General features: G+C 45.1%; 1 long non-coding RNA gene across 1 annotated transcript; it reads right to left on the minus strand.

Moving 5' to 3' along the window:
- Positions 1-47,677: 47,677 nt before the first annotated feature.
- LOC148517563 (uncharacterized) lies at positions 47,678-51,670 on the minus strand. Its single transcript, XR_015879274.1, has 3 exons — positions 51,640-51,670; positions 49,091-49,145; positions 47,678-47,784 (listed from the first exon to the last, which is right to left on the minus strand). It is a non-coding gene; the product is annotated as an uncharacterized LOC148517563 (long non-coding RNA).
- Positions 51,671-72,089: the final 20,419 nt, after the last annotated feature.

Raw genomic sequence — 72,089 nt, forward strand, 5'->3', positions numbered from 1 at the left:
CAATGGATAACCTTGTCCATGCCCCAAGAAATATGGGGGCTGGAGCCAAAGACAGGATTTGGGAGGAGATATCCAGGGCTGTTAATGCTGTGGGGACAACCCACAGAACCCAGAAAGTTGTTAAAAAACGGTAAGAAAATGATATTGTGAGTGTACTGAAGTCAAAAGCGAGATCTTATTTTCAAAAACTAACCCTTAAAAAATGCAAAATCACATTGACAGCTGGACTGATTTCAAGTACCAACTGAAGAGGAAGCTACGGAGTAGGGTGGACCATGCTGCAGGGACAGGTGGTGGTCCCATCCCTGAGGAGCTGGCTTTGACGAGGTTGGAGACGTTGGCTCAGGTATGTGTGAGGGAAGAGGAGATAGTTGGCGTGTCCACCATGGACACTGACATGGCCGACTTCAACGCTCCACATGTGCAAGAATGTAAATATTTTTAAGACTCCAAAAAGTATAAAGCTAAAACATGTATGGGTTTTTTTTTTTTACAAATTAAAATTTTTTGTTTCTTTTTTTTCCAGACTCAGAGGAGGTAGTGCCTGCTCCTGAGGTCAGGTCTGGGTCCAGCACAGATGGAGACTCTCCAGGGGAGGATCCAAGTACTCCATCTGGGGACCCTGTGGAGTCTACTCCAGGGCAACCATCAGACCGAGCAGTGCCTCTCCTCACCAGGTTGGTCTCCCAAACTCAGGAGAACACATCTGTTCTTTTGAGGATGGAGACCACTCTGGTGAGGGTGGCGGTGGCCCTGGAGACCATTGCTGGGGCCTTTGATCGTTGGGCCAATACCCAGGAGCAGGCCAACCCACCTGCCATGATGGAGCGAGACTCCCTTCCTCCCAGGACCACCACCTCTGGCAGCCCAACAGCCACCCCCGCAAGTATGGAGAGCCCTATGCCTAGGCCAGAGGAAATCCCATCTACCTCTGTCCAGACCAGTCGGCGTGTTACACGCCAGTCGGCTGTCCGTGGCTTTCCTCTTCCTCCGAGCCGGCCCAAACGACAAAAGTAGCCCTGGATATCTCCTCCCTCACCTGTTGTCCAGTCCCCATATTTCTTGTCACCAATGTCTCAAGCTCTTTTTTTTTTTATTTAAAAAAATTTCAGTTTTTTTAATTTGTTTTTTATTATTTGAATTATATGCAAATGTTGCCATAACAATTGTTATTTAAATTGTGCTGAAAGGCGAATTTCAAAAAAAGAAAAAAATTTATTAACAAAAATGTCTATCTTTAACTATATCAATGTATACAAGGTTTAAAAAGTATGGTATCTGAAAAGGCTGCTACGCAAAACACAATGCTAGATGTTTTAAAAACTGTTTTACCTAAAAAATGTTTAAAAAGTACAAATAAACATTTGTGTAGCGAATTCCCTAATGCACACGCAAGTGAAATCAGTTACAAGGTAATTAGCAATGTTAATAGTTACAATGCAGCAATCTTAGCTGCTTGGTTTGTGTGGTTCCAATTAGAAACATCGCAGGTAACATCGGATTAACGATTGTACTGTTGTGGCTTACGGACACTTCTTGCCTACCTTAGCCTGGACGATAATCCTGTTCGTAGAGTGACGTTGTCATGCATCCGCAATTCTTGGTCGTACGAAGCAGATAATTTATGCACTCCCCTAAAACGCCTGGAAACGCTGAAGAACGCCTCCGTTTGCAGACCACCACCCCCGTATACTCCCTCAAACGGTCTTTCCTGTCAATCAAATTTAGCAATCCACTTCCGTGTCGGAAGCCCTACGACCGACAGTATTTTTCATCGGTAGAGCTCGTACGCACATGTGCACAGCTAGCCGTGCGCAGGCGCAGAAAGAAAAACATTGTATGCGTACCGTGCGGCCGCTACGACCGACTCTGAATGAGGTCCATTGTCTGTCACTTGTAAAGGTGTATCACTGTATCTGCAAATTCTAGGAATTGTGTTAGGATATTTGCCCATTATCTGCAGGGGTGGTGTTCCGCTGCCATCTGGTGACTGATCACTAATATATATATATATATATATATATATATATTTATATATTCCCTGAACTGGGTTTGATTTAGAGATGTGCACTGACCCCCGTGTTTTGGTTTTGGATCTGTATCTCCCCTGGTTTTGGATCTGGATGGGTTTTGCCAAAACCTCACCTCCGTGTTTTGTTTTTCGGCTTTGGTTTTGGAGCTGGATTTTTCTTAAAAAATCATAAAAACAGCTAAAATCACATAAAATGGGCCTTTTTTGTTCCTACAATATTATTAACCTCAATAACATTTATTTCCACTCGCTTCCAGTCAATTTTGACCACCTCACAGCTCACAATATTGATTTTTATTCATCTAGTTAAGGCCAATAGGTTGCATCCAGCTAGCTGGCTCAAAAATGGGTGATAAATAGGGTTGAGGACTGTGCAAAGATGATGGTTGGGACACCCCTTGAGGATTGAAGAATTGATAATTGGTGAAGCCCCTGGCTGAAGAATTAATAATTGGTGCAGCTACTGGCTGAAGAATTGATAATTGGTGCAGTCCCTGGCTGAAGAATTATTAATTGGTGCAGCCACTGGCTGAAGAATTGATAATTGGTGCAGCCCCTGGCTGGCTGAAGAATTGATAATTGGTGCAGCCCCTGGCTGAAGAATTGATAATTGGTGGTGCAGCCCCTGGCTAAAGAATTGATAATTGGTGGTGCAGCCCCTGGCTGAAGAATTGATAATTGGTGCAGCCCCTGGCTGAATTGATAATTAGTGCAGCCCCTGGCTGAAGAATTAATAATTGGTGCAGCCCCTGGCTGGATAATTGATAATTGGTGGTGCAGCCCCTGGCTGAACAATTGATAATTGGTGGTGCAACCCCTGGCTGAAGAATTAATAATTGGTGCAGCCCCTGGCTGAATTGATAATTGGTGCAGCCCCTGGCTGAATTGATAATTGGTGCAGCCCCTGGCTGAAGAATTAATAATTGGTGCAGCCCCTGGCTGAAGAATTGACGGTGTAATGGTTAGCGTTACTGCCTCACAGCACTGAGGTCATGGGTTCGATTCCCACCACGGCCCTAACTGTGTGGAGTTTGAATATTCTCCCTGTGCTTGCGTGGGTTTCCTCCGGGTACTCCGGTTTCCTCCCACACTCCAAAAATATACTGGTAGGTTAAATGGCTCCAAAACATAAAAAAATTAACCCTAGTGTGTATGTGTGTGAGCATGTGATAGGGAACATAGATTGTAAGCTCCACTGGGGCAGGGACTGATGTGAATGGACAACTATTCTCTGTAAAGCACTGCGGAATATGTGTGCACTATATAAATAACTGATAATAATAATAATAATAATTGGTGGTGAAGCCCCTGGCTGAAGAATTGATAATTGTGGTGCAGTCCCTAGCTGAAGAATTGATAATTGGTGGTGAAGCCCCTGGCTGAAGAATTGATAATTGGTGGTGCAGTCCCTGGCTGAAGAATTGATAATTGGTGCAGCCCCTGGCTGAATTGATAATTGGTGCAGCCCCTGGCTGAATAATTAATAATTGGTGCAGCCCCTGGCTGGCTGAAAAATTGATAATTGGTGCAGCCTCTGGCTGGCTGAAGAATTGATAATTGGTGGTGCAGCCCCTGGCTGAAGAATTGACAATTGGTGGTGCAGCCCCTAGCTAAAGAATTGACAATTAGTGCAGCCCCTGGTTAAAGAATTGATAATTGGTGCAGCCCCTGGCTGAATTGATAATTAGTGCAGCCCCTGTCTGAAGTGATAATTGGTGCAGCCCCTGGCTGAATTGATAAGTGGTGCAGCCCCTGGCTTAATAATTGGTGCAGCACCTGGCTGAAGAATTGATAATTGGTGGTGCAGTCCCTGGCTGAAGAATTGATAATTGGTGCAGCCCCTGGCTGGCTGAAGAATTGATAGTTGATAGATAATTGTTGATGCAGCCTCTGGGCTGAGTAGTAGTGAAATACAGAGCTATGATGGGTCCTGCAACAGCCTTAAGGCCTAGAACTCTTGGCAAGTTGCGGCCATTACAGCCTTGAGAGCTGGTGAGGAGTGACGACAGGTGGCCTTTGGGCCGTGAAGCAGGATCCGGCCTTTGGGCAGTGTAGCAGCCTTGAGGGCTGAGAACCCTTGGCTGAATGTCATTGTTGTGCAACTTGTGCTGCAGGGTTGATACAAGAAGCAGTTGGTTCCGAATTTCCTTTTAAAAAAATGAAAGGGTCATGCAGGAGATGCTGTCTGGTGCCATTACAATTTCAGGACATTCATAAACCATAACATTAAAAATGTCAGGCAGCAATTGCCCCAACCAGCACATAATGGAAAGGAAAAAGGTGCAAGATGAAATTGTCCTTGGGCCCTCCCACCCACCCCTATGTTCTATATATGAAACAGGACAAACCACTCACTTCAGTGACAGGGACTGCTGAAATGATTGGTTTGTTTGGACCCCCCACAAAACAAGCTGCCAATGCGCAGTGGACATTGGTGGCAATTATACCATACACAAACTGGATTTACAATACATTAGATGTCGTCATCACCATCTTCATCCCCATCAGTGTGTGCATCCTCCTATTCTTCACACAATATGAATTTGTCCCTTCTGGAATCCACCATTACAGAGTCAGACGCTAATGTCTTTTTTGGACTTAATTGCTGGTAAAGGTCTTCCTTGTGGAATTTGTAATTAATTTTGATGAACATCATCTTTTCCACATTTTGGGGAAGTAACCTCCGGCGCCGATCACTGACGAGGTGACCGGCTGCACTAAAAACTGTTTCAGAGTACACACTGGAGGGTGGGTAACTTAAGTACAGCAAAGCCAGTTTGTGTAAGGGACTCAAATTGCCTTTTTTTTCTGCTAGTAGTGAAACAGACTGTCTGCCTATTTGGATGCTATCTCTAAAATAGTCATCCACAATTCTCTGAATGGTGACCATATCATACAAAATCACGGTAGACATGTCACTCATTGTAGGCAATTCTTTCAGACCCAACCAGATGTCATTAGATTTTGCTGACTGATCTGCATCACCACCAACAGTGGGTCTCTTAGGAAAATGTAGTTTTACCTGGCAGCTGTAGAAACTGAAGGAGGAGATGCTGCCGTGTCACGTTCCGCTTGATCTGACAATTTTTTCACCACCAGCTCTTTGCATCTTTTCAGATTTATGTCCATCAGAAAGAAAGACACAATATATGACTTAAACCTAGGATCAAGTATGATCACCAAAATATAGTGATCTGATTTAAAGAGATTGACGACCCTTGATCCTGTCAAAGCGAATGGAGGACTTGATCTACAATTCCGACATACTTAGTGGAATCACTCCATATCAGCTCCTCCTTCAGTTTCTCCAGCTGCATTTGCAAAAGTCTGATTAGGGAAATGACCTGACTCACGCTTGCAGTGACTGAACTAACTTCACGTGTGGCAAGTTCAAAGGGTTTGAGTACCTTGCACAACATGGAAATTATTCTCCACTGCACTTGACTAAGGCGCATTCCCGCTCCTCTCCCTATATCATAGGTCATAGTGTAGCCTTGGATGGCCTTTTTCTTCTCCTCCATCCGCTGAAGCATATTGAGGGTAGAATTCCACCTAGTTACTACCTCTTGCTTCAGCTGATGGCAAGGCAAATTCAACAGTTCTTGCTGGTGCTGCAATATTCCGCACGCAGTTTCTGAATGTCGAAAATGCCCAGAAATCTTTCGGGCCACCGAGAGTATTTCCTGCATGCCCCTGTCATTTTTTTTAAAATGGTGCACCACCAGATTAATTGTGTGAGCAAAACTTGGGATGTGACCGAATTTGCCCACATGTAATGCTCGCACAACATTGCTGGCATTGTCAGAAGTCACAAATCCTGAGGAGAGTCCAAGTGGGGTAAGCCATTTTGCAATGATTTCTCTGAGTTCCTCTAAGAGGTTCTCAGTGGTATGCCTCTTACTGAAACCAGTGATACACAGAGTAGCCTGCCTCTGAATGAGCTGGCGTTTCTTAACTGCTGCTGCAGCTGTTTGCACTGTTGGAGGCAATACACCTACCCAGTGGGCTGTCACAGTCATGTAATCTTTAGTTTTCCCTGTCCCACTTGTCCACATATCTGTGGTTAAGTGAACACAAAGGCAATTCGGAGGACATTAATACATTTTTTTTAATGCTCTTGTACAGGTTGGGAATTGCTATTCTAGAGAAGTGGAATCTAGAAGGCACACTGTAGCGGGGACACAGGACCTCCATTAACTGGGTAAAACCCACTGCATTAATGACAAACACTGGGCGCACATCTAATTCCAGCATAGCTGTTATGGCGTCAGTAATCCGCTATGCAACTGGGTGTTTGCTGCCATACTTGTTTACCAATGCAATGGATTGTGTGATAGTCAATTGTTTGGTTGTACTTGAACTACTAAGAGTAGTCTTCTTCCTGGTCCCCTTCTGGGATGAAGATCCAGTCATAGCAACAGCAGCAGCAGGTGTAACACTCAAGGATCATTCTGAGGAACAACAGATAGGAGAGGAGTCAGTCCTTATGATATTGGATGCAGGACTATTTCCACTAATGAATGAGGATGTTGATGATGATGATGCAGGTGTTGGTGGTGGATATTGCAGGTGCTTGGATCCAGATAGAAGGAAGCAGCTTGGTGACACTGGACTTATTGTTATTTGTTTTACTTTTTTTGTCCCCAAAGTTTCAATATCCTCTCTGATTTGATGAATATGCTGCAAGTGACGTAACAGGGAGGAGGTTCCAAGATGGTTAAGGTCCTTACCTCTACTCACTGTTACTTGGCAACGGTCACAAATGGCTTGGCAAAAGTTGTCCGGATTTGGATGGAAATAATTCCACACATGATAAGTGGATTTTTTGGTCCTTTTTTCCAGGCATGGCAACAATGGGATTTTTCCCACCATGGGCAACAAGAACTGTTGCCTGATTTACAGTTTTTACACAAACATCCTCGCCATCAACATCCTCATCATCATCAACATCCTCATCATCCTTGTTATCGCCAGCTGCATAAATATCTTCCTCATCCTCCTCGTGCAATTCCACAGAAGCATCCTCGATTTCTACATCAGAAGAAGGCACACAAATGGTGGAAGGAGGATCCTCTTCAAGTACAGTATTACTGTAAAGGTCAGGCTCACGTATGGCAAAAGTGGACACACTTGGACTCTCCTCAGGGATTTGTGATTTTTCAGAGTACACTGTTGGTTCCAGTGTCTTACTCATCTTAACAATTTTTTTTGTACCTCTCCTACAAGCAGAGGGGCTTAAATCATCACTAGAACCACCAGTCAATAATAAAGGCCACTTTGTGTAGTGAATGGCATATTGCCAATTTTTTGTTTCTCTAAAGCTGACTTAGCTTTAATTTTTTTTTTTTACTTTAACAGGGTAAAAGTTGATTTTTTTAGCCTGACTTTTTGGCCTGACTTATGCCCTGGTACATCAGCCTTCATAGATGACGTTGACAGCCTTGCATCATCACCACGACTGCTGCCGGCAGCTACGAGACTGGTATGTGGATCTTGCTCTCTGGTCATGTGGCTGTCCTCCACCTCCATACTCACTATGCACACAACCACACACAAAAAAAAATATTTTTTTTGGGCAGCAGCCCTTGACAGACAGCAGCACAGCACCCCTGCACAGCTATGCCAATAACAGTGACAGCCAGGTGTGGCTGACATGCACACAAAAAAATATTGTTGTTTTTATTTTTTGGGCAGCAGCCTTTTACAGACAGCAGCACAGCACCTCTGCGCAGCTACGCTGATGACAGTGACAGCCAGGTGTGGCTGACATGCACATAAAAAAAATGTTGTTTTTATATTTTGGACAGCAGCCATTGACAGACAGCAGCACAGCACCCCTGCGCAGCTACACTGATGACAGTGACAGACAGGTGTGGCTGACATGCACACACACAAAAATAGTCATTTTTTTATTTTTGAGCAGCAGCCTTTGACAGACAGCTGCACAGCACCCCTGTGCAGCTACACCAATGACAGTGACAGCCACGTGTGGCTGACACGCACACAAAAAACTTGTTGGTTTTTATTTCTTGGGCAGCAGCCCTTGACAGACAGCAACACAGCACCCCTGTGCAGCTACGCTGATGACAGGTGTGACTAACATGCCACACAATAAAAATTGTTTATTTTTTTAACACTGGGGTGAACCCCTGAAAGAGGCAGCAGCCCCTTAACAGACAGCAGCACAGCACCCCTGCACTGATGACAAATGTGGCTAACACAAATTATTTTAATTTTTTTCACACTGGGTGTGGGTGAACAGCACCCCTGAAGGATAGAGCACCCCCTGGAAAACACAGCACTACAGCCAACCAGCCCCTATGGACAGGACAATGGCAGCCAGCCCCTCTATAGATGACAGCCAGCCCTTATGGACATCAGCAGCCAGCCCGTATGCACAGCGTCAGCATGCAATCTGGTTCTGGTTCTGCTTCCCTACTACCATATGCACATTTTGTTTGAACTATTCATTGAAAAAAGTATATTTCCATACTGCACATTTTTAGTTCTTATAAGGGGCATAGGGGCCTATTCATTAAACCTTAAAATTCTCTAGAGATAATTAGGTTTAGAACTCGCATGGAGTTCTACCTAATTATAGGTGGAATTCATCATTCCACCTCTCCATAAGTATCTATTCCAAAAAGCTGTCATTTTTGCGATGACAGCTTTTCGGGAAATAGATACTTTTCCCTGCCTACACTACCTTATCGCATCTGGAAACAGTGCTGCGCATGCGCTGTTACATCTGTAAAACCAGCGCATGCGCAGCACTGCCTACAGATGCGTTAAGTTTGTGTACCCCTCCTCCCCCCCCCTCCGCTCACCTCCCCCCCCCCCGACTTACCTGTCCGCGCAGCAGCCTCCGGCTCCATCCTGCTGGTCTGTCGTGTGGTTTCCCAGCAGACCACATGACAGATTAGAAAAACTTTCTTGTGCTCTGCTGGGGAGCACACATGTCCGACCAGCCTCCGGAGCCTGAGGACGGAGCAGAGCGCCGGAGGGACTCGTCGGGGGACCTGCACATGCGGATACAGGTAAGTCGATTCTGCTATTCGCCACCTCACAGTGGCGAATAGTAACTGCATCAAATTCCGAAAATTCAGAATTTTCGGAATTTGATGAATACCACAATTTCCACATCCCCATACTAATGTATGGGGAGTGTGGAAATTAACGCAGGGGAACTTAGCAAGGAGATATCTGTGATATCTCCTGTGCTAAGTCTGTTCATGAATACCAAAATAACGTTATTTAAGGAAAATGTCCTTAAAAACGTTATTTTAGTGTTGATGAATAGGCCCCATAGTCTGTTGTATTTAGTTTGCTGATATTTTTGGTGGGAAAAAATATCAACTTGTATCTACTAAACAAGGTCAAAATAAGGCACCTCTTCAGAAATCTGCCCCACCTTCTCCAACTACCTCAGATCATGGCGCTTTAGATTCTTCAAAAGGGGACTGTACCCCCCTAACAGCTAAAGAAATATGCGACTTTATGATGCCATTGCTGGATGTGAGGTTTAATGATCTTCAAACCCCTCAAGAGTTGGGATTGGCTCAAATAGATTTGCATGCCCCTCATATTACAGAATTAGAGTCAAGAGTTAGTGATGCTGAGGCTCATTTACATTCCTGTCAGACAGAGGTGTCAGCCCATGATAGCCCTTTGCAGCAACTTCAGGAGAAAATAGACGACCTAGAGAATAGGTCTAGGTGCAAAAACCTAAGATTTATAGGGGTGCCTGAAACAATAACTGGATCAGGTTTAACATATTTCATTACCACAGATATTCCCACAGCATTAGGGATCATGGATACTATAGATATCCCACACATCGAGAGAGCACATAGAATTGGGATTGAAAGAGAGGGAGGACGTCAAAGATCACGCCCTGTGATAGCACAATACCTTGATTACAGAACAAAGGAGCAGATTTTGATTGCATTTCGTAGATCTACAGAATTATTGGTCAATGGTAACAAAATTCTGATATTCAAAGATTTTTCTGCTATAAGAAGCCAAAAGAGAAAGGAGTTTTTAGAAGTTTGCTTTTTTCTACATAACAAGAATATTAGATTTGCTTTATTGTACCCTGCAAAGCTTCGAGTCCTGGAGAATGGATCCAATCTTTTTTTTACCTCCCTGCTTTGGCACTTTATGTCTAATATGTCTCCACGTCAATCTCCCAACAGATGATTATTCTCCAAGATTACTTTCAAAATGTTATTAGTTTAGAAAAGCTCTACCTGAGCAGGAAAAGTAAATATTTCAACTCTATTTTGGTAATTAAAATGTGTTTGTTCTTTTGAATTTCTTAATGTACATTCTCTATGGGATAAATCCCTAAAATTTGTTCTTTTTTTCCTTTCCCCTTTTCCCATTTGATATGTCAAAAATTTTAATTCGCGCACCTCTAAATTTAGTGGGTGCCCACTATAGTTTTGTAAAGATGGAAAATTTCGAAAATGGAGGTAGGAGGTGCAGTGAAATAAGTTGTCCACTTATTAAATATGGTCGTGATTCTGTTTGTGCTTTTTCTGTTTTTCTAATGTATTCAACTCAATTCTGTTTAGGGTAAAGTTCAGAATTTGTCACGGACCCAGGTGGGACACTATGAACAAGATTATCTGCAGAATATCTATGGGTGAATGTGGTGAGTAGCCATGTCATCTTCTGGAATTGACTTTCCCACACCTCTACCACCCCAGCCCCTAGCTGTTATTTTCTGGAATGTTGGTGGACTACATACTCCTATAAAAGAGAAAAGGGTAATAACTCATTTGAAACGACTCAAACCAGATGTAGTTTTTCTTCAGGAGACCCTCTGGGTCTCAACCAAGGATAATTCATTAAAAGCTCCATGGATCAGTCAATGTATATCAGCCTCTTTCCATAGGAAGGTCCGGGGAGTGGCCATATTGTTTCAGAAAGACTTACCGGTCTCAATACTATCACAAACCATGGATCAGGAGGGTCGTTACATTATTATGGATGTAGAAATATTCAAAACAAAATATACATTGGTAAATTTATATGCCCCTAATGTCAATACTCATTTATATATCCAGACCCTAGGCCAAATTTTGCAGGGATGAACTAACCATGCCTTTAATTAGGAGGAGACTTTATTATGGTATAGGACCCTCTTGTAGACAAGTCGCTGCCTGCACCGAGACTTCCATTGTCACAATGCCAAATGCTTCAATCCTTTACAGTTGATCTTGGTGTGACGGACCCTCGGAGGGTTTTAAATCCTACGGACAGAACATAAATGTGCCTTTCAATGGTGCATGGCTCTCTCTCTAGGACTGACAAAATTCTGGTATCAGATGAATTGATGACACATATCTCCTGAGTAGACATGCATGACATAATTAGATCTGACCATACCCCTGTATCTATAGCCTTGACTCATTCCCATGTGTGACAGGGAGATAGGATATGGCGGTTCCCTCATTATTTAGCAAACTCTGATGATTTCAAATCATATTTGACCCATCATTGGACAAATTATATTGATGATAATTTGGAATGTTGGGATCGCCCAGTCCTCCTTTGGGCCGCATCTAAGGCTACTATGAGGGGGCACATTATTGGTTATGTTTCACACAAAAAAATGTAAGCTAGGGCAGAATACAACTCCCTTAGATCGGCCATGTCTGACTCCTTCCATGCTTATACAGTTAACTCTTCCGAGGAGACAATGCAAACATATAAACAAACACGTAGGTTGTTGGAGACTTATTTGGTATCACAAGCTAAGCATTCCTTGGACTACACTAGGAATAAATACTATAGATGGGGCAATAAGGCAGGAAAATTATTGGCGGCTATGTCTAAACCATTTAGAAAAAGACACACTATTATTTCCTTAAAACAGTCCTCCACAGGAGCATTTTTAATTAAGTCTCCAGATATAGCGGCTGAATTCCAGACATATTTTGAGACCATATTCTGTTCTTCCCCAGTGGACCAGGAGACTCAGGATAATTTTTTAACGGAGTTGGTGCTACCACGCTTCACTCCGGAGCAGAGAGAGGTTTTAGTTGGAGACATAACTATGGTAAATATAGGCCATCTCTCATCTCCCTAATGGCAAATCACCCTTCAGAATATTTTAACTTTCATTTTATTTGAACATTAGTCAGGTTTTGTTCAGGGCCGCCATGCTAACAAAACTATTCCCACTTCATTAGCTGCAATAATATCTTCTAATGCTTCTCCTGCAAAACAAAATATGCTTATAAGCCTGGATGCCAATAAGGCATTCGATATGGTGCTTTGGCCACATCTCTTCAGAGTCTTCGAACTACGGGGATTTGACCCAGCCTTTATTAATTTTATCAAATATTTTTATACTGATCCTTCCACATCCCTGTTGATTAATGGCAGAATAGGTCCACGGTTTACTTTGGGGAGAGGGACCCTGTAAGGGGTGCCCATTATCTCCTCTTTTGTTTAACTTAGCTTTAGACCCTTTGCTGAGAACTCTTCAAAATTGGGCAACTTTTAAAGGTATCAAGATTGCTTGTAAGGAAATTAAAATATCAGCTTTTGCTGATGACATTCTTTTATATATTCATGACCCTGAACACTCTCTTTCCCAAATTCTTGACAAAATGTATCTATTTGGCTCCATTTCGTGCTTTAGTATAAACATGAACAAATCGACAGCAATGTTATTACATAATAGACAAATAAGTCCCCCTTGGGCGTATAGATTTTCCTTTCAATGGGCCACGTCACATATTCCATATTTAGGAATAGTTTTACCTCGACACCATGCTAATCTATCCAGTCTTATTGTAAACACGAGCTATACAAATATTGAACAGAAATATCAAAGAATGGGAAAAGTTACCACTTTCTTTTTGGGAAGGGCTAATTTATTAAAAATGGTAGTCATACCACATCTGCTGTACCCACTCCAAACTCTTCCATTGATCTTAACCAAAAAAGACATAGAACAGATTAATGCTCTATTTCGAAAGTTTATTTGGAATGGGGGCCGATCCTGAATTGCCCTGAGAAAGTTAAACCAACCCAAATGCAATGGAGGTATCAATTTCCCAAATATTGAAACGTATAATCATGCAGTGCTTTTGAGATACTTAAGGGACTGGCTTCATAAAACCACCATTTATACTGATACCTTATTAGACCAAGAATTTTTAGGTAATATTGATTTAATTTGTTTTCTCCACCAACATGACCAGGAAATTCCTGATTCACAAAGTTCAAACCCACTTGTCTGGACAACCAGAAAAATCTGGCATATCCTAAGGCATAAAGCAGGTTTAACTGCGTTCCAATCCCTACAGTATATCTAACCTTGATAGGAAACCCTAACTTCTTGGATGACATGGCTGCTCAACCTTTTACTTTATGGATTGTGGAGGGAATAGGTAATGTTGGCTCCTTGGTTTCCCGGAATGATAAACGTATCCTTTCATAGTCTGAAATTTCAACAACACATGCTGTGGTAAGCGCCTACCCTTTGACTTTTCTACAAGTACGTTTTTATGTATCACATTTGTTGGGTCATTTCTCAGGTAAGGATTGGGAGAATAATCTGGACCGGCTACTGAGCAGGCAAGTACCTACTCATAAAGCCATATCGATACACTATACTTTCTTGAGGCAGCTTATAGATCACACCACGATTCCAGGAGGTATGGTGGGATGGCTAATACAATTCCCTACTTTGACAGCAAGCATGTATACAGAGCTCTTTCTAAATAATTACCATAACACTTATTTATCTCTGATCCGAGGTTTCCATATGGGAACTTCAGTTACTACTGCATGCCCAAAATGCCATAGACAAGAAACAGACACCTATCATTGTTTATGGACATGCTCAATTGCTCAATATTTCTGGCATCTTGTCCGAAGATACGCTGAGGCGATACTGATTAATTATGCACCATTCACTCCGGAATGGGCGATACTAGGGATTATTGATCCAGATCTAAGAATTACAAAAGCAGGGAAGAAACTCTTGCTACCGCTTAGTGTTGCAGGGAGGATGATCATTTTGCAAGGATGGATTGCTGCAGACAAAAAAAAAACCCTATGTTTCTCAATAAACTTAATTTTCTATTTAGGACAGATTGGATAGAAATGCTTTTGATCAGGGATATGAGAGCGGAAAGATTATTCATAACCTGGGAGTCTAATGTAAACACCCTACCATTACAGTAAGACTACAAGTCCACCATAGTCTTAAAAAGTCAACGTGGTATTTAACTAGACTTGCAGCGCAGGACCAGTAAATCTCATTAGATTAATTAATGGGTCTTTCACCTCGGGTTCCGTATCGATACTTTATTTTGGTCTATGGAATCGTGGCCATAATCACTATTATTTTATTGTTATTGCTATTTATGGTTGTATGTATTTATTTCACAATTCACTGTTAATGTGTTTTATTGTACAGTTTGTTGTAAGACAATATAATGCATTGTATTCAAGATTGATTGTTATGGTTTAACAATGTTTCCTTGAAATGTATTGAAGATATTTTAGTGATAGTGAACCTTTGTTGAAAAATGTTTCACTGTATTTCAATAAAAATTGTTTAAAAAAAAAAATTAACAATACTGTATATTTCATTGCTCTCTGCTCAAACCAGTATTTTCTTCTGCCAGGTTCAGTTCCAGACAACCAACTAGACCTTCGCCTGTTCTCATCCAGGGCCATCAACACTTTATCGTGCAGAAAATCTTAGATTCCAGATTTTCACAAGGTGGTCTTCAGTTCTTGATTCACTGGAAGGGGTATGGGTCAGAGGAGCGCTCCTGGGTTGCCAAGAGATCTTTACATGCTCCCACCTTGAAAAGAAGATTTTTTGAGAACTTTACTGATAAACCTGTTCTAGGGGTTCCTTAACACCTTGCCAAAGGGGGGTACTGTCACAAGCCGCAGCTGAATCTTGTCGGATAACAGTTCTCCGGGCAGCTCTCTCAGGACCATTGCTAGGAGATGTGGACAACGCGCTGCTAATCCATGAAGTCCTCCTACCTGGCTGCTCAGTCATCTCTGCCTTGACTGGATTGGTTCCTTCTCCTTTGTCTTTCTCGCTTGCTGGTTGCTCAGATGTCGGTGATAGCATCCAGTACGTGCCTTCCGGTTACTGTGAGTGGAATTTCATGCGCCTATGTGTTCCAGTTCTCGTGTCCAGCATTATTATACAGTCTCAGCTGCTTTTCAGCATCTGTGTAAATATCCTGCTTTAAACATCACAGCAGTCTCAACCCCACTACTAAGTTTGCCTTTTGTTGTTCACATCCCCATAGACTTAGCCGCACATCTGCGTCTGTGTGCACTTTCAGCATCTTCTTCACGGCACTCTCAGCCACACTGCAGTATCCGGGTGGACTCTACTATTTGACATCTCTGCAACCTCAATAACACTTCAGTGTTTGTGTGGACTTTCCGCTACAAGGTTCATGACACCTCACCAAGCATCAATCAGCCCTCAAGGCTGCGACGTGGTCACCAGACCACCACCTTGCCAAGTATCAATTAGCCCTGAAGGCTGCGACGTGGTCAACAGACCACCACCTTGCCAAGCATCAATCAGCCTTCAAGATTGTGACTTGGTCACCAGACCACACCTCGCCAAGTAACAGCAGTCCTCAAGACTGCGACTTGGCCACCAGACCAAAGCCTTGTCAAACATCTATCAACCCTCAAGGCTACGAATTGGTCCCCAGACCACAACCTTTCCAAGTTACATCAGTCCTCAAGACTGCGACTTGGTCACCAGACCAAACCTTGCCAAACATCTATCAGCCCTCAAGGGTGCGACTTGGTCACCAGACCATAACATTGCCAAGTAACATCATTCCTCAAGACTGCGACTTGGTCACCAGACCACAACCTTGCCAAAACATCAAACAGCCCTCAAGGCTGCAACTGGCCTACCAGCCTCACTCCTGACAAGGACTATCTTCTCCATTGTCCCCATTACTTCATATAATCCTCAGCACTATTGCTTCAACTTTGGGCTACCCAGTCTCACTCCTGACAAGGAATGCCTTTCAGTTGTTTCTATCGCTTCATATAAACTTCAGCACTATTGCCTTAAGTCAAAGGTGAATCTTCTCCTACATTAAAAAAACACTTCCCAGTTCTCAGCACCCCTATTTTGCTCTTACTCATCCTACTATATTTCTCTATCTTAAATATCTTGGGCAGGGAGAACACTAAGCTTACATTGGCCCCATCTCCCGGACCTCTTTTCCCTCTCTTCAATAACAGAGACTTCCTTCCAGGCTGTACTCCTACATCCTTTGAGCCATGGTTGTCTGGTGACATTATTTATCTCAGTGATCTCTCTTATGCAAATTCATATATCGTTCACTTTTCCACTAAGTCTAGTCTCTGCTACAGACCTCTTACTACATTTGAATTGTTATGTCTTAGGCAGTCTACTACCAAGGGCCTGGTGTGTCCACCTTATATTAGGAACTCCATTTGCCTGGCTCCAAAGAAAGAGACACACATGAGATGGTCTGGGAGATAGATACTGGGGAATCATTGGACAACAAGAACTGGGAGTTTATCAGACATGGTCCTACTCCCGTTTCTTTATGTGTACGTATAATAGAAAATGCATATGTTATTCATAGATGGAACATTATCCCTTCTAAATTACATAATTTTTCAGCACATGTTCCTGATAGCTGCTGGAGAGGTTGTTCTATGACAGGTACATTTTATCATATATGGTGGGATTGTCCTAAACTGATCTCCACTTGGAAGAGTGTTTGACGATTATTGTCTACCTTCCTGAATTTGGAGTTCCCAATCTCCCCCAGGTTCCTCCTCCTGCCACTTGATTTCCCTTTGGCCACTAAGCATCAATAAGCTGTTTCATCATGTCGTCTTAGCAACCACTTGTCAAATTGCCTCTGGTTGGCGGCATCAGCTAAAGAAATATCCTCCTCATCCTCTTGCAACTCCTCAGTGGCATCCAGCACAATTTCTATATCATCAGCTATATTTGTGCTGCTCATCCCCACATTTGCTGAGGGAGCAGAAATGGTGGAAGGTGGCTTCTCTGCAAGTACAGCAGTATCAGAAAGGTCAGGCTCACACATCACACTCGTGGACACACTTAGACTCTCCTCAGGGATTTGTGACATTTCTGTTTCTGAACGCACAGCTTGTTCTACTGCCTTAGTGGTTTTCATATTTTTACACCTCTTCTACACTCTGAGTGATAAGGTCTTGCATCATCATGAGAGACAGAGGGAGATGCCTCACTGACACTTGCAGAACCACCATTCATAAATAAAGGCCAAGGCCTCAGTCTTTCCTTGCCACTGCAAGTGGTGAATGGGATTTGTCAATTTTATGTTTTTTTGCACCACACTTTCCCTTTATTAGATTTTTTTTCTTTAGCACTATATATTTTTTTTTAATTTTAGATGCCCTGACTTAGACCCTCTATGTCCTTGAGCATCGGCTTTAGTAGATGATGTTGAAGGACTAGCATCATCATCATGACTGAGAGCTGCAGCAGCAGTATTTGGTTGCTCTTCTTTAAATTGAATGTTATTAATTTTTCAATATGCAGATCACTGCGTGGCTTATATAAAGCCCACCAAACAGTAAACGCAATACAATTATTTAATTTATCTTTTTCATGTCGCAGCTCTATTCCTGCATGGACTGGAGCCAAAGGGCATATATATGCACAAAGCACACCAAACAATACAATTAATTATTTTTTTTGATTGCGTAGCTAGATTCCTGCATGGACTGGAGCCACAGGGTTTGCCTTATATATGCACGTGAACAAACTGTATCAAACAGTACAATTATTTAATTTATTTTTTTTATGTCACAGCTCAATTTCTGCATGGACTGGAGCCACAGGGCTTAAATATGCACCAAACAGTACAAACAATACAATTATTTAATTTCTTTTTTTTATGGCGCAGCTCTATTCCTGCGTGGACTGGAGCCATAGTGCTAATATATATATGCACATGAACAAAGCACACCAAACAGTACAAACAATACAATTATATAAATAATAGTTTTGATGATGCAGCTCTATTTCTGTGTGTACTGGAGCTACAGGGCTTATATATGCACATGAACAAAGTGTACCAAATAGTACAAACAATACAATTATTTCATTAATTTTTTTTGTTTTTTGATGTCGCATGTGCAGTTCTATTCAAACTGCATGGAGTTACAGAGCTTATATATGCATGTGAATGTTTTACAGATGTACACAGCACAGCCAATACAGCAGAATACAGCACAGCATACAGCAGCGTGCACCCTCTATACACACTAAGAAGCACAGCCACTTGTGGCTTGTGAGCCTGGACACAGGCTATACAGCAGAGTATTCAAACAGCTCATTGCTACCCCTTGTACATGTCAGAGCCATAGTAGAGCTGATTATACACATTACCCCACAGAAGAGCCCCTTATACACATCACACCACACAGTAGTACCCCTTAAACATGTTATACTACAGTAGAGCCGCTTATACACATTACGCCACAGAAGAGCCGCTTATACCCATTAAACAACACAGTAGTACCCCTTATACATGTTACACTATAGTAGAACCACTTATATGCTTTACGCCACAAAAGAGCCGCTTATACAGAATACGGCACACAGTAATACCCCTTATATATGTTACACTACAGTAGAACCGCTTATACACATTACACCACAAAATAACCCCTTATACATATTTTACCATTGTAGATCTCCTCCTCATTCCTCATCATCATTTCTCCTTCCCTTCCCAGCACTGCACCAGAACACACACAGGGTTATATAGTAGTCATCACAGCACATAGCAATCAGATGGGCACAGCAGGGGATATCCGACACAAGGGGCTCTATAAGGGAGAAGGGGGCGCTCAGGAGGGTACAATGTTGGGGGGATGGGGTGGGAGCTCAGGGTGGAGAAGGAAAGTCAGGGAGCACAGGGTTGAGGGGTCATTCAAGGGTGCACTGGGTTAGGGGGATGCTCAAGGGGGCACAAAATAAGGGGGGAAACTCAGGGGAGCACAGGTAATGGCAGGATGCTCAGAGGGCACAGGATGGGGATCGGGAGCTCAGGGCAACACAGGGTAAAGGGGGATGCTCAGGGGGCACAGGATGGGGGAGAGGAGCTCAGGCTGGGGGAGACAGAACCCACCTAATGCCAGGATCCCTGGCATCTCCTGTCAGCCTGCCCCTTGCTCTCTCATCTTTTTCACTGGCAGGCTCTCCTTGGGCGGATGCACATCCTGGCCGGAGCTTGCTCCCTTCCTTCCCAGGGTGCAGCCCGGATATCGAGGATAGTGGATGGGGTGCAGTGTCAGCACTCAGCTTCTGTCTGCCAGATCCAATCACCAGCCACTACCATGGTAACAGGCCATTCTCAGCCAACCAGTGGCCTGTTACCAATAGCGGCCGCTGATTGGATCAGACAAGGAAGCTTTCCGAACCAAAACACAGAGATCCAATGCCAGGATATCTGTGTTTTGGCTCATTTTTGGATCCGAGCCTGGCAGGAAGATCCGAGCCAGGACTCCGATAAGCTTGGATCCTCTAAGTTCGGCCAGGTTCAGATTTCCTAAAATCCAAACTGCTCATCTCTACTTTATGCCCATCACCTTCTCCTTTGACTTACTTTATTTGGCTGACTGTGGATGGAGGTAACTGGATCGGTTCAGGGCCTCAGGTATCTTCCTCATACAGCTCCTCTTCTCTGTGTGCTGCTGATCTAATCTCTCTTTTCTTACTTTATTTGGCTGACTGTGGATGGAGGTAACTGGGTCGGTCCAGGGCCTCAGGTATCTTCCTCATACAGCTCCTCTTCTCTGTGTGCTGCTGATCTAATCTCTCTTTTCTTGCATGAGTAGATACATCATGACCTGATGAGGTCTCTCCACACATAGGACCTGCCCGAGTCTGTTAGAGAAGCTCAACCTCTAACATACTAATCATACCAACAGGTGATAATGATCATCATTTTCATATGTAGTTTGAAACACAGTCATTAACTGAAACATAAACAGCTGTGTAGAAGGCTTAAAACTGGGTGAGGAATAGCCAAACTCTGCTACAAAGGTGAGGTTGTCATACATCTTGGCAAGACTGAGCACAGCAACAAGACACAAGGTAGTTATACTGCATCAGCAAGGTCTCTCCCAGGCAAAGATTTAAAAGGGGTTTCGAAATGTGCCATGGTGTATGACCTGTGACATGAAACTATTCATTCACTTTATATTTTGTTAATTGAATAACACTTCGATTTTGAAAGCATTCTTTTCCACACCTGCCTTAATTTGTTTGCACAGTATTGTATGTGTATGTATATGAGTGTAATTGGTATGTAATGCCGCATCAAATACCGACAGCAGCAGCCCGACGGATCTAAATCCCGACTGCAGCAGGTACATACCCTAACTCTCTCCTCTCCCTACCCTAACCCTCCCTTAGTGGTACCTAACCCTAACCTCCCCCAGCTAGTGTCTAAACCTAACCCCCAGGGGGGTGCCTAACCCTAATCCCCCTAGTGGTTGCCTAACCCTAACCCCTCCTTTCCTTACCCTAACCCAAACCCTCCTGGGGGGGTGCCTAACCCTAAGTCCCCCGGGGGATCCCTAAACCTAACCCCCCCCCACCATGGCCAAACGCTAAGACACCTGGGTTACCTTCATTCGGTATGCCAGGTGTCGGGATTTTGTAGTGGGGCTAATGATAGGCGTCGGGATTTTGAGGCCTATCTTTAGTCCCATGTCGGGATGTCAGTGTCGGGATATCGTCGGGCGGGATAGAGTCCGCCGGTTTCCTAACTGCATCTCATATGAGTGACTGTTACGGTCCCTACCCCCTCTGTAGCGGCCTTTGTTTACCCTTTGAAAGCTAAAACCTGCTTCTATCTGATAAGGGTAGCTCATGACTTGAGCTTGATCCAGAGTTTTCAAGGTACATAACTTACAGTACTTGCATATGAGCCTTTTTATTGCATTAGTGATCCCTCTGGGTTAATGCACTGTTACACCTCTCTCATTTCTTAGTTCTATATGTAGTGATTTGAAACAGAAGACTACAGTTATGAAAATGGGACATGAACCTGTCCTATTGGAATTCATACAAAACAAAGTGGCTGTGTTTATGTGAAGCCATGAATGCCAGATTTACTACCTTATGCTAATGCAAGTTTCCACAGGGCTAATGCGAGCTTCCATATGGTTATACATAACTCCCACTATGTATTGCACCATCAATCAGTAGCGTCACAAGGGGGTGCGGAGGGGAGCTGGCACTGCACACAGACTGGTCCCCGAGGGCAGTCCACATCTCCAGGACCCCCTTAGTGACTAAAACGGGGATTCAGGCAGTGAGACCACACCCCCTATTTGTGAGACCATGCCCCTTTTGCCGGCACACTAAAACCCTATCAGCAGCGGGTGTCACCATGGGGAGGGACAGCACTGCCGTCAATGGTTACATTATAAGACCATGGGGTATATTCACTAAACCTTGGGGAGAGATAAAATGGAGAAAGATAAGTCCCAGCCAATCAGCTTCTAACTGTCATTATTCAAACAGCCTGTAACATGGCAATTAGGAGCTGATTGGCTGGGACTTATCTTTCTCCATTTTATCTCTCTCCAAGGCTTAGTGAATAGACCTCCATATATAATTCAACTTACAAAGGTTCAACATAGAGACAGCACCTGTGCAGTATGGGATAGAGTCAGTATCCCGGCAGCCGCAATGCCGGCGCTGGTATTACCAGCGCCGGAATCCCAACACCTCTCACAATACGGACGCCAGCATCCCGTCCGCCAGGATACTGCAGGTAAGTAGCGGGGTGAGGGTTAGGTTTAGGGGTTAGGGTTAGGCACTAATGGGAGAGGGTTAGGTTTAGGGCGCAGGGAGGGGAGGTTAGGTTAAGGCACTATGGGGGAAGGTTAGGGTTAGGCACTAAACAGGAAGGGTTATGGTGGGGAGAGGGGGAGGGTTAGTTTACTGAACAAGTGTTGGTATGCTAGCCCTGTCGGGATGCCGGTGTCGGGATTCTGACAGTCAGCATCCCATACCCAACCCATGCAGTGTTATTCTTTTTTGTGATTATCACTGACAGTGTGGTTGCTTCACTGTTTGTGATTCTGCTGGCAGTCAGTCTCTTTGGGGTATATTTACCAATGTTCGAATTTCAGTTTTGTGTGATTACACATTCGATTTGCATTCAGTTTTCATTAGATTTTTTTCCTAAAACATAAAAACGCCAAGACCCGAGCCACGTACTTAGGTACCACACTCTAAGGACGGTACTTCCCGAATGTCAGCTCAGTTCTGGCATTTCACTTAGAAGTGCATGGGCTGAGTGTTCACTGGCTGAGAGAGGCGATCCTCTGCCTCTGTCAGCCAATGTACGGTTCCTACCACTGACTTCAATGTGAGAACCGCTAGGTTACTAATGGTTACCTAGCCTTCATGCATTTAAAGGTAATTTTAAATGTACATATATATATAATATATATATATATATATACTAGGGGTGAGCGGGTTCGGATTTCTGAAATCCGAACCCCCCTGAGCCCCCCCGAACTGAGGCCGATCCGAGTCAGGCTCGACTTTTCCCGCCTGACTCGGATCTGAAATCGAGGCAAACGTCATCATCCCACCTTCCGGGTCTCTCGGGTTTTGGATCCTATATAAGGTACCCGCGTCGGCGCCATTTTCTCACTCGGCTGTGGACAGTGAAGAGGGAGGGTGGGAGTTAGGGCTGGCTGGGCTGTGTAGTGTAGTGTAGTGTTGTAGTGTAGTGTAGTGTAGTGTAGTGCAGTGTAGTGTTGTGCTGTGCTGTGCTGCGCTGTGCTGCGCTGTGCTGCTGTTCTCCATAGGGGCTGAGTCCACTACTTCAAAGTCCATAGGGGCTGGCTGGACTGTGTTGTGCAGTCAGTTGTCCACTCCAAAGTCCTGTGCAGTGTCCCAGTCCTAAAGGGGTGCTGTAGTGTTGTCCAGGGGGTGCTCTGTCCGTCAGGGGTGCTCCCCCCAAGTGCTAAAAAAAAATATTTTTTCTGTGTTTGTGAATTGTGTGCACTGTGGCTGCACGTGCATCAACAAAGGAGCAGCGCCAAGCGTGCGCCTGTGTCCCATAAGTAAAAGGCCGGCTGGCTTGTCCGTTAAAGGGTGCTGAACCCCCATAGGGCACTCCACACAAAATAAAAAAAAATATTTTTTTGTGTTTGTGAATTGTGTGCGCAGTAGCCGCACGTGCATCAACAAAGTAGTGGCAAGCGTGCGCCTGTGTCCCATAAATAAAGGGCCGGCTGGATTGACCGCTAAAGGGTGCTGTAACCCCCAAAGGGCACTCCAAACAAAATAAAAAAAAATATTTTTTTGTGTTTGTGAATTGTGTGCGCAGTAGCCGCACGTGCATCAACAAAGTAGTGCCAAGCGTGCGCCTGTGTCCCATAAATAAAGGACCGGCTGGATTGACGCTAAAGGGTGCTGTAACCCCCAAAGGGCACTCCAAACAAGATAAAAAAATAAATTTTTTTGTGTTTGTGAATTGTGTGCGCAGTAGCCGCACGTGCATCAACAAAGTAGTGCCAAGCGTGCGTCTGTGTCCCATAAATAAAGGGCCGGCTGGATTGACCGCTAAAGGGTGCTGTAACCCCCAAAGGGCACTCCAAACAAAATAAAAAAAAAATTTCTGTGTTTATGATTTGTGTGCACTGTGGCTGCACGTGCATCAACAAAGGAGCAGCGGCAAGCGTGTGCCTGTGTCCCATAAGTAAAGGGCCGGCTGGCTTGTCTGTTAAAGGGTGCTGTAACCCCCAAAGTACTCTCCAAACCAAATAAAAAAATATTTTCTGTGTTTGTGAATTATGTGCGCAGTAGCCGCACGTACAGCAACAAAGTAGTGCCAAGCGTGCGCCTCTGTCCCATAAGTAAAAGGCCGGCTGGCATGTCCGTTAAAGGGTGCTGTAACCCCCAAATGGCACTCCAAACTAAATAAAAAAATATATTTTTTTCTGTTTTTGAATTGTGTGCGCAGTAGCCGCACGTACAGCAACAAAGTAGTGCCAAGCGTGCGCCTGTGTCCCATAAGTAAAAGGCCGGCTGGCTTGTCCGTTAAAGGGCACTCCAAACAAAATAAAAAAATATATTATTTTGTGTTTGTGAATTGTGTGCGCAGTAGCCGCATGTGCATCAACAAAGTAGTGCCAAGCATGCGCCTGTGTCCCATAAATAAAGGGCCGGCTGGATTGACCGCTAAAGGGTGCTGTAACCCTCAAAGGGCACTTCAAACAAAATAAAAAAAAATGTTCTGTGTTTGTGAATTGTGTGCACTGTGGCTGCACGTGCATCAACAAAGGAGCAGCGCCAAGCGTGTGCCTGTGTCCCATAAGTAAAGGGCCGGCTGGCTCATTTCTTAAAGGGTGGTGTAACCCACAAAGTGCACTAGTCTCCAACAAAAATTTATTTTCTGTGTTTGTGTGCGCCTTAGCCGCACGTATATATCAATATAACATAAATGGAGGACCAAACTTTCACCGATAAAAATAAAATAGGGAAAGATCAAGAACCACTTCCTCCTAGTGCTGAAGCTGCTTCCACTAGTCATGACATAGATGATAACATACCATCAACGTCGTCTGCCAAGGCCGATGCCCAATATCATAGTAGAGGGCACATACAATCCCAAATGACAAAGTTCAGGAAAATGACCTTGAAAAAAACATTTAAATCATCTGAGGAGAAACGTAAACTTGCCAATATGCCATTTACGACACGGAGTGGCAAGGAATGGCTAAGGTCTTTCCCTATGTTCATGACTAGTGGTTCAGCTTCACATGACGATGGAAGCCCTCCTCTCACTAAAAAAATCAAACGAGTTAAGCTGGCAAGCGAGTTAAGCGAAGAACTGTGCGTTCTAAGAAGATATCACAAATCCCCAAGGAGAGTCCAAGTGTGGTGGTGGTTGCGATGCCTGACCTTCCCAGCACTGGACGGGAAGAGGTGGCTCTTTCCACCATTTGCACGCCCCCTGCAAGTGCTGAAAGGAGCACCCACAGTCCACTTGCTGATATGCAAATTGAAGATGTCACTGTTGAAGTACAACAGGATGAGGATACTGGTGTAGCTGGCGCTGAGGAGGAAGTTGGCGAGGAGGATTCTGATGGTGATGTGGTTTGTTTAAATCAGGCTCCGGGGGAGACAGTTGTTGTCCGTGGGATGAAAAAGCCCATCACGGTCATGCCTGGGCAGAAGACCAAACATTCCACCTCTTTGGTCTGGCAATATTTCTATCCAAATCCGGACAACAACTGTCTTGCCATATGTACCATATGTAAAGGTGAAATAAGTAGGGGTAGGGTCGTCAACCACCTAGGAACATCCTCCCTTATACAGCACCTGCAGCGCGTTCATAAAAAGTTACTGTCAAGTTCAGAAACTTTGGCTAAGACCGTAAGCAGTCCAGGGACACCTAAATCCCGTTGTCCTGTTGTATCCAAGCGCCTGCAAACCACACCGTCAACTCCCTCCTCGTCAATTTCCTCCTTAGTCAGGATCGGAAGTAGTCCTGCAGGCCATGTCACTGGCATGACTGACTATCCTATACGGGAATCCTCCGGAGGATCCTGCATTGCTACGCCTCCTGCTGCTGCTGTTGCTGCTGCTGTTGCTGCTGCTGGGAGTCGTTCATCATCCCAGAGAGGAAGTAGGAACACCACTACTTTTACTAAACAATTGACCCTCCAACAGTCCTTTAAGTACGACAGCAGTCATCCTGAAGCAAAACGTATAACTGAGGCCTTGACTTCTATGTTGGTGTTAGACGTGCGTCCGGTATCCGCCATTAGTGCAGTGTGATTTAGACAATTGATGGAGGTAGTGTGTCCCCGGTTCCAAATCCCATCTAGATTCCACTTCACTAGGCAGGCGATACCGAGACTGTACAGAAACGTCAGAAAAAGTGTCCTCAGTGTCCTGAAAAATGCCGTTGTACCCAATGTCCACTTAACCACGGACATGTGGACAAGTGGAACAGGGCAGACTAAGGACTATATGACTGTGACAGCTCACTGGGTAGATGTATCACCTTACACAGCAACAGCAGCAGCGTCACCAGTAACAGCATCTCAGAAACGCCAGCTCGTTCCAAGGCAGGCTACGCTATGTATCACCAGTTTCAGTAAGAGGCACACCGCCGACAACCTCTTAGAGAAACTGAGGGAAATCATTGCCCAGTGGCTTACCCCACTTAGACTCTCCTGGGGATTTGTGATATCTGACAACGCTACCAATATTGTGCGGGCATTACATCTGGGCAAATTCCAGCACGTCCCATGTTTTGCTCACACAATAAACTTGGTGGTGGAGAATTTTCTGAAAAGCGACAGGGATGTACAGGAGACGGTTTGGGTGGCCCGAAAAATTTCTGGCCACTTTCGCCATTCAGCGACTGCGTGCCGAAGACTGGAGCACCAGCAAACACTCTTGAACCTGCCCCGCCATCACCTGAAGCAAGAGGTTGTGACGCGGTGGAACGCAACCCTCTATATGCTTCAGAGGATGGAGGAGCAGCAAAAGGCATTCAAGCCTATACATCCACCTATGACATACGCAAAGGAGGGGGTGTGCACCTGACTCAAGCACAGTGGAGAATGATTTCCGTATTGTGCAAGGTTCTCCAGCCCTTCGAACTTGCCACACGTGAAGTCAGTTCAGACACTGCCAGCTTGAGTCAGGTCATTCCCCTCATCAGGCTCTTGCAGAAGCAGCTGGAGAAAGTGAAGGAGGAGCTAAGACAGAGCGATTCCACTCGGCATGTGGGACTTGTGGATGAAACCCTTCTTTCGCTTTGCCAGGATTCCAGGGTGGTCAATCTGTTGAAATCAGACCACTACATTTTGGCCACCGTGCTCGATCCTAGGTTTAAAGCCTATGTGGTGTCTCTCTTTCCGGCCGACACAAGCCTGCAGAGGTGCAAACACCCGCTGGTGAAAACACTGTCAGCTGAAGCGGAACGTGACACGTCAACAGCTCCTTCTTCATTTTCTCCTGCAACTGGGGCTGCCAGGAAAAAACTTAGGTGTCCTAAGCAACCCACTGGCGTTGATGCAGGGCAGGCAGGACCAAGTTTGGACATCTGGTCCGGACTGAAGGACCTGGCAACAATTTCTGACATGTCTACTGTCACTGCATATGATACTGTCACCATTGACAGAATGGTAGAGGATTACATCGGTGACAGCATCCAAGTAGGCATGTCAGACAGTCCGTACCTGTACTGGCAGGATAAAGAGGCAATTTGGAGGCCCCTGTACAAACTGGCTCTATTTTACCTGAGTTGCCCCCCCTCCAGTGTGTACTCCGAAACAGTGTTTAGTGCAGCCGGGAACCTTGTCAGCGAAAGGCATAGGAGGTTGCTTCCACAAAATGTGGAGAAGATGATGTTCATCAAAATTAATTATCAACTCTTCCAGGGAGACCAGCCTCCAGAACGTACAGAGGGACCTGTGGTGGTGGATTCCAGCGGGGACGAGTTAATACTCTGTGAGGATGAGGGTGTACACAAGACTGAAGAGGGTGAGGAATCGGTGGATGAGGATGAGGACGACATCTTGCCTCCGTAGAACCAGTTTGTGCAGGGACAGATTAATTGTCAGCTTGTTTTGTGGGGGCCCAAACGAACCAATCATTTCAGCCACAGTCGTGTGGCAGACCCTGGCGCTGAAATGTTTGCTTTATTAAAGTGTGCATGTCCTGTTTATACAACATAAGGGTGGGTGGGAGGTCCCAAGGGCAATTCCATCTTGCACCTCTTTTTTTTCTTTGAATTATGTACTGTTTGGGGCCTAGTTTTTCAAACTGCCATCCTGTCTGCCACTGCAGTGTCACTCCTAGATGGGCCACGTGTTTGTGCCGCCCACTCGTGTCGCTTAGCATAGTCATCCACCTACCTCGGTGCAACCTTTTGGACATAAAGACACTATTGTGAGGTGTGAGGTGTTCAGAATAGACTGGAAATCAGTGGAAATTAAGGTTTTTGAGGTTAATAATAGCATAGGAGCAGAAAAATCAACACATTCTGTGATTTTAGCTGTTTTTATGCTTTTTAAAAAAAAAATACAGATCCAAAACACAAAACACAAAACCCAGAACCCAAAACACCGAAGGGTGGTTTTGGCAAAACCAATCCAGATCCAAAACACTAAGAAAGATCCATATCCAAAACACGAAAAGTGGCCGGTGCACACCCCTAATATATACATCATACATGCCTACCCTCCCGGAAGTCGCGGGAGGCTCACGATTTTTTGGGTAAACCCCGGCACCCCCGGAAGGGTAGGCACTTCTCCCGCATTCTACCCACTTCTTAGTGAACTGGGCAGAATAAGGAGAATTTTCTTGCAGACCAGTGGGTCCGCGAGTAGGGGGCATGGCCTAATGACGTGATTCTATTACAATTGCGTCATTTGGCTCCGCCCCTTATTTAAATACGCACCGTTCATGGCAAATTGTAGCGAGGGTTCGGGGCTTAATGACGTGACCGGTCCGTCCCTGTCCCCAACACCTCCTACCTGTTTCTCCTCCACGGGCTTCTGTCGGCAAGTATTATATATGATGACCAAGATGTTTCTATGTTGTTTATTTTCAGACACAGGTGAGCGATAGGGATTCATTTAAAATACCAAAGTGTTTTTATTTTCAAACAATTCAAATAATTTTGTGCCATGTTCCAAGCTGATTTATCTACAGTAGTAATGCTTCCGAATGACAAAATAATTATTATTTATCATGTAATGTGCGTATGACTCACATATAAATCTTAGTTGTAATATGTGTAAGGAATAGGAATCACACTATTCCAGAAGCCTCTGAGAAAGCAGAATAGTGAGGTACACCGCTGGTCAGACAATGCAGCAATATAATAAAAACTCTCATGGCATATTAGTTGCACAATCTGGCTGTCCTTACTGGGGAAGAATATTTTGCCATGAAACAGTATTTCTCTGCAGTACTGCTTCCGATCATAATATGGTCTCAGATGAATAGGCACTTATTGCTTTAGCTGTGTATTGCAAATATATATCATATTTATTGAAGATACATAAAAATAATGAGAGCTCTGCTGCTGGAGATATTTGAATAAAGAGAGTTTAGTACATTCATAAAAAGTGAAATGTCATATTACATCACACATTATTACTACAGGCAAATTATTTATTGTTATGAATGCATTTACTTAGTGGGAAGACAGTTAGTATTTGGACAGGAGAACTGGAACAGCTATATACATCTTCACACTAGGAGTGTGCACCGACCACTTTTCGTATTTTGTGCTTTGGTTTTGGATCTGGATCTTTCTTCGTGTTTTGGATCTGGATTGGTTTTGCCAAAACCACCCTTCGGTGTTTTGGGTTCTGGGTTTTGTGTTTTGGATCTGTATTGTTTTTTTAAAAAAGCATAAAAACAGCTAAAATCACAGAATATGTGGGTTTTTCTGCTCCTATGCTATTAGTAACCTCAATAACATTAATTTCCACTCATTTCCAGTCTATTCTGAACACTTCACACCTCACAATATTGTTTTTAAGCCAAAAGGTTGCATGAGGTAGCTGGATGACTATGCTAAGCGACACGAGTGGGCGGCACAAACACGTGGCCCATCTAGGAGTGACACTGCAGTGGCAGACAGGATGGCAGTTTGAAAAACTAGGCCCCAAACAGTACATAATACAAACAAAAAAATAGGTGCAAGATGGAATTGTCCTTGGGCCCTCCCACTCACCCTTATGTTGTATAAACAGGAAATGCACACTTTAACAAACCAATCATTTCAGCACCAGGGTCTGCCACACGACTGTGGCTGAAATTATTGGTTTGTTTGGGCCCCCACAAAACAAGCTGGCAATTAATCTGTCCCTGCACAAACTGGCTCTACGGAGGCAAGTTGTCGTCATCATCTTCCTCATCCACCGATTCCTCACTATCTTCAGTGTTGTGTACATCCTCATCCTCACAGAGTATTAATTTGTCCCTGCTGGAATCCACCACCACAGGTCCCTCTGTGTGTTCTCGGGACTGGTCTCCCTGGAAGAGTTGATAACTCATTTTGATGAACATCATCTTCTCCACATTTTGTGGAAGCAACCTCCTACGCCTTTCGCTGACAAGGTTCCCGGCTGCACTATACACTCTTTCGGAGTACACACTGGAGGGGGGGCAACTCAGGTAAAATAGAGCCAGTTTGTACAGGGGCCTCCAAATTGCCTCTTTTTCCTGCCAGTACAGGTACGGACTGTCTGACATGCCTACTTGGATGCTGTTACCGATGTAATCCTCCACCATTCTGTCAATGGTGACCGTATCATATGCAGTGACAGTAGACATGTCAGAAATTGTTGCCAGGTCCTTCAGTCTGGACCAGATGTCCAAACTTGGTCCTGCCTGCCCTGCATCACCACCAGCAGGTTGTTTAGGATACCTAAGTTTTTTCCTGGCAGCCTCAGTTGTGGGAGAAAATGAAGAAAGAGCTGTTGACGTGTCACGTTCCGCTTCAGCTGACAGTGTTTTCACCAGCAGGTCTTTGCACCTCTGCAGGCTTGTGTCAGCCAGAAAGAGAGACACCACATAGGCTTTAAACCTAGGATCGAGCACGGTGGCCAAAATGTAGTGGTCTGATTTCAACAGATTGACCACCCTGGAATACTGGCAAAGCAAATGAAGGGCTTCATCCACAAGTCCCACATGCCGAGTGGAATCGCTCCATCTTAGCTCCTCCTACACTTTTTCCAGCTGCTTCTGCAAAAGCCTGATGAGGGGAATGACCTGACTCAAGCTGGCAGTGTCTGAACTGACTTCACGTGTGGCAAGTTCAAAGGGCAGGAGAACCTTGCACAACACGGAAATCATTCTCTACTGCGCTTGAGTCAGATGCATACCCCCTCCATTGCCTACATCATAGGTGGATGTATAGGCTTGAATGGCTTTTTGCTGCTCCTCCATCCCCTGAAGCATATAGAGGGTTGAGTTCCACCACGTCACAACCTCTTGCTTCAGGTGATGGCAGGGCAGGTTCAAGAGTGTTTGCTGGTGCTCCAGTCTTCGGCATGCAGTCGCTGAATGGCGAAAGTGGCCAGAAATTTTTCGGGACTCCCAAAGCGTCTCCTGCACGCCCCTGATGTTTTTCAGAAAATTCTGCACCACCAAATTTATTGTGTGAGCAAAACATGGGATGTGCTGGAATTTGCCCGGATGTAATGCCCGCACAATATTGGTGGCATTGTCAGATGTCACAAATCCCCAGGAGAGTCTAAGTGGGCTAAACCACTGGGCGATGATTCTCTTAGTTTCTCTAAGAGGTTGTCGGTGGAGTGCCTCTTACTGAAACCGATGATACACAGCGTAGCCTGCCTTGGAATGAGCTGGTGTTTCTGAGATGCTGCTACTGGTGACGCTGCTGCTGTTGCTACGTAAGGTGATACATCTACCCAGTGGGCTGTCACAGTCATATAGTCCTTAGTCTGCCCTGTTCCACTTGTCCACATGTCCGTGGTTAAGTGGACATTGGGTACAATCGCATTTATTAGGACACTGAGGACACTTTTTCTGACGTTTCTGTACAGTCTCGGTCTCGCCTGCCTAGTGAAGTGGAATCTAGACGGGATTTGGAACTGGGGACACACTACCTCCATCAATTGTCTAAATCCCACTGCACTAATGGCGGATACCGGACCCACGTCTAACACCAACATAGCTGTCAAGGCCTCAGTTATCCATTTTTACTGTTTAGTAAAAGTAGTGGTGTTCCTACTTCCTCCCTGGATGATGAACGACTCCCAGCAGCAGTGGCAGCAGTAGGCATAGCAATGCAGGATCCTCCGGAGGAATCCCGGATAGGAGAGTCAGTCATGCCAGTAACATGGCCTGCAGGACTACTTCTGATCCTGACTAAGGAGGAAATTGATGAGGAGGGAGTTGACGGTGTGGTTTGCAGGTTCTTGGATACAACAGGACAAAGGGATTTAGGTGTCCCTGGACTGCTTATGGTCTTAGCCAAAGTCTCTGAACTTGACAGTACCTTTTTATGAACGCGCTGCAGGTGACGTATAAGGGAGGATGTTCCTAGGTGGTTAACGTCCCTACCCCTACTTATTTCACCTTTACATATGGTACATATGGCAAGACAGTTGTTGTCCGGATTTGGATAGAAATATTTCCAGACCAAAGAGGTGGAATGTTTGGTCTTCTGCCCAGGCATGACCATGATGGGCTTTTTCATCCCACGGATATCAACTGTCTCCCCCGGAACCTGATTTAAACAAACCACATCACCATCAGAATCCTCCTCGCCAACTTCCTCCTCAGCGCCAGCTACACCAGTATCCTCATCCTGTTGTACTTCAACAGTGACATCTTCAATTTGCATATCAGCAAGTGGATTGTGGGTGCTCCTTCCAGCACTTGTAGAGGGCGTGCAAATGGTGGAAAGAGTCACCTCTTCCCGTCCAGTGCTGGGAAGGTCAGGCATCGCAACCGCCACCACACTTGGACTCTCCTTGGGGATTTGTGATATCTACTTAGAACGCACAGTTCTTTGCTGTGCTTTTGCTAGCTTAACTCGTTTGATTTTTGTAGCGGGAGGAGGGCTTCCATAGTCATGTGAAGCTGAACCACTAGTCATGAACATAAGGAAAGACCTTAGCCGTTCCTTGCCAATCCGTGTCATAAATGGCATATTGGCAAGTTTACGTTTCTCTTCAGATGATTTAAATGTTTTTTTTAAGGTCATTTTCCTGAACTTTGTCATTTGGGATTTTATATGCCCTCTACTATGACATTGGGCTTCGACTTTGGCAGACGATGTTGATGGCATTTTATCATCTATGTCATGACTAGTGGCAGCAGCTTCAGCACTAGGAGGAAGTGGTTCTTGATCTTTCCCTATTTTATTTTTATCGGACAGTTTTGTCCTCCATTTATTTTATATTGATATATACGTGCGGCTAAGGTGCACACAAACACAGAAAAGAAGAATTTTTTATTTTTTTTGGAGCGCACTTTGGGGGTTACACCACCCTTTAAGAAATGAGCCAGCCGGCCCTTTACTTATGACACAGGTGCACGCTTGGCGCTGCTCCTTTGTTGATGCACGTGTGGCTACAGCACACACAGGGCCTGATTCAGACCCGGTCGCAAGCGCCGATCGCGCGCAACTGGGTCAATGGTGGCCCAGAGCGCATGTTCATGATGGAGCCAGCTCCATCATGTGCATACGCGAGACCCAGATAGCGACAGGCAATCCGTCGCTCTGGGTCTGGCACTAAAGGCAGCATGCTGTCGATGTTGAGTGACAGCTCGCCCCCTTTGGTGGGCGGGCCGGGGGGATGGCTGCCCAAACGGAGGTGTTCCCATGAGAATGCCTACTGCCTGGGGGCGGCCCCACTGACATCACAAGTGATGTCAGTGGGAGAGCTTTCGGCTATGTTTGAGCCGAAAGCTCTCTAGGGCTTACGGCCACGAGACCCTACCACAAGGGTCTCGTCACAAGCCCGATGGTCGCGATGGTCTTGACCATCGTGACCATCATCCTGGCCACTTGCATTATCTGTGGGCGGCAAACCACAGCAATCCAAGCGGCCGGGAGGCTGCTCAATAAAAAAAAAAGACACCCTTATTCAGAGCGAGCGCTCTGTCAGAGCATCCGGCTCTGAATCAGGGCCACAATTCACAACAAAAAAAGAAGAATTTTTTATTTTTTTGAAGTGCACTTTGGGGTTACACCACCCTTTAAGAGATGAGCCAGGTGGCCCTTTACTTATGACACAGGCGCATGCTTGGCGCTGCTCATTTGTTGATGCACGTGTGGCTACAGCGCACACAATTCACAACACAGAAAAGAAGAATTTTGTATTTTTTGGAGTGCACTTTGGAGGTTACACCACCCTTTAACAGACTTATGACACAGGCGCACACTTGGCACTGCTCCTTTGTTGATGCACGTGTGGATACTGTGCATACGTTTCACACAAACAGAAAAAAAGAAGAATTGTTTCTTTTTTGTGGAGCACACTTTGGGGGGTTACGCCACCCTTTAATGGACATATGACACAGGCACACGCTTGGCGCTCCTCCTTTGTTGATGCATGTGCGGCTACAGCGCACACAATTCACAACACAGAAAAGAAGAATTTTTTATTTTTTGTGGAGCACACTTTGGGGGTTTACACCCCTCTTTAACAGACTTATGTCACAGGCGCAGGCTTGGTGCTGCTCCTTTGTTGATGCACGTGTGGCTACTGCGCATACATTTCACATACAAACACAGAAAAAAAAGAATTGTTTATTTTTTGTGGAGCGCACTTTGGGAGTTACACCACCCTTTAACAGACTTATGACACAGATGCACGCTTGGCGCTGCTCCATTGTTGATGCACGTGCGGCTACAGCGCACACAATTTACAACACAGAAAAGAAGAATTTTAAATTTTTTTTGGAGTGCACTTTGGTGGTTACACCACCCTTTAAGAGATAAGCCAGCCAGCCCTTTACTTATGACACAGGTGCACACTTGGTGCTGCTCCTTTGCTGATGCACATGTGGCTACAGCGCACACAATTCACAACACAGAAAAGAAGAATTTAAATTTTTTTTTCGAGTGCACTTTGGGGGTTACACCACCCTTTAACAGAATTATGACACAGGCGCACATTTGGTGCTGCTCCTTTGTTGATGCACATGCAGCTACAGCGCACACAATTCACAACACAGAAAAGAAGAATTTTAAAAAATTTTTGGAGTGCACTTTGGGGGTTACACCACCCTTTAACAGGCTTATGACACAGGCGCACGCTTGGCGCTCCTCTTTTGTTGATGCACGTGCGGCTACAGTGCACACAATTCGCAACACAGAAAAGAAGAACTTTTTATTTTTTGTGGAGCACACTTTGGGGGGTTACACCACCCTTTAACAGACTTATGACACAGGCGCAGGCTTGGCGCAGCTCCTTTGTTGATGCACGTGCGGCTACTGCGCATACATTTCACATACAAACAGAAAAAAAATATTGTTTATGGGACACTGCACAACACAAACAGAAAAAAAAGATTTGTTTCTTTTTTGTGGAGCACACTTTGGGGGGTTACACCACCCTTTAACAGACTTATGACACAGGCGCACGCTTGGCACTGCTCCTTTGTTGATGCATGTGCGGCTACAGCACACACAATTCACAACACAGAAAAGAAGAATTTTTAATTTTTTTTGGAGTGCACTTTGGGGGTTACACCACCCTTCAACAGACTTATGACACAGGCACATGCTTGGCACTGCTCCTTTGTTGATGGACGTGCGGCTACAGCGCACACAATTCACAACACAGAAAAGAAGAATTTTAAAAAAAATTGGAGTGCACTTTGGGGGTTACACCGCCCTTTAACAGACTTATGACACAGGCGCACTTTTAGTGCTGCTCCTTTGTTGATGCACGTGATTCTACAGCGCACACAATTCACAACACAGAAAAGAAGAATTTTTTTAAAAAAATTAAGTGCACTTTAGGGGTTACACCACCCTTTAAGAGATGAGCCCGCCGGCCCTTTACTTATGACACAGGCGCACGCTTGACGCTGCTCCTTTGTTGATGCTCGTGCAGCTACAGTGCACACATTTCACAAACACAGAACTAAATGGTTGTTTTGCACTTCAGGGAGCACCCCTGATGGACAGATCACCCCATGGACAACACTACAACACCCCTTTAGGACTACAGCCTTTATGGGACACTGCACAACACAGCCCAGCCAGCCCCTATAGACTTTTGGAGTTTACACAGCCATTATGGACAACTGACTGCACAACACAGCCCAGCCTGCCCATATGGACAACAGCAGCACATTGGGGCTTACACCACCCTTTAACAGACTTATGACACAGGCGCGCGCTTGGTGCTGCTCCTTTGTTGATGCACGTGAGGCTTCAGCGCACACAATTCGCAACACAGAAAAGAAGAATTTTTTTTTTTTGAAGTGCACTTTGGGGGTTACACCACCCTTTAAGAGATGAGCCAGCCGGCCCTTTACTTATGACACATGTGCTCCTTTGTTGATGCTCGTGCAGCTACAGTGCACACAATTCACAAACACAGAAATAAATGTTTTTTTTGCACTTGGGGGAGCACCCCTGATGGACAGATTACCCCCTGGACAACACTACAACACCCCTTAGGACTACAGCCTTTATGGGACACTGCACAACACAAACAGAAAAAAAAGAATTGTTTCTTTTTTGTGTAGCACACTTTGGGGGTTACACCACCCTTTAACAGACTTATGACACAGGTGCATGCTTGGCACTGCTCCTTTGTTGATGCATGTGCGGCTACAGCGCACACAATTCACAACACAGAAAAGAAGAATTTTAAATTTTTTTTGGAGTGCACTTTGGGGGTTACACCACCCTTTAACAGACTTATGACACAGGCACACGCTTGGCACTGCTCCTTTGTTGATGGACGTGCGGCTACAGCGCACACAATTCACAACACAGAAAAGAAGAATTTAAAAAAATTTTGGAGTGCACTTTGGGGGTTACACCGCCCTTTAACAGACTTATGACACAGGCGCACTTTTAGTGCTGCTCCTTTGTTGATGCACATGAGGCTACAGCGCACACAATTCACAACACAGAAAAGAAGAATTTTTTTTTTTTTTTTAAGTGTACTTTGGGGGTTACACCACCCTTTAAGAGATGAGCCCGCCGGCCCTTTACTTATGACACAGGTGCACGCTTGACACTGCTCCTTTGTTGATGCACGTGCAGCTACAGTGCACACAATTCACAAACACAGAAATAAATGTTTTTTTTGCACTTCGGGGAGCACCCCTGATGGACAGATCACCCCCTGGACAACACTACAACACCCCTTTAGGACTACAGCGGACACTGCACAACACAGCCCAGCCAGCCCCTATAGACTTTTGGAGTTTACACAGCTATTATGGACAACTGACTGCACAACACAGCCCAGCCAGCCCATATGGACAACAGCAGCACAACACAGTCCAGCCAGCCCATATGGACAACAGCAGGACAACACAGCCCAGCCAGCCCCTATGGACTTTGGAGGAGTGGACACAACCCGTAATGACAACAGCAGCACAACACAACACAGCCCAGCCAGCCCTAACTCCCACCCTCCCTCTTCACTGTCCACAGTCGGAATGAGAAATGTCGCCAACGCAGAGACCTTTTATAGAATCCAAAACCCGTGAGATCCGGAAGGCGGGATGATGACGTTTTGCCTCGATTTCAGTTCCGAATCAGGTGGGAAAACCCGAGCTGGACTCAGTTCCCAACTCGGGATCGGGAGGGCACGGGGGGGTTCGGATTTCAGAAATTCGAACCCGCCCATCCCTAATATATATATATATATATATATATATATATATATATATATATACACTGGTGGCCAAATTTGCGGACACATTTTGAAATTTGAATGTTTTTCATCTTCGAATGCTTATAAAAACTGTTTCACTTCATGCAGTGGAATGATTCATATAACAAATTAAAGGAAATTTAATGCTGAATTCAAAACAATAATCAGAGATCAAATATTTGCATTACAAGGGAAGTTATGCTACTTTCAGTCAGACAAAGAAGTACAGATGCGTGAGATTCAAGAAGCGGATTGTAGTTACTAAAAGCCTATCGGAATCATCGTTCTGAGGACCATTCAGCTGTCGTTTATGAGTAGGTGCAAGGTCATGTTCAAAGGTGGGAAAGGTCAGTTTGGCTGTTTCATTTTGCAGAATAAAGTTGGTTACTGAAGTGCAATTACGGTTGGATGTTTGTGTGTATTGTTTAGTGCTATTGACAGTGTAAAAAATAAATACAACAATGTCGTCCAGGCAAAGTGGTGACTGGTCACCCAGGAAGAGATCCAGGATTGTGGTGTTACGTGAAAATGGTCTTTCGTATGCAGCAATTGCGAGAGAAGTTTGTGGGAATGTGACAACATCAGGAGTACGAAAGTTCTGTTTACGCTATCAAGAAACACAATCGATACAAAACAAAGAAGGAAAAGGCTGGAAAAAGTGCACAACAGCTGTTGATGATAGGAGAATAAAACGATTTTGGGTTAGCTAGGGACAGATGGATGTCATCTGCTGCCGTTAGCAGTGAACTTAGTGCAACTGGTGCTTTTGTCAGTGCAAGAATGGTACGGAGAAGACTAATGGAGGTTGGCCTAAAAGGTAGGATTCCCAGAAAAAAGCCATTGCTGAATAAAAAGCAGCGGCAGAAACGAATACAGTGGGCAAAAGAAAACATTGCATGGACAGAAGGTCAGTGGAAACAAGTGATATAGAGTGATGAAACTAAGATGTCGATATTTGGTAGTGATGGGAGAAAATATGTGAGATGTCACATCGGGGAAGAGCTACATCCAGATTGCATTCAAGCGACAACAAAGAATCCTATAAGTGTTATGATCTGGGCATGTATGACATCAGATGCTGTAGGCCGCCTTTATGTCATAGATGACATACTGAACAGCAGAAAGTACATTGACACCATCCTACAACCAAAACTTCTACGTTCTATCAGGGATCTTTTTCCATATAATGTCCCATTCTTTTTCCAGCAGGATTCAGCTCCCTGCCACACCGCACAGATATGCAAACAGTAGTTCACGGAGAATGACATACAGGTGCTGGGATGGCCAGACCTGAACCCCATAGAACATTTGTGGTTCCGTTTGAAAAAACTGGTACATCTGAGGCGTCCATCTAATAAAAGACAATTAATTGAGGCTATAATTGTCTCATGGCACCACATAATAAAGAAGGAAGAGCTCCAAACATTGGTTGGCTCAATGCCACGTCGCTGTGCTGCTGTCTTGAAAAATAAAGGATACCCAACGAAATACTGATAGCACAGTAACATTATAAGTACACAGGGATTTTCACCCTAAGGGTTCTATTTACTACAATCCGCAATGGTAATGCAGATTGTAGTGTGATATTACTGAGTGAATTCGCATTGCGAATTCAGGCAATATTACAGGGATTTACTACAAATCCCTTACAGGGACAGCTTGCGATAAAGCTCTGTCCCTGTTAATCCCCTTCGGAGCCTTATCACTGGGCCTCCAGTGATGTTCTCCATTCCTCCGGTCAGGTGATCTCCCATACTGCACTGGGGCCCGATCACCTGACCGGGCAGCAGTGCACTGTGGGAGACCAGCTGACCAGAGGGGAGTCATCACCGAAGGCCTGATCACCGGTCCCTGGAGTCAGGTAAGTAATAATTTTTTTTTTTTTTTTACAGTAATCAGCTTGTGGTCTGTTTAGACCACACAGCTGATTACAGGGACCGACTCTCGGCTCTGCTCTCCCCGTAAGAGCAGGGCAGGAGGCCGGTAACCGGGGGAGACCCTTGATAACGCCACCTCCAGGTGGCGTTATTATCACAGGGCTTTCCCCGGTATTTTTTTCACATTTATTTTTAGTAACTATGGTCAGATCACATTTCCCATTACAGTTATGGGAAATGCGATCTGCTTTACTAAAAATAAGTGATACTTAGGGGTTGGAGTAGAATTTTACGAATTCTACTCCAATTGCCCTGTAATAACTATAGATGAAACTAAAATAATGTGAAAAGGGTGTGAAAACACCCTTTTTCACATTATTTTAGTAAAAATAATGTTGATAAATAGAGCCCTAAGTGTTGTTTTCACTGCATAACTTCCCTTGTAATGCAAATATTTTACCTCTGTTTATTGTGTTGAATTCAGCATTGAATTTCCTTTCATTTGATATATGAATCATTGCACTGCATGAAGTGTAACAGTTTTTCTAAGCATTCGAAGTTGAAAAACATTCCAATTTCAAAAAGTGTCCACAATTTTTACCACCACTGTATATATAGGGAAATCAGGAAGCGCTATACTGGGCACTCACAATGTATACAAATCACTGGTCCAACAATATGGCACCCTGCAGCACACAACCCTATGTGATGGACCTCACAAATACTTGAATCTATATATGTGAGGTCAAAGAACCACCCTAATTACACCTGTTAGGGCTGGTAGTAAAGGAAAGGGATAGATATAAACTCACAGATCAGAAAAAAGACACAGTCAGCGCTAGCATAAGTCACATACAATGCAGATATATATCAATACTATAAATTGGCACTACAATCAACTGCCCAGATTCAGTGTCTGGGAAGGCTATAGTGCTGTATACACCAGGGCCGTAGCTAGGGTACTGCGGCCGGTGCCATCGAACAGGGCACCACAGGTCATGGGGCGCTGTTTGGGCCCGTCAAATTTTTGTTTATTATCATTCTCACTTGTTGCTTCTTCTTATTTCATCCACAGCATCTCCTGGCTTCCCTATCTCTTCCCTGGCCCTTCCCCATGAGGCCATTCCCCTGTTTTGGGTGCATGATGTCCCTTTGAAAAATGAGGGGGGCGCCAGTGCTCTTTCTGGCACAGGGCACCAAAAGTCTAGTTACGGCTCTGGTATACACTAATCAAATGGAGAGGTATACAGGGGGACTGGACCTCACACCGTCCTGAGAGAGCTGCGATGCACAATCCAGAGAAAATGGGCGCCAGAGACATAAGAGTCCATAGGAGGAAACAGCTCAGCAAAGCCAGACCTTAGCGGAAAGGCACGTTGAGCTGAGGGGAGGAGCCACTAAACAGGGAAGGCTGCCTCCCCTGGCCGGCAATTAACCCCCGGGATGCTGGCTCCTGCGCCAACTACAAGTCCCTGGTGGTCTAGTGGAAGCACAGGGTATGGAAGGCCTGCCTCCACAGCCAGCACCTCTGGTCTGTCCCCAGAGACCGGAGGTTTGGACTGCTGACATGGTGCTCTTACCTGTCCCCGTATGTCTGGCAGCAGTCCGGGATGTCCCACGGGGCCCAGCTAGCACAGACCCCGGGGTCCCGCCGAGATCCCCAGATCTGTACTAGCGTCGTAGCGCCGGAGAAGTGGCGGAGCGGCAGTGCAGATGTCCTATGGACAGTATGCCACTGTCGGCTTTGAAGATGATAAAAATTATTACATCATAAAATAAAACAGCTTTGGGGCTGCTAATTAGCTCCCCTGCATCAAACAGTGACCCGACTCCGGCCGGGCACCAACTTAAACTGAGGTGCCTCTGGCTCGGGGGCAAGGTATAGGAGGAATGGACCGGTGCATCCTGAAAACAGAGCTGTTAACTGTGTGGTGCCCGGGATCGAGATCCAGCTATACCCCAAGGTCTCTCTGTGGAGCCTATGGACCCTGAAGAAAATGCATTCTGCATCAATGGATTCAGCCCACCCCACCCTCTCTTTCTATGTTCAAAGAGAAACTATTTTTTGTCGTTAGCATGGACTAGATTGAATCATCCTTTTATAAGACTGACAAAACAGAACATTTCTTTTCCATTTGGGAAAGTTTTATTGACACTTTGCATGATGATCTTAAAAAACAAATTCAGTGTTGCTGTAAATCTCCATTGTGGAAGGAGACCAGGATGCTGCTTCAAAACCTCCAAATTACTTTCATTTTATGTCTAGCGTTGGAGTTCTGACTCAGGCGTGTGTGACTCACTCTTCTTTCTTTTCTTTTATTCTTCCTTCCTTTTTCTCTTTTTTTTGGTTTCCTTTCCTTCTACTTCATCTTTGTTTCTTTTCTTTTTGCTTTCTTTCTATTCTCCGTTCCACTTGGGACTTGTGGATGAAGCCCTTCATTCGCTTTGCCAGGATTCGAGGGTGGTCCATCTGTTGAAATCAGACCACTACATTTTGGCCACTCTGCAAAAAAAACAAAAAAAACAAATTCTGTGACTTTAGCTGTTTTTATGCTTTTTTCCAAAAAAATACAGATCCAAAACACAAAACACGGAAGTGTTTTTTTTTCAAAACCAATCCAGATACAAAACCAAAACACAAAATACGAAAAGTGGCCGGTGCACACCCCTAGTTACAGATAATGATTATTTTAGACAACAATAAGATTATATACAGAATGTTCTTTAATATTTTGTATGCTTCTTTACTATGTATGTTAATCTGTAATACTATTAATGTAATACTGAAATTATTTTGTGTATTGATTCACCAAGATATTGATATTTTATTTATATTGTACTATGCCCTCATTCAGACCCGCTGGCAATCGCTATGCGCTCACAAGCGGGTCGATAGTGAGGACCTGCGCAGTGCTCGCAGTGCGCGTGTGCAATCCCCAGAGCAAGCCGGACAAATGGAGGCGTTCCAGTGATGTCAGTAGGGAGCTTCCTGCTCTGTTAGAGCAGGAAGCTACCTGGGGCTTGCTGTAGACAAAACTTTACCGCAAGGGTCTCGTTGCAAACCCCAATGGTCACGATGGTCTCGACCATCGCGACCATCACCTGTTCACTTGCTAAAGCTGTGGGTGGTCACCCACAGCTTAGCGAGCGGCCAGGAGGCTGCCTTTCAAAACAAAAGCGGCCGCCCTCATTCAGAGTGAGCAAAAAGCGAGCGCTCGCTCTGAATGAGGGCGGCCACTTTTGTTTGAATTTGTCACTCGCTCCGGGGCTTGCACACGTGCACTGCGAGCACTGCGCGTGCACAGGCCCCCACCATCGATCCGTTTGCGAGCGGGTCTGAATGACGGCCTAAGTGTCCTGTTTACTTTTCCTCGATGTACAATGTGATAGTTTGATATTGTAACCAGTATATCCCAATGGTATTTATATATTTGTTTTCGGTTTACTTTTTCAGCTCTATAGAAAACAAGAAATATGAAACATATTCTTGATGTATAATGTACCATATATACTGTGTTTTCAATAAAACATTTTTGAAAAACCAACAGATCAAAGTCCAAGGGATATATTTTTAAAGGTTGATTATAACTCTATCTAAATCAATTTTGTCACCTGGGCTAAATCGCACATTTACTAACAGACAATTTTTATACTGATTTTTAAATGTTAGTAAATGTGCGATTTAGCCCCTGAAACAAAAGATTGATTTAGAATTAAAATCGATCAAAATCAATCAAAATCGCCCTTTAGTAAATTTACCCCCAACATCTGTACGTCAGTTATGTGTTTGCTATTACTTCTCATAGGAGTTAGTACCTTTATATGCATCCTGACTGTATCACATGGCTGAGCAGCTTATCCTGGTGTCTGGGCAGGTGATGCAGCTGCTGCCGCTTTCAGCGCTTCCACGGTGTTCTACAAAGAGAAGCAGATACTGTGTCACACCCTCTCAGTCACATCACGTCATCTAGTGGAGCAGATACTGTGTCACACCCTCTCAGTCACATCACGTCATCTAGTGGAGCAGATACTGTGTCACACCCTCTCAGTCACATTAGGCCATCTAGTGGAGCAGATACTGTATCACACCCTCTCAGTCACATCACGTCATCTAGTGGAGCAGATACTGTGTCACACCCTCTCAGTCACATCACGTCATCTAGTGGAACAGATACTGTGTCACACCCTCTCAGTCACATCACGTCATCTAGTGGAGCAGATACTGTATCACACCCTCTCAGTCACATTAGACCATCTAGTGGAGCAGATACTGTGTCACACCCTCTCAGTCACATTAGGCCATCTAGTGGAGCAGATACTGTGTCACACCCTCTCAGTCACATTAGGCCATCTAGTGGAACAGATACTGTGTGACACCCTCTCAGTCACATTACGCCATCTAGTGGAGCAGATACTGTCACACCCTCTCAGTCACATTACACCATCTAGTGGAGCAGATACTGCATAACACCCTTTCAGTCACATTAGGTCATCTAGTGGAGCAGATACTGTGTCACACCCTCTCAGTCACATTAGGCCATCTAGTGGAACAGATACTGTGTCACACCCTCTCAGTCACATTAGGCCATCTAGTGGAACAGATACTGTGTCACACCCTCTCAGTCACATTACGCCATCTAGTGGAGCAGATACTGTGTCACACCCTTTCAGTCATATTAGGCCATCAAGTGGAGCAGACTGGCAGCTGTGATTATTACATATATAATCTGCGATAAGAGAAATCCCCATAGCTAAGCTCACAGCTACAATACTTCTCCTTGTACAAAAAGAACATTGTAATATATTGTGGCCTATGTGACCCTAACCAATCCCATGCTCATCACTTATGCAGTGGTATATATACAGGGGAGTAGTGAGGGTGGTTCCAGTTGAGCATGAGCTCCGGGTACCAAAATGGACAGAGGGCACCATCCAGAGTTTGGGAATTCATGGGGCGCTACATAGTATGATGGCCGCCTGTTAGTTTTATCTCGGTTAGTTTGCTCTATATTATAAATAAGTTACAGATTTTTTTAAAATATTGGGAGACCTGAAATAATAATAATGGTGGTAGACAGAACATGACATGATTAATAGTACTCTCATTAATATAGGTACAATGTATATTAGTGAAGTTGGAGCATAGCTGAGAATGGAGCTTCCCATAGGTGTTCCCACTCCAGTGAAAGCTACTTGGGGCATTCATTGCAGTAATAAGATGTGCACCCTGTGGAATCTCACTGTAGCACATGTATCCTGTCAACATAAGTTAAATGATCAGAATATATAATGCAATTTTCTCTACTGATTGCTAACAATTTATAACAATGATTCAAAGGAGATAAAAGTTAGATATAAATAAAGTGACAAAGGAGCTACCCCTTAATGTCAGATAGTGTATCACCGAAGCATTCTAATCCCCCAGTGGGACCTCAATGCCCAGCATGATACTGCCACTGTTTGCTGTTTTTCTCTTCACTTCAGTATTCCCCTACAGGCTGGCCATACCCCACTGGCACAGTTCAGTACAGGGAGGAGGGGGCACCATGACATGCACTTTTTCCGGGCACCATGGTTCCATGCTACTCCTCTGGATATATACAGATTACAGGGAGCCCCGCTACCACCTGCCAACCTAACTACTGCCAGGGCTAGACGCATGACACATCGATGCACCCTGCCGTACAAAATCTAAGTACTAGATACTGAACCTATATACTCGGCAAAGGCCACAGGTAGGTATACCAGTACATTACAGTGACCTGAAGGTGTATTACCCCACATAGAACTGTTTTGTTTTTTTCTTTGTATTAGCAATTACCCATATTGTCTTTAAATAAATTGTCTACATAATAAATGAGCCATTTAGTAGAGTTGGGCAATAACCCACCAGGTGCAGCTGGGAAAGTGCCCTGACTGTGCTATAATAGGTGTAACACAAACCCTAAGGGAGGTGATGGTCCTGTTATACTCAGTCATCTCCTGCAGGTGTTCTGTCCGGAGCGCTATAGGGAAAAGGAGTACAGTTATATAGTAGGTCAGAGGACAAACACACAGACCACAACCTCCAGCATGGCCCCTTCCACCAGGTACACAGTGCTCCTGTACATCCCACGCAATGGATGACCTGGGATAGACGCCCTTCTCTGCAATTAGTTCAGCACCAGTGACTGCAATCATACCTGGTGTGGGAAGTGCTTTTTAGCTGGAAAAACCAATAAAATTTGTTCCCCTTTACTGGCCAGTAAAGTGCTGATAAATCACAGTGTTCTCCACCTCTTCCCATGTACCTGAAGCCCACGCAGGTGGCAATGAGGGCTGTCTGCAGATGGCATTAGCTGCAGGGACCAAACATGGTAAATCTGACAGTTTCCCAGCCTCCATAGAAACCTATGGGGGTGCGGCTGCTGTTGGAAATACAGAGACCGCAGCCTATATGGAGATAGCTGCTGCGTTCACTCCATGTGGGATGATAGCTAAATACGGGTGTTTTCATGGGATATAACACAAATATTATTTGACAAATAGGTTCCTATATCAACTGGTGACCAGCACCTGAAGGCCTCAGTGATATCACTGGTAACAAGCACCTGATGGGCACAAGTCAGGCCTCAGTGATGTTACTGGTAACCAGAGCCTGATGGGCACATAGGTCAGGTGTCAGTAATGTCACTGGTAACCAGCACCTGATGGGCACATGTCAGGTGTCAGTGATGTCACTGGTAACCAGAGCCTGATGGGCACAAAGGTCAGGCCTCAGTGATGTCACTGGTAACCAGCACCTGATGGGCACAGGTCAGGTCTCAGTGATGTCACTGGTAACCAGCACCTGATGGGCACAGGTCAGGTCTCAGTGATGTCACTGGTAACAAGCACTAGATGGGAACATACATCAGGCCTCAGTGATGTCACTGGTAACCAGAGACTGATGGGCACAAGTCAGGTCTTAGTGATGTCACTGGTAACCAGCACCTGATGGGCACAGGTCAGGTGTCAGTGATGTCACTGGTAACCAGCACCTGATGGGAACATACATCAGGCCTCAGTGATGTCACTGGTAACCGAGCCTGATGGGCACAGGTCAGGCATCAGTGAGGTCACTGGTAACCGAGCCTGATGGGCACAGGTCAGGCATCAGTGAGGTCACTGGTAACCAGAGCCTGATGGGCACAAGTCAGGTCTTAGTGATGTCACTGGTAACCAGCACCTGATGGGCACAGGTCAGGTCTCAGTGATGTCACTGGTAACCAGAGCCTGATGGACACATAGGTCAGGCCTCAGTGATGTCACTGGTAACCAGAGCCTGATGGGCACAGGTCATGCCTCAGTGAGGTCACTGGTAACCAGAGCCTGATGGGCATATAGGTCAGGCCTCAGTGAGGTCACTGGTAACCAGGGCCTGATGGGCACATAGGTCAGGCCTCAGTAAGGTCACTGGTAACCAGAGCCTGATGGGCACATAGGTCAGGCCTCAGTGATGTCACTGGTAACAAGAGCCTGATGGGCACAGGTCAGGCCTCAGTGATGTCACTGGTAACCAGAGCCTGATGGGCACATAGGTCAGGTGTCAGTGATGTCACATGCTCCTAGGAACATTATAGGAAGGAAAATATTTCTTAGCACACCCAGATAACTCGTCACCTATATGTGGCACAACAGAAATATACCTGTTATCTCCTTACCTGCACACGCCCTCTCCACCGCAATCTCCTGATCCCTAACAGCCTGCAATACACAAAGTGTGGAATAACGTTTACAGTTTAAATGCAGTAACATAATATATATTATTAGTTATAATCTTATTATAAAATAACACCTGTTGGTAAGTATCCTAACCCTACTCCTAACCTCCCTTCTAGTGCCTAACCCTAACCCTCCCTCCTAGTGCCTAAACCTAACCCTCCCCAGTGCTATACCCTAACCCTCCCCTATTGCCTAACCCCTAACCCTCCACCTAACCCCACTACTTACTGTCGGGATGCCGATGGTTGGGATTCTGACTGGTGTCAGGACTCTGGCACCAGCTTTCAGAGCGCCAGCATCCCCACAGCCGGGATTTCCCCCATCATCTAGATTTGTCCCTCCTAGTGCTAAGTGAGGGCACTCTGTATGTACGGTCTAATTGTGCAAGAAGCTCTTAGGGCCACAATAGGTCCATAGGGACTAAACTAGTGCAAATAAGCTCTCAGGGAAATTAAGGAGGCACTTGGGCTGAGTGTAATTCACCATCTACTAATCTTGCCCTCTTCTACCTAAAGAGAAAACACTATGTATAGATAGATCTGCATCTGACCTGTTCCCGCAGCTGTCTCATCTCCTCTCTCAGCAGGGTCTCTTGAAGCTGGTGGGCCTTGTGCACTGAATACATCTCCTCCCAGTTCTGCACGAAGAGAGCGAGGATTTCCCTCTCCTGTTGCTGGAATTTATCTGTGTATTAGGACAAGAGAATATCAGACTGAGCAATCATACTCCATAATATGTTTTATTTGTTTCTAATGAAATACAATCTACACAGCGCTACAAAAAACAGAGGCAATGTTCTGAGGCGCAATACAGAGGACATTACCTGTCAGTCATGTTAGTCACGCAGATAATACAGTGGGCACTTCCATACAGATTCGGTGAGCCAAATAAGGTGTTTTATCCAGATTGCCTAAATGGTGCATGACCTTGTTCACAACGTGTCATAATCTGATAACATCTGTTCCAAGCCAGGGCACGTTCTTCACTGGCCCATTCCTCCACTCTTTACATGGCTTAGTACATCTCTACCTATGTTCTATATCTACAAAATACTCCTCAGGCAAACGCAAACCAAGTAAACATTAAAATCTAAATTTTCTTAAAGGGATTGTGTGTCTTCACAGGGCACCTGCTCTGTAAGGATGGAACATGGACCCTTTCAGAGAATGTCCCTTCTTTACAGCCCAACTCCTATCAGTTTGTCAGCCGTGTACAGCAGCAGGGAGAATACAGGTCAGGTGGAGCAGATGGACTCCAAAGAGGCTCATTCAAATAAAGGTAAAGGGCCGCCTAGCATCTCACGTTGTCAGGTTGCGTTCATATGTGAATATTACGGTAGACTGAACATCGCTAGATTCCTGTGTACCTCTATGAGATGCAGGGAAAAACCACATCAAGTCACATAGAATCTATAACATATCCACTAAGGACCTGTAGGGATGGCTGTCAGAAACAGGTGACAGCAGCTGTAATGGCATTTTCCAACCCCCATATATAAATGAACATTGTTTTGTTTTTGTTGCTTTTGTTTTTTTAAGTCTCCTCTTAAATCCATATATTACATATTGCTAGTATAATTGGTTACAGGCCATGCAGTAACATTATACAGATGTACATCAGTTCAGAACATGGATAAGTCATGTTATATGTGCTAACTAGAGTGATTTATTACTATTGGGAGGGTGTATAGTTACTGTGATTTGCTTGTCTACATGCAATAAGGATAGGTTGATGGAGCAGGTTATGTCCCAATGGGTTGGGATAAGGAGTGTTGAGGAAGCAGGTGGAGGGCAACTGTTTTTTTTTATTCTGCTAGAATGCTACTGAATTTGTCCCCTCCTTGTATTACTAGTTAACTGTGAAATACCATCCGGAAAGATACAAAGCAATCATGGCTAAAATCACACACACACACACAAACACACACACACACACACATCTCTCCCTGTCACACGTCTGTACAACATAGAAGGTAAGATGATTCTCTTACCGGTCAGCTCCTCAATTTTCTGAGCCTGCTCCTCCAGCTGGGCCTTACGGCGGCTCTAAGAGAGAGAGAATAATGTATTTTACAGCATTAGTTATAATACACAGACATTACCCTGGGGCCCTTGTCATGTGTAGGTGTAAGCAGTGTGATAGAGAATGACACTTGCTCATTAGTGCCCCACGTTACAGGCATACAGGTACATGAGCTGGGCTTCTTAGAGACTAGAACAACCATTTCTATTTCTGCTTTTCTTCCCATTTTATTGGATCTGCAAATAGTATTATAAGCCCAGGGCTGACCTCTTATCACAGCCAGTCAGCAATGTTACAGCAATGCCATAAATAATAATGGTACATAGCACCTTAGTGGTCAGACTTGGGCACAGATGCCTCCCAACATTTACACCTACTAAATTGGGACAACCCCCACCCTCTATGCCCAGAAACGCCCACTTTCAGCTGAGCTCCGCCCCACTGAGATCCATGAAAAATCCTAATGGTGCAAACAACAGAGTATAACAAATAACAATAACAGCACACTTACCTTTCTCCTAAAGCAGGGCCAGCGAAACTTACATGGGAAACAGCTCATGACTGCACCCAATGCCTCCTCCCTACTCTCTCCTCCCTCCTCCTTACTCTCTCCTCTCCTACTACTATATACACTAAAATACTAATATACTAAACTAAAGATAATTCTAAACCTACACTAAAAAGAAAACTGCCTAAAACTTAACACTAAGAAACTACCTAAAACTATACTAAACTATGCTAAAAAGATAAAACTATAATAACTAAAACCCAACTATCAATAACACCACCAGCTCCAGACAACGCTTCCTGCTCTAGGGGGGACCATGCAACAGGATAAGCTGTAGTGTCCTGCCCTTGGTTACCACTTATTGTGTAACAATGGGTCATTGTGATGTCATCACACAGACATTAGCAGCAGCCATACAGGCAAATACTTGAATGAAATAAAGTATCAGACTGTGATTAGGGGTGAGGAGGGACAGAATAGCATACCGCCCAACTGCCCCAAGTTACAACGCCTAAAAGGGACAATATTTCAACCAGATCGGGCATAGTTTGGCAGATTGGGGAGGGCTTATTTTGATCCAATGTAACATGTCTGAATGTTGTGCAGTGGATCAGGCAGTGCCAAGCATCATAGTAAAGTTTGGGTAGGGGCCTGGTGATGCTGTTCCAGCATCCCAGGACACACTGTGCCCTCAGAAGGGCAGAATGGGCACCTCTTCTGATAATGTGCAGCTCTGTATTGGCAGAGGCATATCTAGGCTGTCATCCAGGGAAAGACTTACCATCCCCCCACCCCGCACAGAAAAATAAATAGTGATAAGAGAGGTGCATTATAAAGGCAGTGATGGCTGTTATACAATGCAGTAATGCAGAGCCAGAGTGACAACAGGGCATCTGGGGCAGTTGCCCAGGCACCTCAACATACAAGGGCCAAACACACCATCACCAGTGTGGGGGGGCATATGAGGATTGAGGATTCTGTGTGGCATAATGGGAACTGAGGGCACTACACTGTGTATAACACACTTGTGGTACTGGGAGTATTTATACGTTAAAATTGTCAATAAGATATACTGACAATGTTATTAAAAAACTATATTAGTAGGGGCCCCAACATCTTAGCTGCTCTGGGGGCCCCACAAACATTAATCTGGACCTACAATTACAAGCAATACATCACTGCTGTAACTACAAGAGCAGATAACTCCACATTTGGCCATTAACATCCACCTCTCCAATGTGCCATATACATAAATAACCCGCTCAGCATGCCAGTTGTGTGTAATACTGTCCACAAAGATTTAAAAAAACAAAAACATTTTGCTTAGAACAAGACTATTCTATGCTGCCAAACACCCTGTTCTGGAATATAGAATGAGCGTGTGAGGGTTGTACACAAGTCTGAGCCTGAGTGCTTGGCTTGGAGTCTACTTTACAGACAAGTGATGTCAATAACTGACCAAGTATAACTGACATGCTATTCTTTACTATTAGTATTAGCAATATCAGTGACCCAGTCCAAGGCATTTTACATGGGACTGGCCCTGGCGAGCAAATGTCACCCGTCCCTGATGTAAAAATATTTGTGACTTATTTGTGACCAGAGGTGGAGTGTGGTTCCCACCCAGAGCAAGTGAATGCTACAGTACCCAGTCTCCCATACTGTGTGGGGATGGGGCCACGCCGGCACACAGAGGCAAGTTGAAATAGTAAAAATAAAATGAGGGGCATGAAGGGCCCACTGGTATAATGCAATGGTAGAAGCCCATGATAAGCACAGCTGGTGGTACATGGGCACAAGCACACAGTACATGCTGTATGAGCAGTGCCCATTTCTTAAGGTGCATTCAGGTACCAGGAATGGTGAAACTGCCCATGTAACCTATGGCTCTACAGTTATTTTGGAGTTCCAGTTTGGCTTCTGACAGGACATGCTGTGCTTTATAGTTCAACAACACTGAAAACTAGATACATTGAAAAAAGTAGTGTCATTAGCTGAAAGCCACCTACCTTGCAGCATGCATTGTGGCTGGTCTTCCCCACTGTAGCGTCTCTGGGGCAGTGCAGGAGAGCGGAGCCCATCCACGTGGGAAGCTGCCATCGCTATAGATATATAAGGACATATGTTATGTAATTGCAAATCTGATATTTTATGTTCTCTCACTATAATAAAAAAATACACATTACAAGAACTATATATTTATCATGATATATCTTTATAACAAAAAGGTAATTCTGATACAATGGTATTTATTTCTATATTCCTGCGCTTCCATTCGTGTTTATGCCAGAAATTTAGTAGAGCATTGCTTTTACCATCTGTGTTTGGTAGTAAAAATAATCGCCCTATTACATTTCGGCATAAACACGATCGGTAGTGCAGGGTTTTAGAAGCTGACACTTAGTAAATAAACCCCATATGTATAATCTGCCACCACCAAGTGATTAATATGTAATGAATAAATATTTTTCTTTTAAACATAGGGTGTTTGAATTTGATCTGTTCCTTTTCTCAGACATAAAATTCATCAACGATATTGGGACCTATTTATTGTGAACAGCCCCTATGTGGCAATATGTAAAAACATTTTATGATGACTTGTCACCGTAAAAAAACAAAACCACATTTACCTTCACAATATATTAAAAATATATATCACTAACACTGGCACAAAGTGGTTAGACGTGATGCGGCTTTGCCAGGCCAAGTTGAGAGCCGTTAATAATTATATTAGTGGTGCGCTCTGGGTTTCTAAATGCAACTAATTTGTGGTGATAATCTCTAAATAGTGCGCTCTATAATTGATTTCAATGTCTCTAAAAGTACTCCTATCCCTGAATGGGAAATGTCTTCTAACGTATCCACAATGTCCAAATAAACTCTTGTGGGACTTGAAATAAAAGTGTCTTAAGGAAAATGTCTTATGCAAATCTGTGGGATGGATGTTCTTTATATGATGCTTTCCTTAATTCTGTAGGATGGGTGTTCGGTATTCCACGTAACCTCTTCTATCTCCTCTCCACCTCAAAATGTAATGCATATGCACAGTATCAGGGACAGGGTATACGCGATCATGCAGGTAGGTAAGTGATGGATGTACTTACCAAGCGTGAAGTCAGTTCCTGCTGGTATCCCTCGTCCCGGTGCTCAGAGGAAGTATGGTGGAAATGGGGTGATGGTACTTAAGGAGACTGTGTACTCCAGTATATTTAAAGGGTTTTATTGTAAAATAATAACATAAGACTCACCAGAGTCTAATATAGCAAAAATGGACATATAGTATAAGTCCCAATATGTGCACTAATGCATGTATTAATATCAAGTTCGTTGCTAATACAAAAAAGGGGCGTGGCCCAACGCGTTTCATCCAGTTATAATGGACTTTTTCAAATTGAGAACCGGCTTGCCAGATTAGCTGTCATTTCCATTGTGGTAAGGAAAAAGGGGACGGAAAATGGGGAAAGGGGTTTGGAAAAGAATTCCACACAGGGTGAAAGAGTTTTTTAAAGTTTGTAGGAAATTCTACAATATAACAGGTAGGAAAAAAAATAGAAATATATCACCAACAATCATTTTATATATTTAAGGAAAATCCTAAAGTAGTGAATTAAATTATGTTGGAGCTGCAACTCCAAATTTTGGTATGCAAAGTACACCCAAGGAAGTTTTTGCAGATTACACTCTGGTGTAAACAAGATGTATTATGTAGAAATTAAAACATTTATTAATTTATCTTAAAAAAATGTTTGGAGATATTACTCCCTTAGGGGCCTATTCATCAACACTAAAATAACGTTTTTAAGGACATTTTCCTTAAATAACTTTATTTTAGTATTCATGAAGAGACTTAACCATACTTGCCAACTCTCCCTCATTGTCAGGGAGACTCTCTGAAATAGTAGCAATCTCCCTGTCTCCCTGAAGAGTCTAGCAATCTCCCTCATTTCATCCTTACCCCCATTATGAAGATGTTATATAAAAAAAACAGAGATATATACATTCAAATGGGATCATTAGTGTCATTTCCTTGCATTGGTTATTATACGGCACAATGATCCCTATGAATTTATGAAAAGCATTAGTGTTTTCATCAACAAACAGATCTTACTAACTGCTTTTGGGCTGGTTTACATTTGGATGTAAGTCAGGTTTAGGAAACGCCTCTCAGATTTATCAGGACACGCCCACTGTAACACGCGCTCATAGGTGCTGCTTTCACAATCTCCCTGAAATGCTTTTTCAAAAGTAGCAAAGTATGGGTTAACACAGGAGATATCACTGATATCTCCTTGCAAAGTCCCCCTGCGTTAATTTCCACACTCCCCATACATTAGTACGGGGATATGGAAATTATGGTATTCATCAAATTATGTATTTTCAGAATTTGATGGAGTTACTATTCGCCACTGTGAGGTGGCAAATAGCAGGTAACACTTACCTGTGTCAGCGTGGGCAGGTCCCCCGGCGTCTCCCTCCGGTGCTCTGGTTTCTCCTCTGGCTACGTCTACAATGCTGTCATGTGTTCTCCCACCAGAACACAATAAAGTTTAGAAAAAAAAAAAAACCAGTACTGTGTGCTGTTGGTAGACCGCATGACAGCATAGCAGATGGAGCCGGAGGCTGCTGCATGGGCAGGTAAGTGCTGGACACGGGGGAGGTGAGCGGGGGGGGGGGAGGGGGAGCAGGTGAGCGGAGGGGGGGACACAAACTTACCGCATCTGAAGGCAGTGCTGCGCATGTGCTGGTCTTACAGATGTAACAGCGCATGCGCAGCACTGCTTCCAGCTGCGATAAGTTAGTGTAGAGAATAACTATTTCCTGAAAAGCTGTCATCGCAAAAATTACAGCTTTTCGGAATAGTTATAGGGAGGAGGAGTGATGAATTCCTCCGGTAATTAGGTAGAACTCCATGTGAGTTCTAAACCTAATTACCTCCAGAGAAACAAAAAAAAAGGTGACAAATATTGAATCAATAATTGCCCTAAATAATAAAATTACAAAATATAGCATATTGTTTGAGATATAAATGGCAATACCTTATTCAAATGAGGCAAAAATATTGGATATAATAGTATAAAGTATTGGTCCTGATAATTAGGAGATATTATATACATATTAGGGGTGTGCACCTGCCACTTTTCGTGTTTTGGTTTTGGATCTGGATCTTTCTTCGTGGTTTGAATCTGGATTGGTTTTGCCAAAACCACCCTTCCGTGTTTTGGGTTCTGGGTTTTGTGTTTTGGATCTGTATTTTTTTTTTTTAAAAATCCATAAAAACAGCTAAAATCACAGAATTTGTGGGTTTTTCTGCTCCTATGCTATTATTAACCTTAATAACATTAATTTCCACTAATTTCTAGTCTATTCTGAACACAATATTGTTTTTAGTCCAAAAGGTTGCACCGAGGTAGCTGGATGACTATGCTACGCGACACGAGTGGGCGGCACAAACATGTGGCCCATCTAGGAGTGACACTGCAGTGGCAGACAGGATGGCAGTTTGAAAAACTAGGCCCCAAACTGTACATAATGCAAAGAAAAAAAAGAGGTGCAAGATGGAATTGTCCTTGGAATTGTATAAACGGGACATGCACACTTTAACAAACCAATAATTTCAGCGCCAGGGTCTGCCACACGACTGTGGCTGAAATGATTGGTTCGTTTGGGCCCCCACAAAACAAGCTGGCAATTAATCTGTCTCTGCACAAACTGGCTCTACGGAGGCAAGATGTCGTCCTCATCCTCCTCATCCATCGATTCCTCACCCTCTTCAGTATTTTGTACATCCTCATCCTCACAGAGTATTAATTAGTCCCCGCTGGAATCCACCACCACAGGTCCCTCTGTACGTTCTGGAGGCTGGTCTCCTTGGAAGAGTTGATAATTCATTTTTATGAACATCATCTTCTCCACATTTTGTGGAAACAATCTCCTACGCTTTTCGCTGACAAGGTTCCCGGCTGCACTAAACACTCTTTCGGAGTGCACACTGGAGGGGGGGCAACTCAGGTAAAATAGAGCCAGTTTGTACAGGGGCCTCCAAATTGCCTCTTTTTCCTGCCAGTACAGGTACGGAGACTGTCTGACATGCCTACTTGGATGCTGTCACCGATGTAATCCTCCACCTTTCTGTCAATGGTGACAGTATCATATGCAGTGACAGCAGACATGTCAGAAAATGTTGCCAGGTCCTTCAGTCCGGACCAGATGTCCAAACTTGGTCCTGGCTGCCCTGCATCACCGCCAGCGGGTTGCTTAGGATACCTAAGTTGCTTCCTGGCTGCCCCAGTTGCAGGAGAAAATGAAGAAGGAGCTGTTGACATGTCACGTTCCGCTTCAGCTGACAGTGTTTTCACCAGCAGGTCTTTGCACATCTGCAGGCTTGTGTCGGCCGGAAAGAGAGACACCTCATCGGCCTTAAACCTAGGAGCGAGCAAGGTGGCCAAAATGTGGTGGACTGATTTCAACAGAATGACCACCCTGGAATCCTGGCAAAGCGAATGAAAGGCTTCATCCACAAGTCCCACATGCCGAGCGAGATCGCTGTATCTTAGCTCATTCTTCACTTTCTCCAGCTGCTTCAGCAAAAGCCTGATGAGGGGAATGACCTGACTCAAGCTGGCAGTGTCTGAACTGACTTCACGTGTGGCAAGTTCGAAGGGCTGGAGAACCTTGCACAACACGGAAATCATTCTCCACTGCACTTGAGTCAGGTGCATACCCCCTCCTTTGCCTATGTCATAAGTGGATGTATAGGCTTGAATGGCCTTTTGCTGCTCCTCCATCCTCTGAAGCATATAGAGGGTTGATTTCCACCGCGTCACAACTTCTTGATTCAGGTGATGGCAGGGCAGGTTCAAGAGTGTTTGCTGGTGCTCTAGTCTTCGGCACGCAGTCGCTGAATGGCGAAATTTTTCGGGCCACCCAAAGCGTCTCTAGCACGCCCCTGTAATTTTTCAGAAAATTCTGTACCACCAAATTTATTGTGTGAGCAAAACATGGGATGTGCTGGAATTTGCCCAGATGTAATGCCCGCACAATATTAGTGGCATTATCAGATATCAAATATCCCCAGGAGAGTCTAAGTGGGGTAAGCCACTGGGCGATAATTTCCCTCAGTTTCTCTAAGAGGTTGTCGGCGGTGTGCCTCTTACTGAAACCGGTGATACACAGTATAGCCAGCCTTGGAACGAGCTGGCTTTTCTGAGATGCTGCTACTGGTGGCGCTGCTCTTGTTGCTGCGTAAGGTGATACATGTACCCAGTGGGTTGTCACAGTCATATAGTCCTTATTCTGCCCTGTTCCACTTGTCCACATGTCCGTGGTTAAGTGGACATTGGGTATAACCGAATTTTTTAGGACACTGAGGACACTTTTTCTGACGTTTCTGTACAGTCTCGGTATCGCCTGCCTAGTGAAGTGGAATCTAGACGGGATTTGGAACCGGACCACACAACCTCCATCAATTGTCTAAATCCCACTTCACTAATGGCGGATACCAGATGCACGTCTAACACCAACATAGCAGTCAAGGCTTCAGTTATCCGTTTTGCTTCAGGATGACTGCTGTCGTACTTCATCTTCCTAGCTAAGGACTGTCGGAGGGTCAATTGTTTAGTAAAAGTAGTGGTGTTCCTACTTCCTCTTTGGGATGATGAACGACACCCAGCAGCAGCGGCAGCAGTAGGCGTAGCAATGCAGGATGCTCTAGAGGAATCCCGGATAGGAGAGTCAGTCATGCCAGTGACATGGCCTGCAGGACTACTTCCGATCCTGACTAAGGAGGAAATTGATGAGGAGGGAGTTGACGGTGTGGTTTGCAGGCACTTGGATACAACAGGACAAAGGGATTTAGGTGTCCCTGGACTGCTTATGGTCTTAGCCAAAGTTTCTGAACTTGACAGTACCTTTTTATGAACGCGCTGCAGGTGACGTATAAGGGAGGATGTTCCTAGGTGGTTAACGTCCCTACCCCTACTTATTTCATTTTTACATATGGTACATATGGCAAGACAGTTGTTGTCCGGATTTAGATAGAAATATTGCCAGACCAAAGAGGTGGAATGTTTGGTCTTCTGCCCAGGCATGACCGTGATGGGCTTTTTCATCCCACGGAAAACAACTGTCTTCCCCGGAACCTGATTTAAACAAACCACATCACCATCAGAATCCTCCTCGCCAACTTCCTCCTCAGCGCCAGCTACACCAGTATCCTCATCCTGTTGTACTTCAACAGTGACATCTTCAATTTGATATCAGCAAGTGGACTGTGGGTGCTCCTTTCAGCATTTGTAGAGGGCGTGCAACTGGTGGAAAGAGCCACCTCTTCCCATCCAGTGCTGGGAAGGTCAGGCATCGCAACCGCCACCACACTTGGACTCTCCTTGGGGATTTGTGATATCTTCTTAGAACGCACAGTTCTTCGCTGTGCTTTTTCCAGCTTAACTCGTTTGATTTTTGTAGCGGGAGGAGGGCTTCCATCGTCATGTGAAGCTGAACCACTTTCATGAACATAGGGAAAGACCTTAGCCGTTCCTTGCCACTCCGTGTCGTAAATGGCATATTGGCAAGTTTTCATTTCTTCTCAAATGATTTAAATGTTTTTTTTAAGGTCATTTTTCTGAACTTTGTCATTTGGGATTTTATATGCCCTCTACTATGACATTGGGCATCGACTTTGGCAGACGACGTTGATGGCATTTTATTGTCTATGTTATGACTAGTGGAAGCAGCTTCAGCACTAGGAGGAAGTGGTTCTTGATCTTTCCCTATTTTATTTTTATCGGACAAAGTTTTGTCCTCCATTTATGTTATATTGATATATACGTGCGGCTAAGGCGCACACAAACACAGAAAAGAGGAGTTAAAATTTTTTTTTGGAGTGCACTTTGGGGATTACACCACCCTTTAACAGACGAGCCAGCCGGCCCTTTACTTGTGACACAGGCGCACGCTTGGCGCTGCTCCTTTGTTGATGCACGTGCGGTTACAGCGCGCGCAATTCAGAACAAAGAAAAGAAGATTTTTTTTTTTTTAAGTGCACTTTGGGGGTTACACCACCCTTTAGGAGATGAGCCAGCTGGCCCTTTACATATGACACAGGCGCACGCTTGGCGCTGCTCCTTTGTTGATGCACGTGCGGCTACTGTGCATACATTTCACACACAAACACTGAAAAAAAAGAATTGTTTATTTTTTGTGGAGCGCACTTTGGGGGTTACACCACCCTGTAATAGACTTTTGACACAGGCGCACGCTTGGCTTTTATCACAGCAATAAGAAATTAAGTATCGCCATAATGTACCAGAATACACATGCAGGACTTCTTGCAAAGGGTAAAAGTTAAGTGATCGCTATTGTGATCACTTTACTTCTGGATTCGGGATCTGGCCGTGCTACTTTACTGGCCATGTGCGGCCATCAGACTACGCATGTGTGAGCGGCAGGGGCATATCTACAGTGAGTGCACGGTGTGCGGGGCACATGGGCCCCTGGGTCCAGGGGGCCCACACCACACACCCTGCAGCCATATTTTTATTCTTACGTCTTCCGGGTCCCACGTTGGTGGTATCAATGCTGTAAAAATAGCCTGGAAAATTTTCCCTGTGTTTTGCACTTCCACAGTGGGCAAATTGCCAGGAAAATGGCCACTGCGGCCATTTTCCCTGTCACCTGCGCATGCACAGTAGACTCTGGACACAAAATAGTGCCCAGAGTCTACTGCTGCGGTGCTGCGCTGATTGCTCAGTGTACTGCCGGCCGCCTGAGAGAGAGGAGGGGGCCCCAGATGTAGTGCCAGATTAAGGTCCAGATGGGCCTGGAGCTGAAATTTCTGAAGGGCCTATTGTGTGATGCTGCAAGGGGTGGGAATTCGGATATGGGGATGTGGTATACACAGGGTCTGTGGTCTGTACTGTGGGTTTTTGGCTAGCACCATGGAGGGCATAACTACTGTCTACCATCAAACACCTAAATCTCTGTTCCCTTATCGCTTATATGAAGTATACACACACATTATCTATCTATAAATACTTACATACAATGATTGCACCAACACGAAAATTACAGTACATTATGTGAGTCCCAGGGATTCAGAATTTATAAAATTTGAGGTCCTACCTCACAACTTCAGGGTCCCATCATAATGTAAAACAGTTTGGGCTCTATTTATCAACATTATTTTTACTAAAATAATGTGAAAAAGGGTGTTTTCACACCCTTTTCACATTATTTTAGTATCACCTATAGTTATTACAGGGCAAATGGAGTAGAATTCGTAAAATTCTACTCCAACCCCTAAGTATCACTTATTTTTAGTAAGCAGATCGCATTTCCCATAACTGTAATGGGAAATGTGATCTGACCATAGTTACTAAAAATAAATATGAAAAAAATACTGGGGAAAGCCCTGTGATAATAACGCCACCTGGAGGTGGCGTTATCCAGGGTTTCCCCCGGTTACCGGCCTCCTGCTCTGCTCTAACGGGGAGGGGAGAGCAGAGCCGGGAGTCGGTCCCTGTAATCAGCTGTGTGGTCTAAACAGACAGCAAGCTGATTACTGTAAAATAAAATAAAAAAAAATAGTAAAAAAAAAAATTACTTACCTGACTCCAGGGACCGGTGATCGGGCCTTCGGTGATGACTCCCCTCCGGTCAGCTGGTCTCCCACAGTGCACTGCTGCCCGGTCATCAGGTGATCGGGCCCCAGTGCAGTATGGGAGATCACCTGACCGGATGAATGGAGAACATCACCGGAGGCCTGGAGCATGCAGGTAAGTGTAAGTAAGGGAGGGGGTCGCGGGGGGGTCCGCGATCGCGGGGGCGGGGCTTAGCGCAGGAGGGGGGGTAGCTGTGGCGAACGGTCAGCGCATGCGCGGGCACTTAATCACGGTATTTTTTCCGAAAATACCGTGATAAGGCTCCGAAGGGGATTAGCAGAGACCAGGGCCGGCCCGAGACTAGTATTTTAGGTAAGCAAATATTTTTTTCGGCGCCCCCAGGGGTACTGTTGCGTGCACCGAAGGCGTGCGACCGAAAAAGATAAGGGGGCGTGGTCTTGTGGGAAAAGCCATACACATACTTAAAGCATGTTCATATATAAAGTGGTCAAAGTGGGAATTTTGATTTGGAGGTATGGAAAGTTAAGGTCGTACTTATGCTACGGCGAAAAAAAAGGACACGCCCCATCTTCATAAGTAGTAGTGCCCCTTATAACACATTAGGTCATGCAGTAGTAGTGCCCCTTATACATTATGCCACACAGTAATCCCCCTTATGCATTATATTATAATGGGCAAGTTGGCCCATTACTGTGTGGTATAACTTGGCCTTTAGCCCAGCATTTAAAGCCCAGTCTGCTGTGATTTAAATTTGCATCAGTTGTGCAATAATCAGTGACCACAGATCCAGAGTGTGTGCACTATATCACCCCTCCCGTCTGTCGCTGGCCCAAAGCACCGGCTTGCACCTCCACCCAGCAGACGCCAAAAACACACCCAATCCCCCAATGCACTCACCGGCTGCCCTCACGCTACAATCTATGGCAGCAGGCGCACCTCACCTCCTATGATCAGGGCTGCCATCAACAGTGACGGGGCCCTGGACAGATAAAATAGGCAGGGCCCCTACCATATCCCTACACACAAAAAAATTGTCTCTCCAGCCAGCACCCAAAGACAGCATATAATGATGTATAGAGGCACCATTAACATAACTGCCCCGTCTTTGCTGTAATATACAGTGTACAGAGGCACTAGTAACACCATTGCTGCATACCTTTTCAGTAATGTAATAACCACTTCTAGTGCAGGGCATACACAGGTCCACGAGTAGAAGATGCCAGCAGCAGGAATACCAGGGGAGCTACATCATCATACACTGAGCGGGTCCCTATGCTTTGTAGAAGTGTATCAGGAAGTGCATTCCCTCAGGGAGCAGGTGTTTCTCCAACGCAGCCTGGCCCCCCTGCCTCTTCTCGCGCGCACATGCATCTCCCAGGGACGTCATGCAGGGGTGAGTGGAGGAAGTGTCCCTGCGAGCGGAGTGGGGTGGGGTGTGCACAGAACTGACAGAGCCAGGAGCCGGTGGCAGGACCCCTTCTATGTCCGGGCCCGTGACACCAGTCCCGACGGCCCTGCCTATGATCGCGGCTCAGAGGAGTCTCGGAGCCTACGGGTGACTCACTGTTCGTGACTGCCGCGGCGCCCTCCTCAGGCTGGCGCTCTAAGCGGCCGCGTACCCGGCGTATAGGTCGGGCCGGCCCTGGCAGAGACAGAGATTTATCGTAAGCTCTGTCCCTGCAAGGGATTTGTAGTAAATCCCTGTGATATTGCCTGAATTCGCAATGCGAATTCACTCGGTAATATCACACTACAATCTGCATTACCAATGCGGATTGTAGTAAATAGAGCCCTTTATGATAAATAACAAAACAATAGCGTAACCAACATTTCTGTAAAACACAACACTTATGCTTTATTTAATCAGTGCATATAATTGTAGACAAACAAAAAGGAGCATTAACCCTAAATATGTTTGCAGTGTAGTTTAGGACAAGAGGGGAGCAATAAATCATATACACAGACTGCATGCATCAAGCTTGCAGGGCAGAGAACAGTTAAGGTGCCTACACACTTGGTGATCTGCACACGATCCTACGATGTGTACGATTTCCCTTGAAACTCCTCCCCATCAGTCCTGCAGACGATTTGGTGTTTTAAGTGTCCAATTTACAAACGGTCTATGGTGCATCCAAACTTTGGGCATTTATTACATGATCTGTCGTTGCAATGCATCAGAATCGGCCACATTGTGTAAAATATCGGTAAGTGTGTAGGCACCTTTAGAGATGAAGATTGGATGGCCTTGGCTGAGAGTTAAGACATCCGCTATTCAATTTTTATTTATAATATCTTCCAAAAGCAAAATAGAAGAATCAAATCTATGCACATACAGCCACATGCACATACAACTGTCCTCGCCAGCGCCAAAACTCGCTTTTTCTCTATTCTTACACCAGAGATTTTTAAATAATGGCACACTGAGGATGCTAAACTGATCATCAACATTGTTTTTATTGCCCCCGATACACATTATGTCACATCGTAGTATCCCTGATCCACATTGTGCCACATCATAGTTCCCCCTATACACATTATGCCACATCATAGTGCCTCCAATAGACATTATGCCACATCATAGTGCCTCCAATACACATTATGCCACATCAAAGTGCCTCCAGTACACATCATGCCGCATCGTAGTGCCTCCGATACACATTATTCCACATCATAGTGCCTCCGATACACATTATTCTACACCATGGTCTCGCAGATAAACATTATGCTACACCATGGTCTCACAGATACACATTATGCTACACCATGGTCTCACAGACACACATTATGCTACACCATGGTCTCGCAGATACACATTATGTTACACCATGGTCTCGCAGATACACATTATGCTACACCATGGTCTCGCAGATACACATTATTCCACAACATAGTGCCCCCGATACACTTTATACCACATTGCAGTACACCTGGGCAGCGACTAATGTGAATGGTAAGATACTCTCTGTAAAGCGCTGTGGAATATGTGGGTGGTATATAAATAACTGGTACTAATAAATAAATTATGCCAGATCATGGTGTGAGAGATACACATTATGCCACATTGAAAAAGAGAAGCCACTTTTTCAGGGGATTTGCTGTATCAGTCCAAGTTAGAACCCTCATCTACACACATAGCTGTTGTGGAAATGCATATCACAACAGTTCTTCAGGGCATCAGTCGGAATGCCAGCATGTGGTACATATCAGCCACTGACATGCGGAGAGTGGGTTGTGGAGGATACAAGTTTAAAAGTTTACACCTGAGGGTACTGCACTCCTCACACTTTAAGTCCATGACAGATTTGAGATGTCCCCCATGTCCTTGAAGTTGCTTTTTTACTGAGGTGAGCCAACTGGTGCTGCTTCTCCGCATCGGCGTCAGTGAAACAGGCAGAGCGCCCAAAAACATAAACCACTGGGGAGCAAATGAGACGTAGGGGAATGACAAAGCAGTCTTGCCAGGGCTGCTTTACAGAGTCTGGGGCAAGCTGGGGGAATTCAATAGTCTCACATCCTCACTGAATATGGCAAGGGGCAGCAATATTGGTCCAACAGGCTTGCCCCCGCTCTGTGTTAGTGGGACCTATTGGGGGTCATCCTGGCAGCACAGCACCATTCCTCACCAGTGACCTCGCAATAGGAGACGGCTGAACCAAAGTGGGGCAACTCATCGGCATCTGGATGAGGTCTGACACAGCAAGATCTAATTGGTTGCAGTGTGTCCTAAAGGACACGCTCATTTTGAAAAACTGAGGGCCTGATTCAGAGCCGCTCGTAAGCGGCCGCTCGTTCGCTCCGAGCGATGTTCGCACAACTGCGCATGCGTATGGGTCGTAATGCGCATGCGCCAACCAGTCAGTACGGTCGGAAATCGAGCGCTCACAAAATAGCGAGTGCCTGCTAATTTGAGTGACAGGATGAGGCGTTTGTGGGTGGTAACAGGGGAAGGTGCTTGAAAACGGGGAGTGGTGTTCCAAACGCAGGCGTGCCAAACGGTCAAAACGGGCGTTTTAAGGGTGTACATAATTAACAAAGCAGCGTCATCGGCCACGTCACTTGGTTGTCTCTTAGCCTGAACTGTTCGCATGATTGCGGTAGGAAAATCCTACCACAAGCACTGCGAGCAGTTCAGACGCCTTTCGATGTACTCGATTAATCTAATAAATAGCGGAGATGACGTAGGATGCGAGCGGCCAGGGGGCGTCTTTTCAAAATAGCGAGTGCATGTTTCGTTCGCTCGCTCAGACATAGAGGCGTCAACAGACCGCAAAGAGCGAGCGCTCAATTTAAATATACGGCCCCTTTTTCTGAACGAGCGAGCGCAAATAGCGCCCGGCTCTGAATCAGGCCCTGAGTTGCTACCTGCCTAAACCGTCTAAATGACATGATATTGCGCATAACTGTGAATATAAATTAGGGGTGTGCACCGGCCACTTTTCGTGTTTTGTGTTTTGGTTTTGGATCTGGATCTTTCTTCGTGTTTTGGATCTGGATTGGTTTTGCCAAAACCACCCTTCCGTGTTTTGGGTTCTGGGTTTTGTGTTTTGGATCTGTATTTTTTTGAAAAAAAGCATAAAAACAGCTAAAATCACAGAATTTGTAGGTTTTTCTGCTCCTATGCTATTATTAACCTCAATAACCTTAATTTACACTCATTTCCAGTCTATTCTGAATACCTCACACCTCACAATAGTGTTTTTATGTCCAAAAGGTTGCACCGAGGTAGCTGGATGACTATGCTTAGCGACACGAGTGGGCGGCACAAACACGTGACCCATCTAGGCGTGAAACTGCAGTGGCAGACAGGATGGCATTGAAAAACTAGGCCCCTAACTGTACATAATGCAAAGAAAAAAAAGAGGTGCAAGATGGAATTGTCCTTGGGCCCTCCCACCCACCCTTATGTTGTATAAACAGGACATGCACACTTTAACAAACCAATCATTTCAGCGCCAGGGTCTGCCACACAACTGTGGCTGAAATGATTGGTTCGTTTGGGCCCCCACAAAACAAGCTGGCAATTAATCTGTCCCTGCACAAACTGGCTCTACGGAGGCAAGAAGTCGTCCTCATCCTCCTCATCCACAGATTCCTCACCCTCTTCAGTGTTATGTACATCCTCATCCTCACAGAGTATTAATTCGTCCCTGCTGGAACCACAGGTCCCTCTGTACGTTCTGGAGGCTGGTCTCCCTGGAAGAGTTGATCATTCATTTTATGAACATCATCTTCTCCACATTTTGTGGAAGCAACCTCCTACGCCTTTCGCTAACAAGGTTCCCGGCTGCACTAAACACTCTTTCGGAGTACACACTGGAGGGGGGGCAACTCAGGTAAAAAAGAGCCAGTTTGTACAGGGACCTCCAAATTGCTTCTTTTTCCTGCCAGTACAGGTACGGACTGTCTGACATGCCTACTTGGATGCTGTCACCGATGTAATCCTTTAACAGACAGACGCACGCTTGTCGCTGCTGCTTTGAGGATTCAAGTGCGGCTACAGCCCACACAATTCACAAAGACAGAAAAAAAAAAAGAATATTTTTATTGTTTGTGGAGCACACTTTGAGGGTTACACCACCCTCTAACAGACAGACGCACGCTTGTCGCTGCTGCTTTGAGGATGCAAGTGCGGCTACAGCCCACACAATTCACAAAGACAGAAAAAAGAAGAAGAATATTTTTATTGTTTGTGTAGCACACTTTGAGGGTGTCACCACCCTTTAACAGACAGACGCACGCTTGTCGCTGCTGCTTTAAGGATGCAGGTGCGGCTACAGCCCACACATTTCACAAAGACCAAAAAAAAAAGAACAATATTTTCATTGTTTGTGTAGCACACTTTGAGGGTGTCACCATCCTTTAACAGACAGACGCACGCTTGTCGCTGCTGCTTTAAGGATGCAGGTGCGGCTACAGCCCACACAATTCACAAAGACAGAAAAAAGAAGAAGAATATTTTTATTGTTTGTGTAGCACACTTTGAGGGTGTCACCACCCTTTAACAGACAGACGCACGCTTGTCGCTGCTGCTTTGAGGATGCAAGTGCGGCTACATCGCACACAAGTCACAAACACATTAAAAAAATAGTTTTTTATTTTTTGGAGCACTTTGAGAGTTACACCACCCTTTAACAGACAGACGCACGCTTGTCGCTGCTGCTTTAAGGATGCAGGTGCGGCTACAGCCCACACATTTCACAAAGACCGAAAAAAAAGAACAATATTTTAATTGTTTGTGTAGAACACTTTGAGGGTGTCACCACCCTTTAACAGACAGACGCACGCTTGTCGCTGCTGCTTTAAGGATGCAGGTGCGGCTACAGCCCACACAATTCACATAGACAGATAAAAGAAGAAGAATATTTTTATTGTTTGTGTAGCACACTTTGAGGGTGTCACCACCCTTTAACAGACAGACGCACGCTTGTCGCTGCTGCTTTAAGGATGCAGGTGCGGCTACAGCCCACACATTTCACAAAGACTGAAAAAAAAAGAACAATATTTTAATTGTTTGTGTAGCACACTTTGAGGGTGTCACCACCCTTTAACAGACAGACGCACGCTTGTCGCTGTTGCTTTAAGGATGCAGGTGCGGCTACAGCCCACACAGTTCACAAAGACAGAAAAAAGAAGAATATTTTTATTGTTTGTGTAGCACACTTTGAGGGTGTCACCACCCTTTAACAGACAGACGCACGCTTGTCGCTGCTGCTTTGAGGATGCAAGTGCGGCTACATCGCACACAAGTCACAAACACATTAAAAAAATAGTTTTTTATTTTTTGGAGCACTTCGCGAGTTACACCACCCTTTAACAGACAGACGCACGCTTGTCGCTGCTGCTTTAAGGATGCAGGTGCGGCTACAGCCCACACATTTCACAAAGACTGAAAAAAAAAGAAGAATATTTTTATTGTTTGTGTAGCACACTTTGAGGGTGTCACCACCCTTTAACAGACAGACGCACGCTTGTCGCTGCTGCTTTAAGGATGCAGGTGCGGCTACAGCCCACACATTTCACAAAGACAGAAAAAAAAAGAACAATATTTTAATTGTTTGTGTAGCACACTTTGAGGGTGTCACCACCCTTTAACAGACAGACGCACGCTTGTCGCTGCTGCTTTGAGGATGCAGGTGGAATCTAGATGGGATTTGGAACCGAGGACACACTACCTCCATCAATTGTCTAAATCCCACTGCACTAATGTCGGATACCGGACGCACGTCTAACACCAACATAGCAGTCAAGGCCTCAGTTATACGTTTTGCTTCAGGATGACTGCTGTCGTACTTCATCCTCATCGCTAGGGACTGTTGGAGGGTCAATTGTTTAGTAAAAGTAGTGATGTTCCTACTTCCTCTCTGGGATGATGAACAACTCCCAGCAGCAGCAACAGCACTAGTAGGAAGTGGTTCTTGATCTTTCCCTATTTTATTTTTATCAGAGAAAGTTTGGTCCTCCATTTATGTTATATTGATATATATACGTGCGGCTAAAGCGCACACAAACACAGAAAATATTTTTTTATTTTTGCTGGAGAGTAGTGCACTTTGTGGGTTACACCACCCTTTAAGAAATGAGCCAGCCGGCTCTTTACTTATGGGACACAGGCGCACGCTTGGCGCTGCTCCTTTGTTGATGCACGTGCAGCCACAGTGCACACAAGTCACAAACACAGAAAATATATATTTTTTTGGTTTGGAGTGTACTTTGGGGGTTACAGAACCCTTTAATGGTCAAGCCAGCTGGCCCTTTACTTATGACACAGGCGCACGCTTGGCACTACTTTGTTGATGCACGTGCGGCTACTGCGCACACAATTCACAAACACAGAAAATAATTTTTTTTTTGGTTTGGACTGGAGTGTACTTTCGGGGGTTACAGCACCCTTTAACGGTCAAGCCAGCCGTCCCTTTACTTATGACACAGGCGCACACTTGGCACTACTTTGTTGATGCACGTGCGGCTACTGCGCACACAATTCACAAACACAGAAAATAATTTTTTTTCGGTTTGGACTGGAGTGTACTTTGGGGGTTACAGCACCCTTTAACGGTCAAGCCAGCCGGCCCTTTAATTATGACACAGGCGCACGCTTGGCACTACTTTGTTGATGCACGTGCGGCTACTGCGCACACAATTCACAAACACAGAAAATAATTTTTTTTTTGGTTTGGACTGGAGTGTACTTTCGGGGGTTACAGCACCCTTTAACGGTCAAGCCAGCCGGCCCTTTACTTATGACACAGGCGCACGCTTGGCACTACTTTGTTGATGCACGTGCGGCTACTGCGCACACAATTCACAAACACAGAAAATAAATTTTTTTTTGGTTTGGACTGGAGTGTACTTTGGGGGTTACAGCACCCTTTAACGGTCAAGCCAGCTGGCCCTTTACTTATGACACAGGCGCACGCTTGGCACTACTTTGTTGATGCACATGCGGCTACTGCGCACACAATTCACAAACACAGAAAATAATTTTTTTTTTGGTTTGGACTGGAGTGTACTTTGGGGGTTACAGCACCCTTTAACGGTCAAGCCAGCCGGCCCTTTACTTATGACACAGGCGCACGCTTGGCACTACTTTGTTGATGCACGTGCGGCTACTGCGCACACAATTCACAAACACAGAAAATAATTTTTTTTTTGGTTTGGACTGGAGTGTACTTTCGGGGGTTACAGCACCCTTAACGGTCAAGCCAGCCGGCCCTTTACTTATGACACAGGCGCACGCTTGGCACTACTTTGTTGATGCACGTGCGGCTACTGCGCACACAATTCACAAACACAGAAAATAATTTTTTTTTTGGTTTGGACTGGAGTGTACTTTCGGGGGTTACAGCACCCTTAACGGTCAAGCCAGCCGGCCCTTTACTTATGACACAGGCGCACGCTTGGCACTACTTTGTTGATGCACGTGCGGCTACTGCGCACACAATTCACAAACACAGAAAATAATTTTTTTTTTGGTTTGGACTGGAGTGTACTTTCGGGGGTTACAGCACCCTTAACGGTCAAGCCAGCCGGCCCTTTACTTATGACACAGGCGCACGCTTGGCACTACTTTGTTGATGCACGTGCGGCTACTGCGCACACAATTCACAAACACAGAAAATAATTTTTTTTTGGTTTGGACTGGAGTGTACTTTCGGGGGTTACAGCACCCTTTAACGGTCAAGCCAGCCGGCCCTTTACTTATGACACAGGCGCACGCTTGGCACTACTTTGTTGATGCACGTGCGGCTACTGCGCACACAATTCACAAACACAGAAAATATATTATTTTTTTAGCACTTGGGGGGAGCACCCCTGATGGACAGAGCACCCCCTGGACAACACTACAGCACCTCTTTAGGACTGGGACACTGCACAGGACTTTGGAGTGGACACAGCCCCTATGGAGAACTGACTGCACAACACAGTCCAGCCAGCCCCTATGGACTTTGAAGTAGTGGACACAGCCCCTATTAACAACAGCAGCACAGCACAACACAGCCAGCCCCTATGGACTTTGAAGTAGTGGACAACAGCAGCACTACACTACACTACACTACACTACACAGCCCTAACTCCCACCCTCCCTCTTCACTGTCCACAGCCGAGTGAGAAAATGGCGCCGACGTGGGTACCTTATATAGGATCCAAAACCCGCGAGACTCGGAAGGCGGGATGATGACGTTTTGCCTCGATTTCAGATCCGAGTCAGGCGGGAAAAGTCGAGCCTGATTCGGATCGGACTCGGATCGGGGGGGCTCGGGGGGGTTCGGATTTCAGAAATCCGAACCCGCTCACCCCTAATATAAATATATATATATATATACACACACACACACTCGCCTGCTAAACTAGCACCCCGCTGTATGATGTGCTCGGCCAAAAATATATTATATTTTTTGTAAGGAGGTCTGGCCACACCTCCCTGAGCAGGCCATGCCCCCTCCTAGTACTGAGCCCTGGCAGAGCTGTTGATGGACCTGGGGGGTGGACATAATGAAATGATCACTCCATCATGCCCCCACTGTCCACTTCTGCCACCCCACGACATCTGCCTTGCTGACCTGGCTGCTCCCAGTAGTCAGTAAGTATGCACTGACCTGTGAGAGGGATCTTTGCATTTTCCCTGCTGCAGGCAGCTCTGCCTAGTCTGCATCTCTACAGGAAGAGCTCTCTCACTTTGCAAAGTTGCTGAGGGTCAATGGACGGAGCTTCGGGCATCTGTGGGAGGAGCTTCGGTTGGCTGGGGGCGGAGCTACGTGCACTCGGCGTGACAGGGACATTGATGAGCAGGGGGAATGGGTGTGCTTCTGGTGGGTGGGGGAAGATTTGAGCACCAATGAGCAGGCAAAGCTAATGTGCAGGGCTTCTGTTAGAGCAGCTCAAGTAAATGTTCGTTGTTTTGGGCACCCGTCGGGATGGGTGGAGCTTGTGAATTGTCCAGGGCTGAATAGGCTGGTGATCTCCTGATGTCCGCACTCCGCTGGTTTTGACAGAAAAAAAATATTTTCAGTCAGCACTTTCTGCATTGGAATGGATGCAGTGGGCCTATTTTCATTGGGGGCCTGGAGCTGTAGCTCCATCCGCCCCATTGTTAATCCGGCCCTGCCCAGATGGAGAATGCACACGAGCCCCCTCCTCTCTTAATACGCCCCTGGTGAGCGGCAATTGCCCATAGGCTACAATTACAATTTAGCAACCCCCATACAAATGGGAGCTGCTTTTGCAGACTATTCAGTCAAAATGAATGCTGAGTTCTTTGTTGCCTTGGAGAGAGAAAAAGTGGATGTGGATAAAGTACCAACCAATCACCTCCTAACTGTCACTTTACAGGCTGTATTTGAAAAATGACATTTAGGGACTGATTGACTGGTACTTTTACTCTTTCCAAGGCTTAGTACATAGACCCCCAAGAGCCTGATTCAGATGTGGTCGGTTTTGCAACTAAACCATCCATCTAAATGCAAATGCAGCAGGTGGTGTCTGTCCTGCTGGCATCTGAGATCAGCGTGCAGCATGCGAAGACAGGAAATCTCCATCCTATGATGCAGGCCTTGCCCCCAGCACTCCCAGGTAACATGGGGGGAAACCCCTGTCTCCATGAACGCAGCCCAGCACCGGACCCTCCATGCTCCCAAATGGCTCAGAGGTCAGTGCGACTGTGATCACAGGACTCATTCTGCACATGCACAGAACGTGTCCTGCACATGCACAGATACCCCACCATCGGGTTAGTACTTAAACCATCGGGTTTACGTACTAACCTGAATCAGGCCCTAAATGTGTAAATGTATTAAAACGAGAGAAGAGCGGGTTCAGATCTAAGAGATCAGAACCCACCCGAACTAAGGGGATCCGAGTCGGATCCAAGCCGGCTCGGATGTTCCCGCCTTACTCAGATCTATAACATCGAGGCAAAACCATAGAGACGAAATGTGGAAGTAGAAACAACACTTGAAATACTAAGGTATAAGGGAGTAGTACTACTGTTTGTCTGTTTTACCCATACGGAATAGCGTGACTGACTACCTATACTACACTTAGGGGCGTACGAAGCACATCTGTATGTATCAAAGCTGGGAGAGTGATAAAATTGTAACAAATAAATTACCAACAAATAATTTTTTAAACACAGCCTGCAAAATGTAAATTGGAACCTGATTGGTTAGTACTTTGGGCCTGATTCAGAGTCGCTCGTAAGCGGCTACTCGTTCGTTCCGAGCGATGTTTGCCCAACTGCGCATGCGTACAGATCGTAATACGCATGCGTGAACCAGTCAGTGCGGCCGAAAATCGTTTGTTCGCTAAATAGCGAATGCCTGCTAATTTGAGTGACAGGAGGA

The sequence above is a fragment of the Taudactylus pleione genome, unplaced genomic scaffold, assembly GCF_031769625.1.
Source record: "Taudactylus pleione unplaced genomic scaffold, aTauple2 ptg000214l, whole genome shotgun sequence".
Classification (NCBI taxonomy): Eukaryota; Metazoa; Chordata; class Amphibia; order Anura; family Myobatrachidae; genus Taudactylus; species Taudactylus pleione.